The 72089-nt window shown below is 45.2% G+C and overlaps 1 protein-coding gene across 1 annotated transcript; it reads right to left on the reverse strand.

Annotated features, from left to right (window-relative positions):
- Window positions 1-4135: 4135 nt before the first annotated feature.
- ACER1 (alkaline ceramidase 1) lies at window positions 4136-51090 on the reverse strand. Its single transcript, XM_075352534.1, has 7 exons — window positions 51008-51090; window positions 38410-38503; window positions 26179-26293; window positions 17406-17544; window positions 15698-15835; window positions 14452-14589; window positions 4136-9590 (listed from the first exon to the last, which is right to left on the reverse strand). Exons 2-7 carry the CDS (start codon window positions 38500-38502, stop codon window positions 9413-9415), a joined length of 801 nt encoding a protein of 266 aa, XP_075208649.1. The 5' UTR covers window position 38503; window positions 51008-51090; the 3' UTR covers window positions 4136-9412.
- Window positions 51091-72089: the final 20999 nt, after the last annotated feature.

Consider the following 72089-nt stretch of genomic DNA (forward strand, 5'->3'; position numbering starts at 1 on the left):
CTTCCGAGAGGCGTAATTTTTTTATTTTTCCATCAATCTTGCCATATGAGGGCTTGTTTTTTTGCGGGACGAGTTGTACTTTTAAATGAAACCATAGGTTTTACCATATAATGTACTGGAAAATGGCAAAAAAATTCCAAGTGCGGAAAAATTGCAAAAAAAGTGTGATCATACAATAGTTTTTGGGATATTTTATTCACTGTGTTCACTATATGGTAAAACTGAGGTATCTATGTGATGCCTCAGGTTGGTGCGAGTTTGTAGACACCAAACATGTATAGGTTTACTTGTATCTAAGGGGTTAAAAAAAATTCACAAGCTTGTCCAAAAAACGTGGTGCACGTTTTGCGCCATTTTCCAAAACCCGTAGCGTTCTCATTTTTCAGGATCTGAGGTTCAGTGATGGCTTATTTTTTGCGTCTCGACCTGACGTTTTTAATGGTACTATTTTTGCGCAGATGCTACGTTTTGATCGCCTGTTATTGCATTTTGCGCAAAATTTGCGGCGACCAAAAAACGTAATTTTGGCATTTGGAATTTTTTTGCCGCTACGCCGTTTACTGATCAGATTCATTGATTTTATATTTTGATAGATCGGGCATTTCTGAACGTGGCGATACCAAATATGTGTGTATTTTTTATTTTTTTAACCCTTTAATTTTCAATGGGGTGAAAGGGGGGTGATTTGAACTTTTAGGTTTTTTTATTTTTTTTGAATTTTTTAAAACTTTATTTTACTAGTCCCAATAGGGGGCTATAGCGATCAGCAATCCGATCGCTTTGCACTATCGGCAGATCTCAGCTACAGAGCTGAGAACTGCAGATTTGCTGCTTCACTTTCAATGCCGGCTGTATTCCGGCATTGAGAGGAAGTGAGTCATGTTAGCTACAGGCGTCATCACATGACCCTGTGCTACCATGGCAACCACCGAAAGTCACGTGATCATGTCACGCGACTTCCGGTGGGGGCGGGGTAAGTGACTGTCATGGTGGCGCCCATATACATATCGTTGCCAGATTTTGGCAGCGAAATGTAAGGGGTTAATGGCCCGCGGGTGGAAGCGATTCCACCCGGGGCTAGCAGGCACACATGTCAGCTGTTGATAACAGGTGATGTGTGCGCGGATCGCCGCCGCCTGCCGGCGGCAGGGGGCGGGCCTTGCCGGCACACGATCCATGACGTACCCAGTACGTCATGGGTCGTTAAGGGGTTAATTTAGAGGTGTACTCACTTTTGTTTTCAGTGGTTTTGACATTAATGGCTGTGTGTTGAGTTATTTAGAGGGTAAACCAAATTTACACTGCTATTTAAGCTGTACAGTGACTACATTGCATCAAATTGTTATATCATCTGTATTGTTCCATGAAAAGGTATAATAAAATATTTATAAAAAGGTGAGTGGTATAGTCTCTTTTGTGATATATGCATATACCAGGATTGGGATATTTATACCAGGATGGTTACATATATACCAGGATGGGGACATATATACCAGGATAGGCCCAGGATGGGGACTTACATACCAAGATGGGGACATATATACCAGGATGGGTCCAGGATGAGGACAAACATACCAGGATGGGGACCAGAATGAGGACATATATCAGGATTTGCCCAAGATGGGGACATATATACCAGGATGGGGACATACTGTATATACCAAGATGGGGACCTACATACCAGGTCGGGGATATACATACCAGGATAGGCTCAGGATGAGGACATACATACCAGGATGGGGCTCAGAATGAGGACATATATACCAGGATGGGGGATATATATATCAGGATGAGGGACATATGTACCATGATAATTGACGTATAGGCCAGGATGGGGCACATATATACCAGTATGGAGGACATATATACCAGAATGGGGAACATATGTAGTACGCCACGGGACCTGCTGGGCATAACTCGTCACTGGGCCAATGATTTTGTGGGGTTGTTGTGCATGACCTGACCCGGCTCCGTGACCCCGTCGGCTTCAGGCAAAGAGAGAATCAATAGGGGGGATGGAAGGAGGGTGAAGGGTCCCTGGGTAGCGTGTCACCGGTTGCAGAGGTGACTGGGGTCTCGGCCTCCTCCACCACAGACCCTTCCCGCGACTTTTCCTCTTCCATGAGTGGTGTTGGATGGGAATGCTTTGCAGAGCAACCCGTGGTGTGCAGCCAGTGATTAGCCGCTGCTGCGAGATGTTGCTCTCCTCCGGGGCTGATGTTAACTCAGCTCAGATTGTCCGGCACCCCACAGGTGTAGCGAGCCCTGGGGAGGATGGTGGTGATGGGGAAAGGGCCGTTAGCGCCGAAGCGTGGGGCGGCGGTGCCAGAAAATCAGAGTCTCACACAGGGGCTGCGGTTCCAGGTGTTTTACTCATAGTTCGTGTGCTGCACCTGCAGAGTACCGGTCATCGCCATAATGGATCCCAGCTGATCCCGGATGAAGCAGAGGTCACCACCGGTGTTGTGAAGTGTGTGAGACCTTCCTCCTTGTGCCTTTTAGTGTGGATCCCCGCAGCGTGAAGCTACTTAGGGACCCCAGTGTCCTTGGCTTTAGTTGCCATCCCGTAAGCTGGCAGCGCGAAACTTGTTATGGACCCGACCGTGGCCATGGCTCCTGTCTCTATCTGCTGCTGTGCTCCAGGACTTTTGGTGGTGGGCAATGGGATGTGAAATTCCCTTTCCCTGCAGATTTGTTAGAGTCCATGAAGGTTCCTCTAACCGAGGTCTCTGCACCCTGACTGGCGCCGGTCCCGAAGGTCGTCTCCTGCTTCTTTCTCAGTCTGTCGGTGCAGTGTCATGGCCCCTGGTCCTGGGACTTTTTCCACCAGCCTCCCTTCCCCAGGACCAGTCTGTTAAACGCTGCTCTCCTAAGGCTGTCTGTTCTTTTCTGTGTCCTGGACCAATCTGAGGTAAAACCCTTTTAAAGTGAAACTAAGTGTGTTCGCTCATTTCCCAGGCAGCCCCCACACTTGGGATGACTCATCCTGCCTGGGAATTCCCTAGCCTGGCTTCCTAAGTAATGTAAGTGCTGGCTGGCTAACTAGGTGTTTATGTAAGTGTATTGTGTAGTTAAAACCAGTGGTTTACCTCCTCCTCACCCAGGATAAGCATTACACCTTAAGACAGATGCAATACTCTGTGGCGACTGAAGCCTCAGGGGCGCCACACATATATAGCAGGATGGGGGACATATATACCAGGATGGGGACATATTTACCAGGATGGGGGACATATATACCAGGACAGGAGACATATATGCTAGAATGGGAGACATAAATTCCAGGGTGGGGTCAAATATAACAGGATGGAGGACATATATACGAGGATAATAGACTTGTATGCCAGAGTGGAGCACATACAGTATATACCAGGATGGGCTCATGATGAGGACATACTGTATATACCAGGATGACGGACATATACCAGGATGGAGGAGGATCTCCAAACATATAAATACAATCAATACTAAAATTGACACAGAACTTTCGAGACACATGAGATATCATCACAGTCAAAACACCTTTAAATTGACGTTTTGGGATATAAGGCAGGTTTGTTTGGGTGAAAGTAAAGGCAATTTTGACAAAATGCTTTTAAAGGAAGAGGCAAAGTGGATTTTCAGACTAAATTCCATGAGTCCTAATGGTCTGAATGAAGGTTTTATGTATACAGAGTTTATTTGAATGAGTTTCAAATTAAACTTATTTTTTTGACAGTTTTTGCCTCCATACGGAATAATATGTATACAAATAAATAGATCTTTTAGATTTTTTGAAATCTAATAGGACCTACACACAAAGATTTTAAATCCCTCAATATTATTTTTCATTAACTTCTGAGGAAACCCCACTATATAAATTAAATTCGATTTATGAAGACCAACTAATATAGTGTGTTAATAGGGGTGTACTATTCGTGAACTGATACCTATCATAACCAAATGAGAAGGGTCATTCTCTATACAGAAAGATTACAATATATGAATATGATGATCATATCATGTAATTAATTACAAAGAAACTATTACTGTGTATATGTGATTCCAGTATAAAGAACAGCATCAATATTTAAATACCAGTCAGTATGAATTATTAGGATCACACAATCCATGATGAATTATGGAGGAGTCACTATTATATATTATATATAGTTTATTATAAAGCAAATAACATCAACTACATATAAATATCTATTCAGCTTATAAATTGGTTGTTAAATTAACTAATATGGAGAGTGAACCTCATATTTCAACCTGTAATATATAAAATAGGCAAAAATGCACTAAGTGTATGAGCATCAGCTCCGTTCTTTATGTTATAATGAACTAAAGCGGGCTTTACACACTGAGATCTCGCTAGCGAGATCGCAAGCGATCGTACCCGCCCCCGTCGGTTGTGCGACACGGGCAAATCGCTGCCCATGCCGCACAACCTCGCTTAACCCCGTCACACGGATTTACCTGCCCTGCGATGTCGCTCTGGCCAGTGAACCGTATCCTTTCTAAGGGGGCGGTTCGTGCAGCGTCACAGCGACGTCACATGGCAGGCGTCCAATAGAACCGGAGGGGCGGAGATGAGTGGGACGTAACATCCCGCCCACCTCCTTCCTTCCGCATTGCCGGTGGAGGCAGGTAAGGAGATGTTCATCGCTCCTGCGGTGTCACACACAGCGATGTGTGGTGCCGCAGGAATGACGAACAACATCGCTAATAAGCAGAAAACGATTTTTTTGTTTCAGGACGACCTCTCCGTGGCAAACGATTTTGACCGCTTTTGCGATCGTTTAAGGTCGCTCATAAGTGTTACACACTGCAATATCGTTAATGACGCCAGATGTGCGTGACCCCGACGATAATTCATTAACGATATCGTAGCGTATAAAGCCCGCTTAACTGTCGACGCAAGCACACTAATATTAGATAGTAGTAAGAATGACAAAATCTGAACGCATGCGCGTTAGGGATAAAGAGAGATTGAATTGTCTAAATCCTTGAGCATGCGATGTATGACGAAGGGTTAGGAGAGAGACGAAGTTCTAACACATGCGCATTGCTAATGATTATTCATGATTTTTTCTAAGTGCGGGAGCAGGCGCAGAGGAATTGACCTACCCGACGCATACGCAATGACATCACAGGTCCCGGAAACAACTAGCAGTATGGAGATAGGAAAGTTTTTACTGTATAGAATGAATAGCTCCGGATTGGATCAAGGAGGTTGGGAGGGGATCATGAGAATGGTGAGCTTATCCAATACACATAGTTATATATGAGAGATACAGTGGGTACGGAAAGTATTCATACCCCTTTATATTTTTCACTCTTTTTGGTTTGTTGCAGACATTTGGTAAATTCAAAAAAGTTCATTTTTTTATCATTAATGTACACTCTGCACGCCATGTTGACAGAAAAAAACAGAAATGTAGAGATTTTTGCAAATTTTTTAAACAAGAAAAACTGAAATATCACATGGTCATAAGTATTCAGACCCTTTGCTCAGACACTCATATTTAAGTCACATTCTGTCCATTTCCTTGTGATCCTCCTTGAGATTGTTCTACTCCTTCATTGGAGTCCAGATGTGTTTAATTAAACTGCTAGGACTTGATTTGGAAAGGCACACACCTGTCTATATAATACCTCACAGCTCACAGTGCATGTCACACCATATGAGAATCATGAGATCAAAGGAACTGTCCAAGGAGCTCAGAGACAGAATTGTGGCAAGGCGCAGATTTGGCCAAGGTTACAAAAGAATTTCTGCAGTACTCAATGTTCCTAAGAGCACAGTGGCCTCCATAATCCTTAAATGGAAGAAGTTTGGGACCACCAGAACTCTTCCTTGTACTGGCCATCCAGCCAAACTGAGCAATCGAGGGAGAAGAGCCTTGGTGAGAGAGGTAAAGAAGAACCCCAAGATAACTGTGGCTAAGCTCCAGAGATGCAGTAGGGAGATGGGAGAAAGTTCCACGAAGTCAACTATCACTGCAACCCTCCACCAGTTGGGCCTTTATAGCAGAGTGGCAGACAGACGTCTCTCCTCAGTGCAAGACATATAAAAGCCTGCATAGAGTTTGCAAAAAAAACACAAAAGGACTCCCAGACTATGAGAAATAAGATTCTCTGGTCTGATGAGACAAAGATAGAACTTTTTAGTGATAATTCTAAGTGGTATGTGTGGAGAAAACCAGTCACTGCTTATCACCTGCCCAACACACTCCCTACAGTGAAACATGGTGGTGGCAGCATCATGCCAGGGGGGTAGTTTTCAGCTACAAAGACAGGACAACTGGTTGCCATTAAAGGAAAGATGAATGTGGCCAAGTACAGAGCAATCCTGGAAGAAAATCTCTTCCAGAGTGTTTTGGACCTCAGACTTGGCCGAAGGTTTACCTTCCAACAAGATAATGACCCTAAGCACACAGCTAAAATAACAAAAGAGTGGTTTCAGAACAACTCTGTGACCATTTTTGAGCCAGAGACCTGACCAAAACCCAATTGATCATCTCTGGAGAGATCTGAAAATGGCTGTCCACCAACGTTCACCATCCAACCTGACGGAACTGGAGAGGATCTGCAAGGAAGAATGGCAGACGATCCCCAAATCCAGGTGTGAAAAACTTGTTGCATCATTCCCAAGAAGACTCATGGCGGTACTAGCTCAAAAGGATGCTTCTACTCAATACTAAGCAAAGGGTCTGAATACATATGACAACGTGATATTTCAGTTTTTCTTTTTTATGAAGTTTGCTAAGATTTCTACATTTCTGTTTTTTTTTCTGTCAAGATGGGGTGCAGAGTGTACATTAATGAGAAAAAAATGAACTTACCAAATGGCTGCAATGCAACAAAGAATGAAAAATGTAAAAGGGTCTGAATACTTTCCGTAACCACTGTAGATCTAAGAACGAATAACAGACTTATGAAGAAAATGACAAGGTATACTTCCCCTATAGTGATTGGTCCCATACGCCTAGTGTTCCTTTTTTGGAGTACTGTTATGAGGGTTTTTATTGGCCATTAGGCATGTGTCACGACCAAGGCCTTAAAAGGTCAGTTTGTACATAGTAATTCAGTATTAGTCTCTGCCCCCTGATGACGCCAGTGTGGTGAAACATGTTGGGGAGGCTAGTAGTTGAATTCTAAATAGAGAATGCTGTGGTCATTAACAATTGAAACAATACATGTGTATTAATCTATACTGAAGATATAAAAATAGCAAGCCTAAACGGGGATTAATAATGGTTGGTGGCTAGAATGATTGTATAGACTATCCAAGACAGATCACAGTGTTCAGTGGTTTTAAGAATTTTATGTATCTCATGATCTTAAAAAAATGAATTAAAAATTATATATTATTTGATTAGTCTTTAGTTTAGGGATTCAGTTTCAATTGGCAAATTGTAAATTATATACCAGTATGGGGACATATTTACCATGATGAGTCTTAAGGCCGCTTTACACGCAACAACATCACTAATGAGATGTCGTTGGAGTCACGGAATTCGTGGCGAACATCCGGCCTCGTTAGCGACGTTGTTGCGTGTGAAACGCACGAACGACCGTTAACGATCAAAATTACTTACTTAATCGTTGATCATTGACATGTCGTTCTAATCCCAAATGTCGTTACGGTTGCAGGACGCAGGTTGTTCGTCGTTCCTGTGGCAGCACACATCACTATGTGTGATACCGCAGGAACGAGGAACATAGCCGTACCTGTGGCCGCCCGCAATGAGGAAGGAAGGAGGTGGGCGGGATGTTCGTCCCGCTCATCTCCGCCCCTGCGCTTCTATTGGGCGGCCGCTTAGTGACGCTGTGTGTAAAAAGGAGGCGGTTCGCCTGCCACAGCGATGTCGCTAGGCAGGTAAGTACGTGTGATGGGTCCTAACGATGTTGTGCGCCATGGGCAGCGATTTGCCCGTGATGCACAACCGACAGGGGCGGGTAAACACGCTAGCGATATTGATAGCGATATCGCTGCGTGTAAAGTGCCCTTTAGGATGGGGCACATACACACCAGGATGGGAGACATATATACTAGGATGGGAGACATATATACCAAAATGGGAGACATAAATTCCAGGATGGGGTCAAATATACCAAGATGGCGGACATATATACCAGAATGGGGACATATAAACTAGGATGGAGGACATATTTAGCAGGAAGTGGCCCAGGATGGGGGACATTAGTACATAATGAAAGGGGAGGGGGGGAAACTATGTCTTTATAGGATTTATAATACTACAATGGTCCATACATCTGACCAGCATATGGGGGCAGACCAAAACGTTGAACTAGCGCCCATCGGACTCTAGTTACTCTGCTGGGGACATGGCTTATGAAAGAGTGAAGACAGTGCAAAACTCTGGTAAAGGCATATTAGTAAGTTACTTAGGATTTAATGCATTTCCTAAAATGTTCCTAAAGCAGTCAACCCCTTTAAACACGGGAACACATCCATCCCCACACTATTTCACCAACTTTTCTATTCTGAAGATGTTGTACATCCATTTGGGTCTCTTAGTGCCCACTATGTTCACATATAAGGGTATGTGCACACGGAATCTTTTAGAGTGTATTGACCGACTTGTCCAAGGCAAAGAGGCTTCTGGGAAAGGCCAGCAATGTTTTTCCATGAAGTTTTTTCAGTCGTTTTTGTGGCGGCTTGTTCTTTTTATAATTTAAACTATGAATAGTGAGTGTTTTCCAAGCAAAAGTCACAAGTCCGAAAAAAATAGCAGCATGCACAATTTGCCTATGAGAACTCGATGGCACTCAAAAAGTCGAAGAACCTATTTTTTCCTCTTTCCACTTCAGAAGAAAATTGATCCCACTCAGATTAGAGTCTGATTAGCATGATCGGACCGTTTTTCTCAGATGGAGAAAATATGGTAGTGTGAACCCAGCCTTATGGTAATATTAAAGATATTCCCCTACAAAGTGCATCTGTCTCAAGTCCTTGTCAACATTCTTTGATATTGCAAGAAAAATCTAAATACATTCACATTCAGCTCTCAAATACATGAGTTATTTGCAGGAGTATGACAATGGTTGGGTCTATATTAATATAAAAAAAACTGTACATAGTAGAAATGTTCTCTCCCATTTGCATCTTAGCAATACAGAACTGATGTGCTTTTGCTTCCAGACATTGTAAGCAATTAGTTCTAGTCATATGTATGGCTTGTTATATAAGAGAATCTTATTTGCCTGTTAACTTGAGCCTTGCGCCCAAGGTGTGATTTGATATGTCAGAGATGCAAAGATTCATAAAGAACTAAAAAGGAACTCAATTTATGAAGGCAATGTGCAAAAAAAAAATTAAACCTATAGCAGCAACCATGGCGGGCCATCTGGACTTCATTAGAGTTACAAATGACCCCTAAGTTCATCATTAAAAAAAAAACTAGCACTTCTTCTTCGAAACCTTTGACTGGGTGATGGCTAAGTAAGGAAGACCAAATTTTTTTGACTTGAATGGCCAGTACTGAAGCTGTGGAGTCCACTCAGGAATCTCGTATTGAGCATCAAAATAGGCAAACACGGTGTTGATGTGTGCAACGGCAAGACAAATAAAGATGTGCCTAAGAAGTAAAAAGCACAATGGTTAGGGATTTCAAAATTTATATGAAGAGAATAATAGAATTTATAGATTGGTACGAGAATTGCAACCTTCACAATTAGATGAATATTTAGCAACAAACACTAAATTTACAAGGCTACCAATGCACAAGAGATATTTTAACTGGATTTAAGGGCCATCTAAAGTGTATTTGGTGGACTAGTCTTTAACTCAATAACTTTGATATAGGGAAACAAGAGTCAGACAGATTTACTGTAATTTTAACCTGGAAAAACCTTTTGTTCTTTGGGGGATGAGCAAAGCTCCCAAGCTGAATGGCCATGCTGTTACTGTTCTCTGTGTATGGTCCACTTAATGCAGCTGGTTTGATGGTCATAATTAGCGATGAGCGGACTCGCAGATAACCGGGACTGGCTGATCTCGGTGATCTGGTTTCTAAATTCTAGTTCCGGGCCAGATTCTGGTCCCCATATATATCTATGGGAATGATAATCTGGCAATTAAAAATGGTGGTAGTAGGGATAGGGGGATGGGAGCAGATGCACTCTACGTTGCTCCCAGGCCTTGCATTCACTTCCTGGGCTGCTAATTACTGCTCATCCATATGTACTACTTTCCCCGCCCACCGGCACTTGTGATTGGTTGCAGTCAGATGCGCCCTCACCCTGAGTGGCAGAGTGTCAGCTGACTGCAACAGATTTTGATTACCAGCCATGAAAAAGCCTGACAGCTGGGGGCTGGTATTCTCAGCCTGGGGAGTCCAATGGTTATTGGGACCCCAGGCTAAGAATAGCAGCCTACAGCCGCCCCGGAATTGTCGCATCCATTAGATGCGACAAGACCGGTGCTTTACCCAGCTTGTCCTGGTTGTCCTGGTGCAGTGGCAATCAGGGTAATAGGGGTTAATGACAGTGCACAACTGTCATCAAGCCCAGAATTAGTGATAGGTAAGGTTCTATGAAATCCCCCATCCCTAATCCTATAACTAAAACGAAATAAACACAAACACATAGAAAAATCTTTTAATTGAAATAAAATACAGCACCCTCTTTCCCTTCTTTCTTAATTCGAAAAAGACCCTTGAAGTTCCGCCATAATCCACACAATGTCCCACGACTGCCCTGGCTCTGTTACACCCAAGCCCGGAGAGACCAAAAACATGTCTTATCTCTCCAGGCTCCAGGAAACACTGACAAGGGGGACCCACCTGGCAGCAGTGACATCACTCAGTTCACTGGAGGTAATACCCGGGTTCCTACGGTATGACCTCTGGTAACCTGAAGCACCCTGGTGACGTGAAGCACCTCGGCAGCCTTTTAACACTGACAGTGCCAGCTGGGGGTTGGGGAATGCGAGGCAGCCCAGCACCCCCTGCCCATGGCGGGCACTGTCAGTGTTCAAGTACATGTTTGTGCCCCACACCCCGCCAGCCCTTTAACACTATATTAAGAAGAAAATGGCACTTCCTTCATGTGGATTTAGAAAATATTGGGGTGCACTTCAGGTTCCAAAGCCATATAACGAGAAGTAACAAGGCACTCCCAGAGTAGGTTGAAAGGTATATTTATTTATTTGCGTAACAGAGAACGTTTTCGGTCCAACATGGACCTTCCTCAGTAGCACTGTATATAGAAATAGATAATGTGTATAAAATGAATACAAAATAAAATAAAATTGCAACAGTATCTGTCAGCACGGAGAGCTCCACGCATGCTCAGTGCCTGTATAGTTTTTCTTCACGACTCATCTCCAAACGCATGCGCAGTCCAGCACTTGTCCCAGGCACCTAGAAGTTTCAGCCACACAGAGGGCTGCACGCATGCGCTGTTCAGTGCATTAACTATTCAGTATATGGCTTCTACTGCGCACGCGCGGCTCCACGTTGCTCTCAATCACCGCCCAAATCAATCACCACTCCTATTTAATCCGGCCCCTCCGGCCACTGTCATGGCAGCCCCCATGCAGCGGTGGATTCCGCGCCTGATAGCCCATGCTACGTTTTCCCTCACATATGGTAAGCACACTGGCGTCCTCACCTTACAGTATTTGAACCACGTTTTTGCGATATTTGTCTTCCTGTTCCCTGAGCTTCTCTTTACTCATTTACCTATTCCTGTTTTCTCCCTTCTATTCACCTTACATGTTTTCAGACATCTTGTCATATTCCTTTCTCATATCTGCCCCCTTTTTTCTTTCAGAACATCTATACCCTCCTTTCTTTACTAAGTTTTCTACATTTACCTATATAACACATACACTATTTAACTACACTGTCACATACCACATCCTATATCTCTGATGCCCATATCCATGTAACACTCATTTCATTCTCTCAAATCTTATTTAACTACACTGTCACATACCACATCCTACATCTCCGATGTCCATATTCATATGACATTTATCTGACAAATCTCATTCTATTTTATTCCTAACTTTTCAGCCTAAATAGTACATGCTGGATATCTGTTTCCTTATATCTTCTATATCCGTTTTTACATAAATACATCACAAACATGCATACCTTTTTTCCTCTTTCATCCTCTTCTCCACTATCTTCCTTTTTCTCCTCTTTGATCCTCCTTTCTTTCCTCCTCTTCGTTAATTTTTCACTTTTTCTTTGATTTATTTTATTTATTATTTTTCTTGACTCAAAATGAATTTTGAATATTGTGAATACTGTACAATTGATACATGTATGGAATATTTGTTCTCTAATTTTTTGTATGAATTTTATTCCTTTATGTTGTATACAATTTTATTTTATTTTGTATTCATTTTATACACATTATCTATTTCTATATACAGTGCTACTGAGGAAGGTCAATGTTGGACCGAAAACATTCTCTGTTACGCACTCTGTTACGCACATAAATAAATATATCTTTCAACTTACTCTGGGAGTGCCTTGTTACTTCTCGTTATAAGCCCTTTAACACTGACAGTGCCGACCCCCGACAAACACCGAGTGACGTCACCGCTGATCGATGCAGCTCATTCATTCTCTGGAGCTCACAGATGGCAGTCATATTCAATGATCACGTGCTGTGAGGTTCAGATGCAGCAGAGCTGAATAGTCGTGGGACCTCGTGTGGATTATGTCGGACCTGCAGAGATGTTTTGGGGTTAATAAAGTGGTGAAAGAGGGTGTTTTTTTGTTTTTTATTCAAAATAAAGAATTTTTTGGTGTTTGTGTTTATTTACTTTTACTTACAGATTAGTGAAAGGGGTGTCTCATAGATGCTTGCCATTACTAATCTAGAGCTTAATAGTAGCTTAGTGTCAGACGCTGTCACATAGGCTGGGGGTGCGTCTGACTACAACCAATCACAGACGCCAGGACGGCCGATGGGCAGGGAAAGTAGTGCATATGGATGAGCAATGATGAGGGGCCAGGAAGTGAAGGAAAGGCCGCGGGAGCAGCGTACAGCCATGACGGAGTCTCGGTAAGTATGAAGCGCTTGCTTCATCCTTGTTTTCTTTATTTTTCCCATTATTTTTTTTAATTTCCTGAGTGCTGGATTCAGATCAATATCTGGAATCCTGGGCCAGGCAACCAGGCACCTTTGAAACTGCATGGATCTGGACTTTTACAGTCTGCCCATCACTAGTCAAAATGTGTCCAAAAGGTAGAGTAAAATCCTCACTAAAAACAGCCATTAGCCACCAGGTCAAACTGCAAATGCACTAGCAGGATGCAGCAGGCCCCCTTATGATAAAGGTGGGTGCAACACAGCTGCAGAATACCAATGACACAACCACTCTCAGCCTACCATTTCAATAAGGGGGTGGTTGCTGGTATTAAACATGCACACAGATGGGGTTTGCATACGGCACCAGTTACACAGGTTTGTGCAATGCACACAGTGTTTGGCTTACATCCTATTAATTACGCCCATCCTATTAGATTAGGCGGGCTGCCCAGCACTATATAAGTACCTCGACACACAGGATAGACACCCCAAAGGGTGGCTGATGCAGCTGCTATTGGCGAGTTCAATCATCTTAAAGGGTGCTTTACACGCTGCGACATCGCTAACGATATATCGTCGGGGTCACGGTGTTTGTGACGCACATCCGGCGTCGTTAGCGACATTGCAGCATGTGTCAGGTAGAAGCGACGATCAACGATCGCAAAAGCGTCAAAAATTGTTGATCGTTGACACGTTGCTCCTTTTCATAATATCGTTGGTGGTGCATGCCGCTGGTTGTTCGTCGTTCCTGTGGCAGCACACATCGCTATATGTGACACCACTGGAACGACGAACATCTTCTTACCTGCATCCACCAGCAATGAGGAAGGAAGGAGGTGGGCGGGATATTCTGCCCGCTCTTCTCCGCCCCTCCGCTTCTATTGGACGGCTGCCGTGTGACGTCGCTGAGACGCCGCATGAACCACCCCCTTAGCAAAACGGCGGTTCGCAGGGAAGGTAAGTCCGTGTTATGGGTGTAAGCGATGTCTTGCGCCACGGGCAGCGATTTGCCCGTGACGCACAACCGACGGGGGCGGGTACGCTCGCTAGCGATATCGATAGCGATATCGCAGCGTGTAAAGTGCCCTTAAGACTAATGTGTATGGGGTCTTTAAGTTGGTAGGGCAACAAGGCAAGAGGCAATTGTGCATTCATACATTTATATGCATTGAAATATGGGTATACTGAAAACTCAACTGAACAATGAATGAGAAAATTGTGGATTGCTGGTTCCACTTTAGATCTCTTTATGGTGTTATTGTCCCTTTGGTTACAGTGATTTTTTAACTGTGGTATCTAAGTGGAAAAAACCTGGGATTCCAATGTCCTTCATGCTGAAAATATGACTCATTTTATTGCATGACTGCAGAAAACCAGATCAGTTCTTACCAGAAGCTGTGCAAATAGCAGAAGTTAATCTCCTTCCAGAAATTACAGAAAAGGCGATCACTGACCCAACAGGAAATGGCCACTAGCCACAGCCAAAATGACACGTAGGTCAGATTAATAATGTCACGATTATTACACCTGAGAATGAAACGAAAGATATAAATTAGGCCAAATTACAGTATTAATATATTTGATTATATTACAGTATTTTAGGGTAGTAAATTGGGACTGGACACAGAATATATGGTGCCCATCATTTAGGCATTTCATATTTTATTGTGTAAAAAAAACAAACAACTTAAAGTGTACTTGCCCGTTAGTAAAACTTGGAGTGACAGAGGATTCAGATCTACAGCCTCATTTGCATATCAATGTGAATTATTATTTCTCATGAACAGAGTAACAGACAGGCCATGAAAGGTAATGCTAGACTTCTCTTTGACAAGAGCTACATGTGCATAAAAATAGTTTGGGGTGTTAGATCCTGCTGAGAAATTCCCTTTTAGTCAGTATTTGTGAATGGTGCCTACTTTGTATTGTTTGTATGTTGCATTATACATTTCTGAATACCAGAAATATTTACATGGAGTTTGGACATAACTGTAAAGGCCCCGTTAAATGCTACGATATATCGGGCGATATGTCGTTGGGGTCACGGATTCCGTGACGTACATCCGGCATCGTTTGACATTTCGTAGCATGTGACAGCTACGAGCGACTGTTAACTAGCAAAATTTCTTACCTTATCGTTGCTCGTTGACACGTCGCTCGTTTTCAAAATATCGGTCACATTCCAGGATGCAGGTTGTTCGTCGTTCCTGAGGCAGCACACATAATTCCGTGTGACACCTTGGGAACGACGAACACAGCTTACCTGCGTCCCGATGGCAATGAGGAATGAAGGAGGTGGGCGGGATGTTACGTCTCGCTCATCTCCTCCCCTCCGCTTCTATTTGGCGGCCGCTGTGTGACGTCGCTGTGACGCCGAACGTCCCTTCCCCTTCAGGAAGAGGATGTTCGACGCCCACAGCGAGGTCGTTTGGGAGGTAAGTACGTATGACAGAGGTTACCAACTTTGTGCGACACGGGCAACAAATTGCCCATGATGCACAAACGATGGGGGCGAGTGCGATCGCACGAAAAATCGATGCGTGTAACGGGGCCTTTATGTAAATGGAAACATTTTCAATGTTTGGTCTCCACAAAGTACAGTTTTTGTTTTTTTTTAATAGTTTACAATACTTACTTTCTTATCTCTTTTACCAGAAGATATAGTATATGAAAGGTTATACTGTTCAAGACATAAGCATTGATTATAGGCTTTACAAGTGACATCAGTGTGCTAACAATGGCCACAAGAAAGATGGCAGCACCAAATTCGCTCCTATATATAAAGAAGAAATGTTATTTATATGAAAATAAAACCTCTAAGAAATGTAGACAGTGAATAAAACGTCATAAAATCTGCATGTACTGTCTGCTATAAACCGTTCTGTGCAAAGCCAAAATATGGATCCTGACAAAATTACATTTTCTTAATTTTTATGTGAATAAATAATTATTGGAATATTCCTTTTTTTACCTAAACCACTGGATAATTTTCTGTTTTATGCAGTGCCCTATTAAACTTTGCTGTGTGTGGTCATCTCATTCGGATGAGAGATATTTAGCTGTAGCTTTGTTGAATGTCTGAAGTCCTACATAACAAAATCTCTAAGGAAGAGGATAATATTTTAATGTATTGATCTAAGGGCATATTTACATCATGTTTTATCAACCAGTTAGTATCTGAAGCACTGAAAAACAAGATTCGGACATTCGCATGAGTGATATTTAGCTGTTGTTTTGTTGAACATCTGAAGTCCTACATAACAAAATTTCTAGGGAAGAAGATAATATTCTGATGTATTGATCTAAGGGCATATTCACATCATGTTTTATCAACCAGTTAGTGTCTGAAGCACTGAAAAACAAGATTCGGACATTTGTGCTGATAGGCCCATTGACTTTAATGATGCAGGCAGAATCATTTTGTCCTTTTTCGGAGATCATTTTTGGCTGTATCTGTCCACTTGAGGCTTACTCCAAGACGCTTTGGTGCCCCCCTCAAATTGGCAGGTACTGCCGAAAATTATATGCAAAAGAGCCGACAATGACTTCATCTACATCCTTACAATAAATGACCCCGTCAGCACACATTTCGAAATCCCATTATTCAGGGCTTCAGACAAAATCTTTTGGATCCATTGACAAGAGGCTAAAACGTGATATCAGCATAGACTAATACATTTCTCTGTCAATCCCTGCTCTACTGTACTGGATAAGTCAGAAAAATAGTCTGCCTGCAATATGGCCATCACTCATAGACTTTAAAAAAATAAAATTAAGTCTTATGTTTAATGATGATTACAAATAAGTTCTATACGGGAGACTTTCCATCAATGCATACCAATTTTGTTACTGTTCTAAGTAATGCCAATATTCTGTTCTCATGTGTTAATAATATATCTTTGAAGTGGTTGGAACTAGTGATTACCATCTATAGAAGCAATAATTTATTTTACCACCAACGAATCAGTGAGAATATATTGGAAATAGAGTTGAGTGAGTACCTAACTATTCGTACTCGCTATACTCATAACGAGTACTGTCTCATACTCGCGTATTTATTCCGAATAGTGTGTGCACTGCAAGTCTATAGGGAATACTCGCAAAGTAACGAGTAACCCGAATGCTGCATTATTTACTACTCACACGAATAGTGCGGCATTCAGGTTACTCGTTACTTTGCGAGTTTTTCCCCATTGACTTGCATTGCACACACTATTCGGAATGAATATACGAGTATTAGACAGTACTCGTTATGTGTATAGCGAGTATGAATAGTTAGGTACTAGCTCAACTCTAATTATAAATTAATAAAGTATAGTAGCTTTATAACATAATAATACTACCTGCCTTTGATGAATCTTGGAAAGTAACGCTGGGGAAGCCAGATAGAATAGCCAAGACAAATAACCCACAAAATAGAGATCTCGTCCAGTAACTGCCCAAAGAAGCTCAATGTCATATGGTAATACATGGAGAATAGACCTGTTATTAAAAAAATTATCCAGTGTTACAACATTAATAGGGTTCTTAAATGGGTATAATTGAAAAGTGCTTGTAAAAACAAACAACTTTGTACATAACCTCTTATTAAAAATCCTTTCCGTTCTCTAGAACGGAGGTATTTTTAATTTTATAGCTTACCGCGTGCTGCCTAGGTTACCGGCCAACAAGCAGTCTCACAGTGGTCGATTATCTAGGTGAGGATCGTGCAGCATGAACAGGTTCTATGCTTACAGCCAGCTTGTGCCACTCTGAAGCTGGACAGATTGCTGGATCAAGCCTTTTCAATCCCTGTGCACTTTTCCCATGCAGCAGTGGCAAAAATGCTTCAGCCGGTAGTCTGGCAGAGTACTTAGTTCGAACCATCGGCACGACCATTAGGTCCAAACACAATCTTCAGAAGCACACTGTCCCTGGCAAACAGGAAGCTGTTAGACAAAGTAGCAGTGTGCTCCTGAGAAGGCTGAACGGAGCCCACAGCGGAGCCATGGGCAAAGTGACTCATGACTGACTTTGAAGGGCAACGAGGGGTTAACTCTGGTTGCAGGGAAAGAAAGCGCGGGCTGTGGGGGGTCAGAAGTTTAGGGGGCTGGGTTTAAGTGCTAGGGGTGGTCAGTTGGGAATATAGAATCAGTAGAAGGGGTGGGTACTATCAGAACAGCATGTGAAGCCAGCAGAAAAGGTGCTGAGCCCCCTTCACCTCGTCTCCTGCTGTGACTGTAATCATGGTGATTTAAAACTTCTGGAGCAGCTGCAGGGGGCTGCCAGCAGCGTGGATGGAGCTGCATCAGAGCACAGGTGCTGGAGATATTGGGAGGTTCGGCTGTGGGGGATGCTGCAGAAGATCCACTTCCCCAGTGGGCACGCAGGGCGAGTGTGCCTGACAGTCTGCCACCAGGAGCAGCTCCTGAGGTCTCAGTGGTGCCGCAAGAGCCCCCTCCCCGGGGACCCTCCCTGTCCATCTCTCCATCCTGTGCTTCTAGATGGAACAGGGGAGGAATCTTACAAGGCAGCCGGGACCTGCGGAGGTGGGCGGGGCCTCGGTGTATCATGTGACCGAGGCTCTGCCTCAAGCCTCTAGTGATCAGGGCTTCAACAAGATGGCGGCGGTCCTTCCCAGTGATATACCTGTGGGGGGACTGCTTGTGGTGGCAGCAACTGGACATCCGGAGAAACACTCAGAGACAGAGGTCATCGGGGCAGAGGGCAGCGCAGAGGTCGTCATCGGGGACAGAGGTCAGCGCAGAGGTCGTCATCGGGGACAGAGGTCAGCGCGGAGGTCGTCATCGGGGACAGGGGTCAGCGCGGAGGTCGTCATCGGAGACAGGGGTCAGCGCGGAGGTCGTCATCGGAGACAGGGGTCAGCGCGGAGGTCGTCATCGGGGACAGAGGTCGGCGTGGAGGTAGTCATCGGGGACAGAGGTCGGCGCGGAGGTAGTCATCGGGGACAGAGGTCGGCGTGGAGGTCGTCATCGGGGACAGAGGTCAGCGCGGAGGTCGTCATCGGGGACAGAGGTCAGCGCGGAGGTCGTCATCGGGGACAGAGGTCAGCGCGGAGGTCGTCATCGGGGACAGAGGTCAGCGCAGAGGTCGACATCGGGGACAGAGGTCAGCGCGGAGGTCATCATCTGGCTGGCGGTCAGCATGGAGGTTGTTTTCAGTGAGGTGGTCAGCGCGGAGGTCATCATCTGGCTGGCGGGCAGCAGGGAGGTTGTTTTCAGTGAGGTGGTCAGCACGGAGGTCATCATATGGCTGGCGGTCAGCATGGAGGTTGTTTTCAGTGAGGGGGTCAGCGCGGAGGTCATCATCTGGCTGGAGGTCAGCGTGGAGGTCGTTTTCAGTGTGGGGGTCAGTGCGGAGGTCATCATCTGGCTGGAGGTCAATGTGGAGGTCATTTTCAGCTCGGTAATGGTTATTGGTAAGGAGGTCGGCGCAGGGATCGGCATCTGGAAGGAGGTCAGCATTGAGGAGGAGGCTGTCGTCATCACAGTGGAGGTCACCTTTATGTTGGAGGTCCGCAGCACGGAGGGGCTTGTCTTCGCGGATGAGGTCCGTGTCGAGGAAGAGGTCGTCATCTAGGAGGGGATGATCCACGTCCTGGGAGATCGTTCAACAGGTAGTCTGCTCCCTGGTGGTTCCGCTAGGTTTGAGCGCGGTGGCTTGCTGGGGTCTCCCTAAGCAAGCTGCTTAAGCGGCTTGAGTGCCTCAACATCCTGAGGAGAGTCATCGGCTGGAATCGGGTGTTCCGGCTGGTGGGTCCCATGCCCCCACGCAGCCTGGTGAGTTTAATTATATGTTCTGTGTGTTCATCTAGTGCGATTTTCCTGGGTAGGTGTTTTATTAGGCCCAGGGGGAATGGCGGCGGTCTTAGTTTTAGCATGTTGGGGGGCCCCTGTGGGGTCAGTTAGTAGGGTCTGCAGCATGTTAGGGTTTGGCAAGGAGTTGCCGGAACGCGTGGAGGAGGCAAAGGTCGGGTCAATGGGGTCCCCCGTTTCCGTTTTGGGGGTCGGGCATTGAGGCAGGTCGCCGGTTGGTCATCAAGTTAGGCCACATCTTGTGGTGGGGGTCGCGGTGTCAGGGCAGATAGAGAAGGGTGAGTGGTTAAACTTTCGATTTTGTTAACTGGCTTCAGGTGTTTGCCATTCTGCAAGCATCCAGGCACACACACACAAAAAAAAAAAGGGGGGGGGGCCTGAGAATTGTTCAGGGGTGTTCTGCTACAAGGAAGGTTCATTGGTTTTGTGGCGATCACACCCGGTGTTGGAATGATGGGCAGTTCAGGCAGTGGAAGGATGGGTGACACTGCATGAATCCTTGGGGGTCTTGTCGCGCGCGGGGATGGATCTGCGGCGGATCGGTGGTCACGGTGAAGTTGCGGACAATCAGTGCCAGATTTGTGGCTGTGTACAGATGGAGCGGTGTGTCCGGGGTTTCGCTGTGGCCGCGGATCTGCCGGGGATTTGTCCTTGTGTTGTGATGGGGCCTTACGGCTCGTTGAGATACCAGGGTTCAGGCTGCGGTGGGTTCTAGAATCATAATAATAATAATAAATGTATATAAAATATAATAATAATTTTGGTGCGAGGTATCGTGCAGGTATTGGGCGGTTCAGTTTTATCTCTGCCATTTCTGGTTCTGGTGGTTTTTTCTGTGTTAGGGGTAGTGCAGAAGAAGGAGCCGAATAAATTCCGGGTCACTTGTGAGTTATCGTTTCTGACATGCCATTCGTTGCCAGGGCGTCCTGACAGCATGCATTTTGTTAGGTTGTTTTGGGGATGGTTCATATTTTGTGATCTGGTGTTTACTTATGGTTTGCCCTATTTTCTTGTGCCTATTGGAAGGGTTTGGTTCATTTCTAGAATGGGGAGTTGCAGTATGGCTGGGTTGCTGATGATGTCTTACCTCAAAAAAAAAAAAAAAAAAAAAATAAGACAACAACTTTCTGTACATGGGGCGGTCAGCTCCCCATTTTTTGCCATCTTTGCTAAGGGCTAGGGCATGGATAGTTCAGCAGTTTGCCAGGAGAGGAAGAAGGGCCCTGGCAATTGTCTGAACATCTTGGGAATCTCCATTGATTCTAGGAGGATGGAGAGCAGGGGGGGATTGAGTACAGGTTACGGGACAAGGAAGTGTGTCTTTCCTCACTGAAGTGCGCAAAGCGGGTTATATATTTAAAAAAAAAAAAAATAAATAAATAAGAAAAATCAAATGCAGTGGCAGACCTTTGGATGTTGCTGGGCATGCTTTAATTTGCTTTTGCATGTGCCCATAGCCGGAATTTTTTCGGGTAGTGAGAAGGTGGCTATGGCGGGGGCAAGGCCCCCACGCTTTGTATACGGTTGCCGGAGGAATTCTTCAACGACCTGGCAGTGGGGGCCAGGATATATTTTCCTGGGTAGTTATAATGGATGGTCGTTAGGGTTTTGAAGCTTGTGGTCTATTTTGATTGTGAACTTTTACTGTGGCGGCAGGTTGGGTTAGTTGACAGAGCTTTCAGCAGGGCAAATGGGGGATGGACATAGAGCCACAATCTTGGGTGGAGGCAGTATTTTACCAAAAATCGGATTTTGTTCGAGTTTTTCTTGGTAGTGGCTAGTTCCAATTGGGGGGTCTACTTCAGCAATAAAAACATCAGTTTTCGTTGCGTCAACAGCTGTTTTGGCAACTAATTTTTGGTGTTTCTCCTCCGTTAATAGGGCTATGGAGGCATTTTGGGTTACGGCGCCTTTTTTGCTTTAGTACAAAGAAGTACAAAGATAGTGGCAGCGCAGGCACCAGGTGTTTGGAAATTAGCGTTAATGCTCTTTTTCAATGATAGTGGGATAGCTTTTGGTGCCTGGCACTAGAGGCAGAGTCCACCAGCTGCAAGTGGCCGGAGGAGCTTTGTGAGGTGGTATTTGGGCACTAGGCTTATTATGCATTACAGTATCCTTTGCTGGGGGTACTAGGTTAGCATATGAGGCGGATTGGTGAGGCAACGGGGGATCGGAGTCAGGAATTCGGCACGGGGGAGTCTGAGGAGGATTTGGTAGGGGCACTGCTGTGTTGGTTACGTAGGGTGTCGGCTGAAGGAAGGTCTGAGGTTAATAATTTATGGCTCAGGACCAATACTGGTTGTAAGTTTCAATGTCTGGTTGATGTCATTAAACTGTTTAGTGCAATTTTTGAGGGATTTGCGGGATGAGTCCTTTAACTGGTGGAGGAAGGTTGAACTAGATGGACCTAGGTCTTTTTTCAACCTAAGTAACTATGTAACTATGTAACTGGACTGGTTAATTGCTTGGAACAGTGGGCACTGCCAAGACCAGGGAGTAATTCCCCCATTTGAGGTGAAGTGGTTTTCGGCTAGTTGTTCTTAGTTGCTCTTTGGGGAATTAGGGGAATTGGTGGCTCCATCGTCAAGTGGAGGTGGCATGTTGAGTCAGGTTGTTGTGGGGTTAACCTACCCCATGGAATGTTTGGTTGGAATGGTCAAACTGAATACATCTTAAATAAATATTAAAAAATGGGGGGGTCAGGTTGTGAGCAGTAAAGAGGTTGATAAGGCGGTCGGTAGAGTGTTGCAGGGGGTATTTATTTTTGTTGGGGGGGTGATTGTTCAGACCCATTGGTGGCCTTGGGCCTCAACCAAGGTGGAAAAGTGGGGGACTTCCTGCAAAAGTATAATTTAAAAAAAAAAAAAAAAAAAAAAAAAAGGAAAAATGTTCCCCCCCCCCGTTTTTTCTACGTTCTACTAGGCGGTGCACCACTGGTTGGATAATTGGTTCACTGCCCTGAATTCGGGGGGGGCTGATGGCAGATGAGGGGAGGGATGAGTGCCAGCTGGGTTGGTTGAGAGATCACGTTCTAGTGCTTGGGATCTGGTTCCAGGTATGAGTGGTCTACGGTAACACTGGATTTTCACCATTTTAAGGTTGGATCCTGCCCCTGATGTGCTGGTGTTGCACACGGGTGAAAATGATGTGGGGATATCCCCCTATGGGGGATTAACTTGGAGTTATTTGCCAAGGTTTACTGCAGCTATGCTCCGCCTCCCCGAGAGGTGAAGATGATGCGGTCGGATATTGTGCCTACAAAACCTTACTGGTGGTTCGGTCGATAGAGGGGATCGACAGGACTGAAATTAAGGTGGATAGGGAAGTGGGGAGTTTCTTGGCTTGGAACGGACAGGTTGGCGCGGTGGATGCACCTGTGGTTAGCAGGTGTTCAGGAAGGTGGAGCGAGTGCTTTGTTGGTGGGGTGACTCGCATTATGAGGTCTCAGGTAATGCTCGTGGTGGCGGTAGTGAGGTGGGGTTCTTGGAGTTGGTGGTAAAATGGTGGTGGGGGGTTGTACATCAGGTGGATGGTAACCCCCCTTCTTTTATTTGGAATGGTAATTACCTGGCAGACTTTGGGGCTCTCCAGGGTGGGGTCCCCTGGGAGTCGGTGTTAGGGAAATGGTTTTCCGGTCATGGTGTCCCCGAGCTTGTGGTCGTTTGCGGCTGGGGACAACTCCGGATGGTTTATCAATTTTATGGGAACGTCCGCCAGGTTTTGGAGCTCCAAGAACCCTCCTCGCTTTAGAGAAAGATATTTATTTAATGTCATGTTTGTATAATAAAGGCCGATTTGGCCAAATTATCCAAGCGGGTGTCATGTCATCATTAAAAGGGGAATCTGTGGGATGAAGGGATTAGTGCATAGCGAGAAGGAAGCATCTACAATAGTACAGTCAAGGCTGAACGGAGCCCACAGCGGAGCCATGGGCAAAGTGACTCATGACTGACTTTGAAGGGCAACGAGGGGTTAACTCTGGTTGCAGGGAAAGAAAGCGCGGGCTGTGGGGGGTCAGAAGTTTAGGGGGCTGGGTTTAAGTGCTAGGGGTGGTCAGTTGGGAATATAGAATCAGTAGAAGGGGTGGGTACTATCAGAACAGCATGTGAAGCCAGCAGAAAAGGTCCCGCCCTCCCGCCCTGTGTTATGCTGGGTGTGTGGGTTTTCATCAGGAGAAAGTTTTGTATATTTTAGTAATGTGTCGGCGTCATTTCGGCCAGGTATTTTATTTATTTTCTGTCATGTTGCGGTAGTGAGGTGGGGTTCTTGGAGTTGGTGGTAAAATGGTGGTGGGGGGTTGTACATCAGGTGGATGGTAACCCCCCTTCTTTTATTTGGAATGGTAATTACCTGGCAGACTTTGGGGCTCTCCAGGGTGGGGTCCCCTGGGAGTCGGTGTTAGGGAAATGGTTTTCCGGTCATGGTGTCCCCGAGCTTGTGGTCGTTTGCGGCTGGGGACAACTCCGGATGGTTTATCAATTTTATGGGAACGTCCGCCAGGTTTTGGAGCTCCAAGAACCCTCCTCGCTTTAGAGAAAGATATTTATTTAATGTCATGTTTGTATAATAAAGGCCGATTTGGCCAAATTATCCAAGCGGGTGTCATGTCATCATTAAAAGGGGAATCTGTGGGATGAAGGGATTAGTGCATAGCGAGAAGGAAGCATCTACAATAGTACAGTCATGGGAACATTAGAAAAATACTTTAAAGAGGACTTTTCACCATTTTTTTCATGCATGTGCAGCACATCAAATGGAATAGTGGTTGCAGTGTGGAATAAAAAAAATGGCTTTGTTTTTTTTGTTCACTTCTCCATTGCGGAGATATTTTTGGAATCTATAGGGTTAACTTTCTAGGGTTTGTAATGTAAAATAGCTAAACTCAACTGCCAGCTGCACCGCCCCTCCCCCACACTGACTGATGCAGGAGGCTAGACCTGGAGATCATAGATGTTTCATTACATCTAACACTGAAAAAACTGCTCTATAGCTCTTGTGAGGGCATGTTTGTTATGCACCTGTTGTGGATTCAGGCCTTGCTTCCCTCACCCTGCTCCACTAAACTTTGTTTGCTCCACGTCGGGCTTTGGAGATAGCCAGGCCTCATCCCATGTGATCATTAATGCTCACCAAGACACACATCTGTGTTTTGGTATTTAGACTTTAGTGTTCCTGAGTCCTGTCTGCCAGCAGTTTCCAGTTCCTCAGCTACCAGCCTCCATCCACATGCAGCCTTCAGGACTTCTACTACCTGTCTGAGGTCTCCAGGTGGTCTCCTGTCCACCTGCAGCTTCCAGTACATATGCTACCTTTTTTGGTCTTCCCAGACCACTGTTACCTCTCTGCGGTCTCCAGAGCATAGCCTGTCTACATGCCGATTCCAGTACCTCTGCTACCTGTCAGCCTTCTACCGGATGTCGCCTGTCTGCCTGCAGCTTCCAGTACCTCTGCTACCTGTTTCCCACGTGCATCATATGCCTGCTGCACCAACGCCTCTGACCCATGTGCCCACTTAGACCTTGGGTTTGGATGATCAACCTCAACAGCTGAGCCTAAAGGCCCCATTACACACTGAGACTTTCTAGCGATCCCACCAGCAATCTCGACCTGGCCAGGATAGCTGGAAAGTCTCTAACAGTCGCTGGTGAGCTGTCAAACAGGCAGATCTGGACAACGACGCAGCAGCGATACGGACCTGCAGAACGACCTTGCTGGAAAGGGAATGCTAACACGCCTATGGGCTGGGTCGCTAATGATGTCGTTGTAACGGTGTCAAACACACCACACCGATACATGCTGCGCAGCGGGAAACAAAGAACCAAAGAATGGTCCTGAACGACTTGTAGTGATCAGCGACCTCACAGCGGGGGAAAGGTCGCTGATGCGTGTCACACACTGCAATGTCGCTGGGCAGGTCGCTATTACGTCACAAAACCGGTGACGTTACAGCGATATCGCTAGCGATGTTGCAGTGTGTAAAGGGGCCTTAACAGTATTCTTTCCTTTCAGTGTTACTGCCAGCTTATGATTGGTCTGCACCCAGTGAAAGCTATCTGATAACACCTATTTGGACTTAAAAAAAGTTAACTCATTAGGTGTCAAATACTAATTGCTAATCTCTCTGCAAAGAAGAGGCGAAAAAACTATTATACTATGTATGCAGCTCAATATTAAATATTTAATGAAAGGTTCTCTTGAGTAAAAAAACTTAAATGCAAATAATGAATAAACATTAAATTATTAGTTAATTAGAAATAAGAATATTGTGATGTAAACTGTAAGAATGTATATTTGTACAAACCAATCAAGATGAACATGATCCAGACTAGATGGACAGACAAGCTTCGTCTGCAGGCATACGGATGTAAGAGATACATCATAAGGGGCCCAACAAGAAGGAAAGAAATATTAGTAACCTGCAAGACATTAAAAATAATAGACTGGTCTAAAAAAAGGTTTACTTCTGGGAGAATATAGTAGCTATCCATAGATAAAATCTAATAAATTGACAAACAGTTAACAATATAATTGACTTACCAATGTTGTTTTCTTCTAGTAAGTTATTTATATCATGATGCATAGCTCAACTGGTTTTAAAGTAAGGCATTATAATTATTTTGATATTCTGCCTTTTATATGGCTTCTTTACTTTCATTTTAAATCAATTTATTTTGATCAATTCTATTTTGCAAATAACTAATAAGAACAATTTTTATGTGTTTAACTCCACTAAAATGTATTGAACATAGAATGCATGCAAGGTTACAAAGGAGTTATGTTACATAGTCATTTCATTGGTCAGGGGATGACAACCATCTGTAAATTCCGAATCATTTCTGCAAAAAGAAGGTCTTTTTTCCATTGTTCATGATATTTTTTGAAGATTGTGGATTTAAAGGGATTGTCTAGGACAATATAAAGTTTATTGCTGAGCCTGTCATAGCACCCACTGTAAAGACCTGATGGAGAGACCGAGGAAGCAAACTCCCTATCACACATCTCGCTTTCAGCAATCGCTATTGTCTACAGCATGTTAATATAGCGCCCCTGTGACTATCAGGGTGATACAAGGTTCTGCATCCCTGCCAGGATGCAGCGCCTACCCCTTTAGGTACCCAGAACCCCAGTGCCGGTACCACCAAAAACCCAGGTAATCCCAGTTTTCCCCAACAATCCCCCATACAATGGTGCTTAGCTAGGGTTGGACCATGGATGGCCGCCTAGAGCCTAGAGGTGGAGCTACTCCAGTCCACTAGTTGACCAGGTGAGGCAGACTGTGGCGAGTAGTCAGTTGAAGTCAGCCTAAAGGGGGCTTTACACGCTACGATATCGTTAATGTTTTATCGTCGGGGTCACGTTGTTAGTGACGCACATCCGGCGTCATTAACGATATCGCAGCGTGTGACACTTACCAGCGACCTTAAACGACCTCAAAAATGGTTCACCATGGAGAGGTCGTCCCAAAACAAAAAATCGGTAATGGTTGATTATCAATGTTGTTCGTCGCTCCTGCGGCAGCACACATCGCTGTGTGTGACACCGCAGGAGCGAGGAATGTCTCCTGCCACCGGCCGCAATGCGGAAGGAAGGAGGTGGGCGGGATGTTAAGTCCTGCTCATCTCCGCCCCTACGCTTAGATTGGCCGGCCGCTTAGTGACGTCGCGGTGACGTCGCTGTGATGCAGAACGTCTCTCCCTCTTGAAGGAGGGATTGTTCGGCAGTCACAGCAACGACGCCGACCAGGTAAGTGCGTGTTATGCTGCCGTAGCGATAATGTTTGCTACGGCAGCAAACCCACGATATCGCACACACGACGGGGGCGGGTGCTTACATGCTCGATATCGCTAGCAATTGCTAGCGATGTCGTAGCATGTAAAGCCCGCTTAAGTCTGGTGAAGGTAGAGGGTGTGACTGAGGAGCATCCTGACTCAGGATAACGGTGACCTGGTACCCAAGAGAGGTGGTTGCCGGTGGAGTATGGTGGAGTACTCCCAGAACTACGCACCGACGGGGTACAGGACCCTAGGGCAGGAAAGAGCTTCAAGCTGGCCTGTTAACACCTGCACAGCAAAGGGGACCATCAAGGACCTTGCTGACCCTAAAGAATGCGAAGACTCAGTAGCAAAGAGAGAGCCAGGAACAGGACCAGAGACTCCAACCCCACAGGGTTCACGCTACCGTCAGGCGGACAGAGGTGGACAAACCGGGGACCCCCAGTGTTCCATACCACGGGGTCCTATTTACCAGAAACAGGTGCAGGGGAGAAGGTACCAGAGAACCAGACTGGCACTGGGACGAAGGGGACCTGGAGGCGAAACCAGCCGGCCTTGGGCAACCAGATAACACCCGAAACGTGAGTAAACCAGTTGCACTGAATACCCGTCTGGACTCCTTCTTCCGACGTCCATCACACCATACACCCGCTGGGTAAATACCCTACTTGCGGAGGGACTACCATACTAGCTGCCATACCATCAGCCCCAGTAGAGACACTGCAGCGGCGGCTCCCTATACTTAGCCACAACACCGCAAGTGGCGTCACGAATAACTTATTCACAAATCCCCTGTAAATATTCCCATTACAAAAAGGACCCAGGGCACGGAACCGAGTAACGACCACCATCGTGACATTCCCAATAGAGACACTGCCCGGAACCGAGTACCTGTCACGCTCCCTGGGTCCCGACACCGTCTGTTACTCACTGCTCCAGTTCCCGGTCCTTCTGCCCGCGGCTGCCCTCCTCACTCTCCCTCCTCTGCGTCCTTCGTGCCTCCTGCCCGCCGGTCCCGGCATCCCCCTGCGACCCAGGACACTCTGTCTGGTCCCCCTGCATCTACTGCACCGCTTCCTGCTCTGGTCTCCGGCACACGAGCCTCGCGCATGCGCATTAGGGTGCGCGCGTGCTCACTCACCTCTTCTTAGAGGGCCAGCGTCCTGGAAACAGGGTATGGTCAATTACAGGTACAGGGTATATTAGGACTTCCTTTCCATGTGGGCGGTGCCTGATCAACGTGTTCCCATAGCTAGGTGTTCAGGTCCCTTTGTGCCTTGCCTCTGTTTAACTCTGTCTCTTCCGCAGAACCCGTCCTGCCACCGTAACCTGGTCCTGACTGCTGATTTCCCAGGAAGTCTCCTGGTGACTGTCTGCTGAGGATCCCACCATCTACCGTCAGCCTGAACCCATCACCGATCCCCGACTTCACCTGGTAACATCAGCCTTCACGTCTTGCTGGACCCGGACCCCGTCTGTGGTTCTTACCCGGCACCTGAATCCGGTTCCAGTCATCCGTCCGGCCTCCAGTGTTCGTTGGATTCAGAGACATTCCCGTACAAGATCCCTGAAGGACTCTGATTCCGTACCCCTAGTGTTCCAGCTACCGTTCATCTAGGCCCTCTGGTGGGGTGATCGGACAGTCCCTGTATAGGGGTTAGCTCCGGGTTGCCTCAGTGGGGGAGTCCGGTGCACGGTCCAGTGAATCCACCTCCAGGACGTTACAGTACCCCATATCCCTGGGTGCTACATTAACAGTTAATTAAGCTACTACAAATACTGACAGCACACAATTCTCTTTGCTATGACTTTAATAGTAGGGAGAGTTTAATGATGTTAGGCAGTGGAAGCCACAGCTTCGTGATCCCGAGGTGAAGACATAATGTCCTCAATCCGTCAAAACCGCCGGTGTATTTCACTCCGATCTTGATGAGGGAGTGTCGTGGAGTCACGGGAGCCTAAATCATTTAGAGTGTACCTCATTATAAATTTTACTTCAGTCATTGATTGGAGTAAGATTTGAGGCATAAGGTACACCACAGCATCTCATGAATTAAATGAGTGAGTGTCAACACACCACGTCCAACCCCAGCTTCATCAATTTTGCCTAACCTGGCCAAAACCGGTGTGAAAACACTAAAAGTCGCAAAAAAGAAATCGCAACCTTCCATTGCACAAAAATTTTGCAACTTTTCAAAGTGTTTTAAAATTGATTTTTGGAGTATACACTAATGAATCACTTTTCACAACCTAATGGAAAGTAGCACATCCATATGGACGTAAAATGCCAGTGAGACCACAGTGTATGGATAATCTTCTTTCAACCAGCTAACATAGAACTAAAAACTTTTCTTTCTTGTGATAACCGGAGACCTCCCGTATTATGTTTGTTTCAGGCCATTGCTTTTTCCTTTCTCATAGTAGCAATATCCTGTGAGATTGGTTGTTGTATAGTAACACAAGTCTATCGGAAGCTCATCATTGAGTGTGTAGGCAGAGTTCATTTCTATTGTAGCAATGGCAGGGCTATTACAAAGAACAGATTACTAAAACACCAGTGAAGAAGGGGATTCAATAATGGAGCCTTTGTAAAGGTGCATTAACCCTGCAGGTTTATTGTGAACAAGTTTTCATAGGAGCGCTCATTTCATGATAATCTGCAGTGTAAACAAGCTGCTGATCACCTAATTAAGGCGCAAAATGCTTGTTCATGGGGTGGAGTGATCTTTTGATTTTCAGAAAAGATCATCGTTCTTGGCAGTGCATTATCCTATGTAAACAGGACTCTCAATGCTAGGTACTGGAAGCCTATGCACACTGAACAATCTATTACAGATTGTTCCGTGTGCATCATTTAGTGTTGTCCGCCAGTGTAAACAGGCTATTAATATGTTTAGATTGGTGAGGCACGGGGCGCCAGTGTGGAGTACAGGGGGGTTTCTTCAGCTGAAACCCCCCTTGTCACGTAAGTATGTGATCTCACTATCCACCCGCCCGCTCTGCTCCGATGTCAGGAGAGCGGGCGGTGTCGGCAGTGTGATCATGTGCTCCCACCAGCACTACGGATCGCAGCAAGAGACTGAAAAGCTGGTGACATGCAGCACCGCATGTATCAGAGCAGAGCATGTCACCAACTTGCTCTGCTCTGTCACCTGTCGTGCTGCATGGGACCAAGTTACTGCACACTGTGACTTGTGCTGCATGGGACCAACTTTCTCCACTCTGTCACCTGCACAACAAGTCACAGAGTGGAGCAAGGTGGTGACATGCAGCACAGAATGTAACAGATAACCTTTCTTCCCTCTCTCTCTTGCCTCTCTCTCTCTCTTGCCTCTCTCTCTCTTCCCTCTCTCTCTTGCCTCTCTCTCTCTTCCCTCTCTCTTCCCTCTCTCTCTCTTCCCTTTCTTTCTATTCCCTCTCTCTCTTCCCCCTCTCTCTTCCCTCTCTCTCTTCCCTCTCTCTCTCTTCCCTCTCTCTCTTCCCTCTCTCTCTTCCCTCTCTCTCTCTTCCCTCTCTCCCTTCCCTCTCTCTCTCTTCCCTCTCTCCCTTCCCTCTCTCTCTCTCTCTTCCCCCTCTCGCTCTCTCTCTTCCCTCTCTCTCTCTTCCCTCTCTCTATGGTCAGTACAGAAATCTCTCTATCGTGGAGGGGTGAGAGGGAGTAATAAATATGGAGTCCCTAATGTGTCTGTGTATTTTATTTGTAATAAAGTATTTTTTCTCTGTGTGGTGTCTTTTTTTAACCCTTTATTGGAGATTCTTAATGGCCGAGTCAAACTTGGCTTGACATTAAGAATCTCGGGCTTTATACCAGCTGGTAAAACAAAGCTGGTATTAACCCCCTATTGCCCAGTGTGCCACCTGGCACCAGGGCCACTGGAAGAGTTGGATACAGCGCCAAAATATGGCGCTTCGATGAAAGCGTCATTTTTTGAAGCAGCTGTGGACTGCAATTCACAGCAGGGGGACAGAAAGCTTGGGCCACCCTCGCTGCGGATTCCAATCTCCAGCTGCCTAGTTGTACCTGGCTGGACACAAAATATGGGCGAAGCCCACGTCATTTTTTTTTTTTTAATTATTTCATGAAATTCATGAAATAATTAAAAAAAAAAAAAGGGGCTTCCCTATATTTTTTGTTCCCCTCTGGGTACAAATAGGCAGCTGGGGGTTGGGGGTAGCCCGTACCTGCCTGCTGTACCTGGCTAGCATACAAAAAATATGGCGAAGCCCACGTCATTTTTTTTTTTAGTTTTTAGGCAAAACTTTAAAAAAAAAAGGTCTTCCCTGGATTTTCCATTGCCAGTAAAATCAGTGGGGATTAGCAGCCAGTAGCTGCTTGGGTTACTCTTAGCAATAGAAAATGCAGCTGGAGCCCACGCATTATTTTTTTTACCCGTAACCTTAGGGTTAGGGTTATGTGTTTGGGTTTTTTGTTTATTTTTAATTTTTTTAATGAAGTTAAAAAAAAATAAAAATCGACATGGGCTTCGCCCATCGAGCGCCAGACCATTTTGCTGCTCACTCATCCCTACTCCTGACCAAACAGCCAGCAGAACAAGTAATCAGATAACTCCAGTGTCAGACGACTACTTGTTCTGTGTCCCCCTGTCTCTCTGCATCCATCGCAGCGTGTGTGGGCTGTGAGGTCAGCTGAGTTCAGTCCGGCGCTGGAGTCTCCTGATCTGAACTCAACTGACCTCACAGCAGCGCAGAGTGTGTGGACTGTGAGATCAGGAGTCAGCTGACTCCAGTGCCGGACGATAAATTCTGTGTCCCTCTGCAGAAGGATCCGGTAAAATAACAATTGCGTTTGCATGCGCTGCACATTTAATCCACAGGATCCGGTCATATGCGGTTTGCGTTTTTTTGCCCACAGGCAAAAAAACGCTGATGGGAAAGTAGCCTGCAAAATGCATGCCACACGGATGATACGGACGACACACAGAGACTAGGCAAGAGGGGAAAAAGCAGTCTCATGACCCCATCATTTTTTTCCCCCCAATTATTTATTTTTTTCACATGTTGCGCCGGCTAAGGCTGCTTTCACACATCCGGTTTTTGCTGAGCGTCACAATACGGCGCTTTGCAGAAAAAACGCAATAGTTTTTTTTGCCACCAGTTGCGTTTTTTCCGCATAGACTTGTATTAGTGCCGTATTGTGCCGCATGGCCTTGCGTTGCGTCCGTTTTTTGCCGGATGCGGCATATTTAGCCCATGCGGCGGCCGGATGGAACATTGTCTGGCACGTTTTTTGTGCGGCGAAAAAAACCGCACCGGATCCGACACGAAGCGGTGCAATTTACAATGCAAGCCAATGGACGCTGGATGCGGCGTCCTGCGGCGTTTTTTTGCACTGCACATGCTCAGTATCAAGCCGCATCCATCAAAAAACGGATGGGCCGCATGGAAAAACTTATGCAATGGATCCGTTTTTATACGCCGCATCCGTTGCATAGGTTTTTGAGCCGGATTGAGCTGCACTGCAAAAACCGGATGTGGGAAAGCAGCCTAAGGCTACTTTCACACATCAGTTTTTTGGCATCAGGCACAATCCGGCGCAGAATATGAAAAAACGGATGCGCCGGATCCTTGGAGCATGCTCAGTTTAAAAAAACAGATCCGGCGGCCGTATCCATTTTTTGCTGCATTAGGCCATAGGCTTCCATTGTAAATCACGCTGGCGCGATGCGGTTTTTTGTCAGAGACAAAATACGTTACAAGAGACAAGCCGGATGAAACACAAGGCCATCAGGCACAAGCTGGCGCTAATACAAATCAATGGGGATAAAATGGATCCGGCGCCGGATCCGTTTTATCCGTTTTTTTCTGGATTATGCCTGATGGAAAAAAACTGATGTGTGAAAGTAGCCTAAGGGGTACTTTGCATACTACGACACATCCGGCGTCGCTGTCGATATCGTAGTTTGTAAATCCTTTATGATATGATTAACGAGCGCAAAAGCGTCGTAATCGTATCATCGGTGTAGTGTCCGACATTTCTATAATGTTGCTGCAGCGACGGTACGATGTTGTTCCTCGTTCCCCTGCGGCAGCATACATCGCTGTGTGAGAAGCTGCAGGAGCGAGGAACATCAGCTTACCTGCGTCACCGCAGCTCACACCGGCTATGCGGAAGGGCGGAGGTGGGCTTGATGTTTACGTCCCGCTCATCTCCGCCCCTCCGCTTCTATTGGCCATCTGCCGTGTGACATCGCTGTGACGCCGCACGACCCGCCCCCTTAATAAGGAGGCGGTTTGCCGGCCAGAGCGACGTCGCAGGGCAGGTGAGTGCATGTGAAGCTGCCATAGCGATAATGTTCGCTACGGCAGCTATCACAAGATATCGCTGCTGCGACTGGGGCGGGGACTATCGCGCTCGGCATCGCAAGCATCGGCTTGTGATGTCGTAGTGTGCAAAGTACCCCTTAGGGGTACTTTGCACACTACGGCGTCGCAGGTGCGATGTCGGTGGGGTCATGTCGAAAGTGCCGCACTTCCTGCGTTGCTCTCGACATCGTAGTGTGTAAATCCTAGATGATACGATTAACGAGCGCAAAAGCGTTGTAATCGATCATCGGTGTAGCATCGGCGAATTCTATAATTACACTGACGTGACGGTCCAATGTCGTTCCTCGCTCCTGCGGCAGCACACATCGCTGTGTGTGAAGTCGCAGGAGCGAGGAACATCTCCTACATGCGTCACCACAGCTCCCGTCGACTATGCGGAAGGACGGAGGTGGACGGGATGTTTACATCCCGCTCATCTCCGCCCCTCCGCTCCTATTGGCCGCCTGCCGTGTGACGTCGCAGTGACGCCGCACGACCCGCCCCCTTAATATGGAGGCGGTTCGCCGGCCAGAGCGATGTCGCACGGCAGGTGAGTGTATGTGAAGCAGCTGTAGCGATAATATTCGCTACGGCAGCTATCACAATGATATCGCAGCTGCGACGGGGGGCAGGGACTATCGCGATCGGCATCGCAGCATCGGCTTGCGATGTCGTAGTGTGCAAAGTACCCCTTAGGCTGCTTTCATACATCAGTTTTTTTGCCATCAGGCACAATCCGGTGAAAAACGGATAAAGCCGGATCCGTTTTTTCCTGCATTGAATTGTATTAAGGGTGCTTTACACGCTGCGACATCGCTAGCGATTGCTAGCGATGTCGCGAGCGATAGCACCCGCCCCATCGTTCATGCGACATTTGGTGATCGCTGCCATATCGCTACGGTAGCATCACACACACATACCTTTTCAGCGACGTCGCTGTGACCGCCGAACAATCCCTCCTTCAAGGGGGAGGTGAGTTCGGCGTCATAGCGACATCACTGCGGCGTCACTAAGCGGCCGCTCAATAGCAGAGGAGGGGCGGAGATGAGCGGCCGGAACATGCCGCCCACCTCCTTCCTTCCTCATTGCCGGTGGACGCAGGTAAGATGATGTTCGTCGTTTCTGCGGTGTCACATATAGCGATGTGTGATGCCGCAGGAAAGACAAACCACCAGCGGCATGCACCACCAACGATATTATGAAACGGAGCGACGTGTCAACGATCAACGATTTTTAACGCTTTAGCGATCGTTGATCGTCGCTCCTTGGTGTCACTCGCTGCGATGTCACTAACTGCACCAGATGTGCGTCACTAACAACGTGACCTCGACGATATATCGTTAGTGATGTCGCAGCGTGTAAAGCACCCTTTAGCGCCGGATTGTGCCTGATGCCCTTGCGTTGCATCCGTCGTGCATGGATCCGGCGAGATTTATGTGTCCAGCTGTTGAAAAGGACGCAGCATGCAACGTTTTGTGGCAGCGGCAAAAAAACGGACAGCGCCGGGTCCGGCGTTATGTACAATTAAAGACTATGGGCGCTGGATCCGTCGTAAAGCGGCATACAACGCATTACAGCAACTGATTCCGTTTTTTTCTACTGAGGATGCTTAGTAGCACAACGGATCCATCCAAAAACTGAAGGAAGTGATGGAAAAAACTGATGCAACTGATCCGTTTTTCACCTGATCCATTGCATCAGTTTTTACACCGGATTATGCCTGATGCCAAAAAACTGATGTGTGAAAGCAGCCTTATCATAATTTCAGTACACACACACACACACACACACACACAGACAGGAACTATATGAGAATAAGCAGAAGATAGACGCTTTCTTCCCCTGGTTGTGCAGAGCTGGGAGCTTCTGCTGTCTCTATTATGATTTCTCTCAGTGCTTCCGCAGGGAAAAGGCAGAGAGGAGTCTTTGGGTGGAGAGCTGAGTAGGTGTGTTAGATAGGTCCTAAGAATTATAGGAGTTGTAAGAACTGAACCCAGGAAGTCAGGAGAGAGATTAACCCCATCATAGCTGGAGGCAGAAATGAGGATGTGCTGCTAGAGCACAATAAAAGGTAATATTGGTGAAATAACATAATAGATGTGTGGAGAGGCACATATTAGCAAGCTTTATGAGAAAAAAAATAAATCAGTTTTGGTAACTGGACAACTTCTTTAAAGGGAACCAATCACCAGGATTTTTGTATATAACCTAAGGCCAGTGCTATACTGGCACTATCAGGCTGATTCTCCACATACCTGTATTGGTCAGCTCTGATATACAGGTTTTGAAATCCAAAAAAGTAAAGTTTATAAAATCACCAGCTTCTTGAGTGACAGCAGCTGAAGATCAGATAATATCTGGGGGGGTATTCATTGTTATCCCCTCCCCCTGTTAGAATTAGCATAAGTATTATACAATCGATTTAACTTTTCACTAGCAGGACCTGTGCTGAGGTCATACCCATGTGACCAGAAGGAACGGGGTCTGAGCCAACAAAGCTGGTACCAGGAAGCAACATTTTTCTGTTGGCTGAGGCCCCGTCCTTTCTAGTCACATGAGTATGACCTCACACAGGTCCTGCAAGTCAAACATTAAATCTATTGTATAATACTTATGATAATTCTAACAGGGGGAGGGGATAACTATGAATACCCCCCCAGATATTATCTGATCTTCAGCTGCTGTCACTCAAGAAGCTGATGATTTTATAAACTTTACTTTCTTGGATTTCAAAACCTAAACATCCGAGCTGACCACTAAAGGTATGTAGAGAATCAGCCTGACAGTGCCAGTATAGCACTGGCTTTAGGTTATATATGAAAATTCTGGTGATTTGTTACCTTTAATGGCTAACAAGAAGAGAACAATAATTTTTCAGACTCACAGTTGGCACTGTACGTAAACTGTAGTTAACTGGAAATTCTGGAAATTCTGAATTGTGGAAGCTGTCTTCCATACATTGGATAGAGGGTAACTTTCTGATTGTTGGAGGTCTGACTGCTGAGACCCTTACAGATCCCAAGAACCGGGAAAATCCCCATGTGAATGGAGCAATAGTTAAAAAGGTTGTGCACTATTTGGACAACCCTATATCATTCCACATATTTGCCCCCATTAAAATAAATACTCATACTCACCTACCATGCCGGTACCATTGCAGCGGCACTCACTCTCCTGGGGCTCATGTGAGGTTGTTGCGTCGTGTGAGCCCTGTCCCAATCAGCACCAGCTTCATTGTCCCCGCCTTCGTGGACAATGAAGCCAGCTGTGACTGAGTGCAGGCCTCACCTGACGCAACAACCTTACGTGAGCCCCAGGAGAGCAAGTGCCAACACCACTGGAATGGCGCCAGCATGGAAAGTGAGTATAAGGTTTTTTATTTTAATGGTGGCAATCATGTGGAATGAGAAAAGGTTGTCCAAGTAGTGAAGAACCCCTTTAATCATGTGCACTGCCACTCCACTCAATCTTATGGGAGTGCTGAAGATTAACGAAGCGCAGGAGCTCTCCCTATTTCCAGCAGTCCCATTAAGGATGAATGGAGCAGAAATAAATATTCATTACTGATCACTGATTCGGTCACTTGTCTGAAGTCAGTGTGAGTCCAAGTAAATGGGAAGTAATCCCTTATTGTCATGATTGACTCCTGGCTCAGCTGGAGCTGAGCCTTTTTTTTAGTTTCACTTCTGATGCAAGTCACGTTAGGGGTTAATCCTTTCTGCCTCGTTCTGGAGGTCAGGCTGCTTTATTAGGGCACTGTTTCTCTTGGACTTCGCCAATGATACTTCTGGCTCTGCTGTGTTCTGCTCTTGAGTGACCTGTTGTCTGCCCTGCCCCCTCCTCACCTCCGTGTTCACCTGACCTGTTAACCTCCTCTGTTGTCTGTTTCCATCAGTGTCTCTCCCGCTGTCTCCCTGATCGCTCCTTATCTGTTTACCTTTATTCTGTCTTGTCTTCCCACTCCCCCTCGCTTCTAGGCTCTGATTTCCCGGCTACTGACTATTTGCTTCCCTCTGACTACGTTTAGACTTTGCCCTTGTGTACTTACAAGACCTCATGTTGTGACACGGCTTTCTGACGATTCTACTGCCATCTGGTGGGCTTGACTAGTATTAACTCTGCTAGGGAATTTCCTGCTCATACGTTTCCTCCACTTTTACGCCCCCTAGTGGTTTACCAGCTAACTACCTTCTCAGATTGTTTCAGGAATCCTCTCAGTCCCACATTACTGCGCTGTACTGCTATTGTACATCTTAGAGTACAGCCTGACACTTATCTAACACAAAGGGGATAACTTTGAAAGGTCACAACTGAGCCAAAAAGCAGCTAAATAATTGTACATAAGCATTTCATACAGGGAAGGCTTACATCAAATTCTTATGCACTTTAAGGATAGATAGTAAAGCAGAAATCTGCAAAATCTTGAAGGAACTCACCGTGTTGAAGTATTCTGCTACATATTCTGAATGTAGGTAATTTCCTTCACACCAGTCAATCTCTGAACTATGCCTTGCAAATATACTTGGCATGCTAAATTGGAGAGACAATATAAACATAGTATTGCAGGTTTAAAAAGACTGCTATCTTTTGTTCTACACATTTAACATCCACACTTTTGCACAATCAGGCATTCATGAAATTTATTTCATTAGTAGAATATGTGATAGAAATTGTATCAGAGTCCTACATTCCATTACCCTCTGTCTAAAAGATATTGGCAACTGCTAATTTATGCTGGGAGGAATCAAACATTAACTACTATATGTAGTATTAATGAAGATAACAGACTGGTTTCAGGGAATCATAAAAACCTCCATATGTAACAACTGATAGCATGATGGCACATTGATACATTGTGTAATTCATCCAGAGACAAAGAAAACCAGGGTATATCCAGAATGGACATGAATATCGTGAGAGAAATAAAAGCTCAGTATCTTTTAAAGAGGCACAGAAAACATTTTTGTCTATATTTTGTATCCTTTTTTTATCTGTAATGTCTAAAGGTTATTTTTACTCTCAATATGGCATTTGGTAATCTTTTATAAGACATGTGTTCTGCATGAAAAGAAGTTAAAGAGATATTCTTGTAAAAAAGATTTATCACCGATTCACTAATTCGATTATTGCTTGTTGATTCTTTAAACAATATATTGTCAATGCTTTGACTTTATCATTAAAGGGGATTTCCACTACTCTAACCGATAACCTATCCATAGGATAAGTCATCAATATCAGATTGAAGGGGGTCCAACTCCCGCCATTTGCTACCAATCAACTGTTATTACTTCCGGCAGCTGGATGTAAACAATGTACGGAGAATGAACAGCAAAACTCCGTACCCTGCTTAGTGGCCACCGCTGGGTATTGCAGATCATCGCTTATTCATATACAGTACTATAATGCTTCCCACCCATGCTGTCATGGCAGTAAGACTCTACACAGCTTATTTTAGGAGAATTGATCTCTTCCCAAAGCTCTGCCATGCTACTGAAAAATTTAAAATTGGTCATTGTCCTAGTTTGCAGACCACATGTTTTTTAATATTGATTGCTTTCACAAGGCAATAATATTTTTAGTAAATTTGAAAAAAAATTAGGGTCTATAATTTAGGCTTTAGCAAATAAATATTAACCTCTTTGTTCTGTTCACATTAGAAGTGTGGCTTTTACTAGAAGCCACAGTGCCTGGATCTGCTGAATGATTGACATTGAAGGTGCCTGACAGGTTGTGATTGACATTGAGGGTACCTGGCAGGTTGAATAATTGACATTGAAGGTACATGCCAGGTTGAGTGATTGACATTGATGGTGCCTGACAGGTTGAGTGATTGACATTGAGGGTCCCTGACAGGTTGAGTGATTGACATTGAGGGTGTCTGACAGGCTGAGTGATTGACATTGAGGGTCCCTGACAGGTTGAGTGATTGACATTGAGGGTGCCTGACAGGTTGAGTGATTGACATCGAAGGTGCCTGACAGGTTGATTGCTTGACATTAAGGGAGCTTAACAGGCCCCATATCTTCTACTGAGGTTATTGAGATTCCACCAAAGTGTCATTTTCAAGGGAAAAGAGTACTATTTCTCTTTTCATGAACAAAAGTAATTTGCAAGGGAGGAACAACAATGTAAACTGAGCCTTTGCTATCTCTCTGGTTTTTAAGGCAACAATCCCATCTTAAGGCCATGGACATTTAAGGAAATCTGTCAGCATGATTTGACATCCCAAAGAATTTATATGCGCATGTAGCTCTTTCAAAGAGAAGTCAAGCTATACCTTTACATGGCCAGTCCACTCCTTCATTACTGAGAAATCAGCATTTGAACTAATATGCAAATTAAGTTGAAAAGTTATTGTAGATCTTAAGCCTAGTCACTCTAGCTCTATTCCCTGCCCAGTGCTGTTTGCCCCTGCTTGAATGACGACTCTTTTGCCTCAAGTCACCCAGAATATTGTTTATCAGCCAAGCAGGAGGAGGTAGCAATGGGTGGGGAATAGAGCTGGAGTGACAGAGGCTTCAGATATGCAAATAAAGCTTAGGAGCTATTGATATATCAATTTATATGATGATTTCTTAGTAATGGAGGACCAGACAGGCCATGTAAATGTATTGCTGGACTTGTCTTTGAAAGAGATACATGAGGTGTGAAATCCTCAGAAAAATGACCCTTATTAAGTAGGGAATTGGTCACTGTCAAGACTGCACTGATTGCAACACTCTGCCTAAACATTGTATTGAATATGTAGAATGACTCAGACAAGAACATTTTTTTATTATGCTAGATAAGGAAGGACAAAGTACAGCTCATACTCGTGATAGCATCTGTGTTATATATAATAGTGATCTATTTAGAGTGTATGGCCACCAACGTTTTGTAAATTTTGAAAAGTACTTAGCAGGTGAGTTATGCATACGATTTACCTATAAAATGGCTGAACGCACTTCAAACATAAATATACTACTCTTATTTAACTCAATGGGATCTGTCTAAATCTGTAAACCCTCATCTCCCCTTGTGATAGCTGCTGGTTAATAAAATCCCTTATGATAGCTGCTAGTTAGTAAAATCCTACATTAAATAAGCCAATCAAAAATATAACAAAAATAAGAAAATGCCAACTCTGCAACGTAATCTTATTTTCTCGCATTGTAAAATTATTTTTCCTACACTCCAGTTGGCTTAATTAAATGGTAAAATCCGTATTGTTGTTAGATGGGGGGCTCTAAAGCTCCCATTATGGGTATAATGAAGCCAAAGCTTCACCACAGAAATCACACCAGGGCAGTATACTTACATCTAGGAGTTCCCACCTGACACTTATTCAATATTCTAGCATTAAGCATTTCCACCATGCTATCGCATCCAGCCTCAATCACTCCCTCTATCTGGTGGTATCATCCTATGTCCAGCTTAGCACCTAACACTTAATTTATCTTTCCACCCTAGTATATGCCAGTATATGCACATCCAGATTTGCTCTTCTGTGCAGGGCCACTCACAAAAGCCAGCATCTGAAGATCTACTTTTCATTGCTGTTTGCCAGACCAGGTGCTATTGGACCAAGCTAGAGGATAGGCGCGAGCCACATACTGTATTACAGTCTCGCGAGCCACACGTGGGTATCTCTGCAGTATAGAGTGTAGCCAAAGTATTTTGCTTCTGAATGAGTTGTTCTAGGTAAGAATAGACACAACAAGAGAAGAAAAAGCAACCGCACATGTATCAGATGCACACCAGAATATAGGATAAAAAATTGACTTTATTGTATACCAATGTTAAAAACATTTAAAAAATACAAACTAACAAGCCACCAGATGTGGGGGCAAGAGTGCCCTGGGCGGAGCAAGTCACAACAGCATAACAATGGTAATCACATGCATGAGTACAACAATCAAAAAAAGGTTTTTGCTGTGAAAAAAAGGTGTGCCAATATATAATACTGAATGCCCAACAGTGTTGGATCTGGACAACCAGGGGTAATGGAAGTAACAATTATATGCAGTGTTTTGAGAGAGCAAGAATGAATATAATAATTCAAAAAACAGGATCACAAAAGCATGAATTACGCAAGTGATGAAAGGATACAATAATCCAAAATATACATCATAAGTACGTCAAGGAGGGTAAATCTAAATAGAAGATTACCATGCCGAGTAACCTGATTAAACTCCCTGAACCTGTATGGAAAAGTACAGTGCATATAACCTATGTATGTAGCAGGAAATTAGTACTAACAAGCATCTGCACAAAAGTCTGGTTGGAAAATACAATACCCCAAATGGTTAATAAAGGTTATGCAGGAAGGCACAGAGATGGCACAGGGGGATGCCCAGGGCAGGCAGGCCGACGCGTGTCGCCGCCTAAGCGGCTTCCTCAGGGCAAGTTTTTTTGATTGTTGTACTCATGCATGTGATTACCATTGTTATGCTGTTGTGACTTGCTCCGCCCAGGGCACTCTTGCCCCCACCTCTGGTGGCTTGTTAGTTTGTATTTTTTAAATGTTTTTAACATTGGTATACAATAAAGTCAATTTTTTATCCTATATTCTGGTGTGCATCTGATACATGTGCGGTTGCTTTTTCTTCTCTTGTTTTGTCCATTCACCCTACCGCACCAGGTAGCACCCTTCCTGCCATTATTCTTTTCCTATTTCAGAATATTGGTGCGCTCCTATCAAAATTCATACTGTTCTAGGTAAGAATACTCTAAGGGGTACTTTACACGCTGCGACATCGCTGCCGATATATCGTCAGGGTGACGTCGTTAGTGACGCACATCCGGCGCTGGTAGCGACATCGCAGCGTGTAACACAAATGAGCGACGATCAACGAGCACAAAAACGTGCAAAATTGTTGCTCGTTGACACGTAGTTCATTTCCATAATATCGGTGATGCTGCAGATAAAAATGTTGTTTGTCGTTCCTGCAGCAGCACACATTGCTATGTGTGATGCCGCTGGAACGACAAACATCTCCTTACCTCTGTCCACTGGAAAAGGAGGAAGGAAGGAGGTGGACGGCATGTTCCGGCCGCTCATTTCCTGCCCTCGTTTTCTATTGGGCGGCTGTTCAGTGACGCTGCTGTGACGTCACAGTGACGCTGAACGAACCGCCCCCTTAGAAAGGAGGCAGTTCGCCGGTCACAGCGACGTCGCAGAGCAGGTATGTGCATGTGACGCTGCCATAGCGATAATGTTCGCTACGGCAGCGATCACCAGATATCGGCCGTGCGACGGGGGCGGGTTCTATCACGCTCGACATCGCTAGCAAATGCTAGCGATGTCGCAGCGTGTAAAGTACCCCTAAGTCCATCTGATAATATCTAACTGCATATAGTCTAAAAATTGCTGGTGTTTAGCTTTGGAACATCTGATTACACCCTCTAATTTGTTATGGCATTTTATAATAGACTTCCTTATGTTATGGGCTCTGGTCAAGGGCTTACTGCCACATTGTCTGTCTGTATGGGGCCCGTGAGTCAGGGAGCCAAATGCTGCTTGTTACGGGCCCTCCTCCTGCATGTCATTACAGTTTAAGTGGTGTCCACATAGTCAGCATGTGAATATGTTGGATTTGAGAGGTGGTGTTGGGACCGAGGGGACGTCATACAAAGTGGGGGGCTGTACGGCCCATTATACTAAATGGGGGGCTGTGAATGTATCATACTGTGTGGGGGGCTTGGGTAACCATCATACTAAGTGAGGGCTAGCATATTGGGTGGGGTGCTGTGGAGCCATCATACTGACTGGAAGGCTGTGGGTGCTATCATACTGAGTAGTGGGCTGTGGGGGTCACCATAATGAGTGAGGTGCTGTGGGGACCATCATGCTAAGTGAGGGGCTATGAGGTAACCATATTGAATGAGGGGCTGAGAGGGCCATCACACTGAGTGAGGCGCTGAGGGGGCCATCATGCTCAGTGTAGGGTTGTATGGGCTATCATACTGAGTGGGGGAATGTGGGGGCATCATAGTGATAGGATGCTATCATACTGAGGGAGGGCAATCATACTGATTAATTGTTAGGCCTTCATACTGAGTGACAGGTTGTGGGGGGTCAACATACTGTGAAAGGGGCTGTGGGGACCATTATACTAAGTTTGGGGCTCATGAGGCCATGACACTGAGTTGGGGCTGTCAGGGCCCTCATACTGAGTGGGGTCCTTTGGGGGCATCATATTGAGTGGGGCCATCATACTGACTGGTCATCACACTGTGTGGGGTTCATGATACTGTGTGAGGTAACTATAAGGACATTATACTGTGTGAAGGCCCTTTGGGGGCATCTCATGCCTTGGGGTATTATTACTGTGTAGGATGTACTGTGTGGTGGGCTGTGGGGTGAAACTCATTGTGAGGTTATCATACTCAGTGTGTTGGTGGGTGCATCATATGCTATATGGCCATGAATGGAGTATCGTGGAGTATCGTATGTCCTAAGAAGGACATAATAATACATTTAATTCTAGCTGTTTATAAAAGTTGGAAGACTTGACCATACCTACTCCATCAAATATACGGTATATATTTTTTTATTTTCATTGTGGGGCAATAAGAACTTTAGCCATGAGACCTGTGATTTGTATGTAAGCTCCCGCTCTGGCCATGAAGAGATAGTAAAATCAGCAAACGTTTGCCAGGCTGAAAACTTGGTAAGGGGTGCTTCACACACAGCGAGCTCGCTGCCGAGATCGCTGCTGAGTCACGTTTTTTGTGACGCAGCAGTGACCTCATTAGCGATCTCGCCGTGTGTGACACTGAGCAGCGATCTGGCCCCTGCTGCGAGATCGCTGCTCGTTACACACAGCCCTGGTTCGTTTTCTTCAAAGGCGCTCTCCCACTGTGACACACAGATCGCTGTGTGTGAGAGCGAGAGAGCGACAAATGAAGCGAGCAGGGAGCAGGAGCCAGCATCTGGCAGCTGCGGTAAGCTGTAACTAAGATAAACATCGGGTAACCAAGGTGGTTACCCGATATTTACCTTAGTTACCAGCCTCCGCAGCTCTCACGCTGCCTGTGCTGCCGGCTCCGGCTCTCTGCACATGTAGCTGCATTACACATCGGGTTAATTAACCCTATGTGTACTGTAGCTAGGAGAGCAAGGAGCCAGCGCTAAGCAGTGTGCGCGGCTCCCTGCTCTCTGCACATGTAGCTGCATTACACATTGGGTTAATTAACCCGATGTGTACTGTAGCTAGGAGAGCAAAGCTAAGCGGTGTGCGCTGGTAACTAATGTAAACATCGGGTAACCATACCCGATGTTTACCTTAGTTACCAGTGTCCGCAGCTTGCACGTCGCTGCTGGCTGGGGGCTGGTCACTGGTCACTGGTGAGATCTGCCTGTTTGACAGCTCACCAGCGACCATGTAGCGATGCAGCAGCGATCCTGACCAGGTCAGATCGCTGGTCGGATCGCTGCTGCATCGCTAAAGTGTGAAGGTACCCTAAGAGGTTGTAATATTTTACAGCATTGGAACTTCAATTATTTCTATCCAAAAATGTAGTTGATTTTCTGCTTACAAGTCTAGAACTGCAGACATGGATATACAGTATGTAATATGTTAAATACCACAAACAGTAATGCTGTCAATTTAGAGATGAAGGTCAGACAGCCTGAGGATACATAAAAGGTGAGAATTGTCCATAGCATAGCTTTGGGGGAGGGAGTAAGTGTAGGATAGAGGGTAATTGCGACATTGGCTAGGAGCTAAAATGGCAACAACCATGTGGTAACAGGTGCGGGGCAATACAGTCATATGATAAAGTTTGGGCACCCCTATTAATGTTAACCTTTTTTCTTTATAACAATTTAGGTTTTTGCAACAGCTATTTCAGTTTCATACATCTAATAAATGATGGACTCAGTAATATTTCTGGATTGAAATGAGGCTTATTGTACTAACAGAAAATGTGCAATCTGCATTTAAACAAAATTTGACAGGTGCATAAGTATGGGCACCCTTATCAATTTCTTGATTTGAACACTCCTAACTAAATTTTACTGACTTACTCAAGCACTAAATTGGTTTTGTAACCTCATTGAGCTTTGAACTTCATAGGCAGGTGTATTCAATCATGAGAAAAGGTATTTAAGGTGGCCACTTGCAAGTTGTTCTCCTATTTGAATCTCCTATGGAGAGTGGCATCATGGGCTCCTCAAAACAACTCTCAGATGATCTTAAAACAAAGATTATTCAACATAGTTGTTCAGGGGAAGGATACAAAAAGTTGTCTCAGATTTAAACTGTCAGTTTCCACTGTGAGGAACACAGTAAGGAAATGGAAGAACACAGGTACAGTTCTTGTTAAGCCCAGAAGTGGCAGGCCAAGAAAAATATCAGAAAGACAGAGAAGAAGAATTGTGAGAATAGTCAAGGACAATCCACAGACCACCTCCAAAGACCTGCAGCATCATCTTGCTGCAGATGGTATCACTGTGCATCGGTCAACAATACAGCGCACTTTGCACAAGGAAAAGCTGTATGGGAGAGTGATGCGAAAGAAGCCGTTTCTGCAAGCACGCCACAAACAGAGTCGCCTGAGGTATGCAAAAGCACATTTGGACAAGCCAGTTACAATTTGGAAGAAGGTCCTGTGGACTGATGACACAAAGATTGAGTTGTTTGGTCATACAAAAAGGCGTTATGCATGGAGGCAAAAAAACACGGCATTCCAAGAAAAGCACTTGCTACCCACAGTAAAATTTGGTGGAGGTTCCATCATGCTTTGGGGCTGTGTGGCCAATGCCGGCACCGGGAATCTTGTTAAAGTTGAGGGTTGCATGGATTCAACTCAGTATCAGCAGATTCTTGACAATAATGTGCAAGAATCAGTGACGAAGTTGAAGTTACGCAGGGGATGGATATTTCAGCAAGACAATGATCCAAAACACCGCTCCAAATCTACTCAGGCATTCATGCAGAGGAACAATTACAATGTTCTGGAATGGCCAGCCCAGTCCCCAGACCTGAATATCATTGAAAATCTGTGGGATGATTTGAAGCGTGCTGTCCATGCTCGGCGACCATCAAGCTTAACTGAACTGGAATTGTTTTGTAAACAGGAATGGTCAAATATACCTTCATCCAGGAACTCATTAAAAGCTACAGGAAGCAACTAGAGGCTGTTATTTTTGCAAAAGGAGGATCTACAAAATATTAATGTCACTCTTATGTTGAGGTGCCCATACTTTTGCAATGGTCAAATTTTGTTTAAATGTGGATTGCACATTTTCTGTTAGTACAATAAACCTCATTTCATTCCTGAAATATTACTCAGTTCATCAGTTATTAGATATATGAAACTGAAATAGCTGTTGCAAAAACCCAAATTGTTACAAAGAAAAAAGGTTAACATTAATAGCGGTGCCCAAACTTTTTCATATGACTGTATAAAGGTGGATGGCATGCGAGCTATTGTCGTAGCTAAGATTGGGTGTTAGGTAGTTGGAACAACTTGAAAAGTGACTCAATTAATTGGGAGATTAGATGGGTGAAATTAGGGGCTTTATAAGAAGAACTGAGAGAGTCGGACATCAGTATTTATCCTTTGCTGACAAGAAAACCCACCCAATTGTTTTTGCCATTTGGGTTTTGCACTGCAAAGCTGAGTTTTTGACCAAAGTTCTGCAACAAAAAGGCTGCAGTTTGAACTGCATAGTGCGGACAAGAAACCCAAATTCCCATAGACTTTGCTTGAAAAGCAGAACACAACCATTTTGGCATTAAACGCTGCAGTTGAAAAAGCAGCAAAAAAGCAGGTAAAAAGCAGGTAAAAAGCAACGTGCGGACATAGCCTTAAGCTTTACGTAAGGTGTGGACTAAGTTGGGGGACAATAGCTTAATGGCAGGTCGACTCCCAAGTAAGGGCTGGTTCACACTAAGCGACAGCGACAACGAGGTCGCTGTTATGTCACCATTTTCTGTGACGTAACAGCGACCTTGTAAGTCGCTGTTATGATCGCTGCTTAGCTGTCAAACACAGCAGAAGCAGCAGCGATCATAACCGCGAGAGCAGGGAGCCGCGCACACTGCTTAGCGCTGGCTCCTTGCTCTCCTAGCTACAGTACACATCGGGTTAATTACCTGATGGGTACTGCAGCTACATGTGCAGAGAGCCGGAGCCGGCAGCACTGGCAGCGTGAGAGCTGCGGAGGCTGGTAACTAAGGTAAATATCGGGTAACCACCTTGGTTACCCGATGTTTACCCTGGTTACAGCTTACCACAGCTGCCAGATGCCGGCTCCTGCTCCCTGCTCGCTTCATTTCATCACTCTCTCGCTGTCACACACAGCGATCTGTGCGTCACAGCGGGAGAGCGCCTTTGAAGAAAACGAACCAGGGCTGTGTGTAAAGAGCAGCGATCTTGCAGCAGGGGCCAGATCGCTGCTCAGTGTCACACACAGCGAGATCGCTAATGAGGTCACTGTTGCGTCACCAAAACCGTGCCGTAGCAGCGATTTCGGTAGCAATCTCGCTATGTGTGAAGCACCCCTAAATGTTGAGCCAATTCAAACATGAAGGTGAAAAGAAGATAAGCAGTAATCTGGGGAGCCAGTTGTGGCAGCTAGCGAGGGAGGATGATGTGTCTAGTGTGTGGGAGATGGAGATAGGCAGACCCCAGCTCATTGAGTGCTGTGAAGCGGTTGGGTAACCAATGATGTAACATTGTCAAGCTGTTTGCTTTTCATAGAAAGTGATGGATCATGGAAACCACACATTTTTGCCATTTAGAAAATTTAGATGTGTTTATTTTAAGGGTAGGAGGTAATTTGGGGGTGTTAATGATATAGAGGTAGCATAGGAATACAAAATACATATATACTATGCCGTGAACATGACAGCTACTGTAAGTCCCAAATAGCAATAACTACAAAGAAAACTGTCTAAACACCTGTATTTACATTGTGCAAATATAGTATATCACCAAATAATATATCTTTTCCTCTTTTAGTTTTAGAGCGAAAATGTAGGAGTAAGTAACTAAAAAGAACTACATGAAAAATAATAAATAAAAAAACATTTTTTTTTTGCTTGTAAATTGTAGGTTAGTAGACAGAAATGGATAGATACATTCATGGCCGAAAGTGTTGGCAACCTTGAAATTGTTCCAGATAATGAAGTATTTCTCCCAGAAGATTATAGCCATTACTCATATTTTGTTATACACATGTTTATTTCCTTTGTGTGAATTGGGACAACCAAAGAAAAACAGAAAAAAAAGCAAATAGGACATAATTTCGCACAAAACTCCAAAAATGGGTTTGACAAAATTGTTGGTATCATTCCAAAATTGTGGGTAAACAACTTTCTTTCAAGCATGTGATGCTCGTTCAAACTCTCCTGTAGTAAGTAACAGGTGTGGAAAATATGAAAATCACACCTGAAATCAGATAAAAAGGGAAGAAGTTAACTCAGTCTTTGCATTGTGTGCTCCGCACTAAGCATGGAGATGAGAAGAGAACTGTGTGAGTACTTGAGAAACAAAATTGTTGAAAAATATCAATAATCTCAAGGTTACAAGTCTATCTCCAGAGATCTTGGTGTTCCTTTGTCCACGGTGCACAACATAATCTAGAAATTTACAACCCATGGCACTGTTGCTAATCTTCCTGGACATGGACGGCAGAGAAAAATTGATGAAAAGTTGCAACTCAGGATAGTCTGGGTGGTGGACAAGTAACCCTAATCACGTTCCAAAGAAATTCAAGCTGTCCTGCAGGCTCAGGGTGTATCAGTGTCAGTGCGAACATTTAAATGAAAGTGTCAGTGCGCATTTTTGAATGAAATGAAACGCTATGGCAGGAGACCCAGAAGGACCCCACTGCTGACACAGACAAAAAAACAGCTAGACTGCAGTTTGCCAAAATGTACGTGAATAAGCCAAAATCCTTCTGGGACAGCATTTTGTGGACAGATAACACCAAGGTAGAGCTTTTTGGTAAAGTATATCATTTTACTGTTTACTGAAAAATGAATGAGGCCTACAAAGAAAAGAACACAGTTCCTACAGTCAAATATGGTGGAGGTTCAAATATGTTTTGGGGTTGTTTTGCTGCCCCTGGCATTGGGTGCCTTGATTGTTGGCAAGGCACCATGGATTCTGCAGATTACCAAAGGAGTCGCAATGTTTTGCCCAGTGTTAGAAAGTGCGGTTTGTCTCTTAGATCATGGGTCTTCCAGCAGGACACTGACCTCAAACATACTTCAAGAAGCCCTAGAAATGGATAGAAACAGTACTGCAGAGTTCTGAAGTAGCCAGCAATGAGTCCGGATCTAAATCCCATTGAACAACTGTGGAGAGATCTTAAATTTGCTGTTGGGAGAAGGCACCCTTCAAATATGAGAGACCTGGAGGAGTTTGCAAAAGAAAAGTGGTCCAAAATTCCAGTTGAGAGATGTAAGAAGCTTGTTGATGGTTATAGAAAGCAATTATTTGCAGTTATTTATTCCAAAGGATAAGCAACCAAATATTAGGTTGAGGGTGCCAACAGGTTTGGCTGGTCTCTTTTTAGGGTTTTGTGTGAAATTATGTCCAATTTGCCTTTTTTTCTATGTTTTTTGTGTTGTTCTAATACACACAAAGGAAATAAACGTGTACATAGAGGGATAGATAATAGATAGATAGATAGATAGATAGATAGATAATAGTTAGATGGATAAAGATAGATAGATAGATAGATCATAGAAAGATAGAGGGATAGATATACAGGATAGATAGATAGATAGATCGATAGATAGATAGAGGGATAGATAGATGGATAGATAGATAGATAGATAGATAGATAATAGGTAGGGCACGGCAATGGATAGTGTTAGATCGTATAACCAAGAGCTTTTCAGATTTTCAGTTATTCATTGGATAGTGTAGTATTAGAAACTGTCGACACTCCAATTAGCCGTGTACACAAGCACCGTTGCCAGCACCTCCCAATGACAGTTTGTGACAATTCATTCAACCACATACACATATTATACTTAGAATTGGCCGATCGTCGGGTACAGTGCAAGAAAAAGCTGTATAATCCATATCTACCTTGAAACTTGGGAGCAATCTGAAGGTTGGAGCAGGACAGTAGGAGCTGGCAGGAGAACAAGTTGCCGCTTTACTCTATTCTGTATGGGAAAGCCAAGAAAAGAGGGAAGCGAGCAGTGACACAGGGAACAGGTTATATGGGAGGTTAGATGGGTGTGACAGAGATAGTAAAGGGCTGGTATGTGTTGTCCCTTGTGTGTCACAGGTCATACCGGCTTATACGTTTCACAGAACACACAAAACAATTGCCAGAGATGGCTTTGTGTGTGCCACTGATAAAGCAGGCTGCCCATGCTGCACCAGGGCTTGTGTTTCAGACCAGTGCTGTGTCATTTGCTGGAAACCTCACCGTCATGCTATCAGAATAATTACCACTGAGTATAATAGGCTCGTGAGAGTGTGAATGAACCCTTATATTTTATTCTGCTGACCAGATGTATAACGTGCCTATAATATACAGTATGTGCATAAAATCAGGAAGTGGTGACTAGGCAACCCTTATCTTGTCTTATCATTGCCTTCAAGCCAGGCAATATAGGGCAAACACTGCCTGCTGACATGTACAATTCCCGTCTGATCTACCCGTTATGTCATAACATGCACAGTAACATGATATCATTATTTAGTTACAGTATACTGTATATCAGCTGTCGTGCACACGGATTGGCTTCATATGAATGCATATGCTAGTAATAAAGAAGCGTACTATATACAGTATTCTACACATCACACTACCCGGTGACACTAGGTACATTTGGTTATAAAGTACTGTAATATGTGGATGGGACACAATGTATCATAATCTACAAAGTCATCCTAAGGGTATGTGCACACAACGTCTTTTCCCGGTGGGCAAACTCAACGAGTCTTTCAAAAGGAAGACGCTTCAGGGAATGTTGCCATTTTTTTTCTCTAGTATCTCTTTTAGCATTTTTGTTGTTGTTTTAAAACACTTTCTCAACGATTTTTGACATATTTTTGATGTTTTTCCAGAATTTTTGCTGTGTTTTTCAAACAAAATCTCTGGCAAAATGCTTGGTCAGACGCCCGGGCATTAATTGAAACGTACCATTGACTTCCATTATAAGGTATAGAGCATCTTCAGAGTGAAGAATGGCCAGTTCACTTCTTTTAACCACTTGAGGTCTTTAGAAACTTGCAGCAGTTAAAATATGCTTAAAATATTGAATACATGAATGCAAGTTTTTTTTACATAGAAATGAATGTGTTCATTCCATTGAGCATTTAGTTAGAACGTTTTCAGGAGGAAAAAAGATGTCATGTGCATATATCCCAATGTTTTGTCTATTAGGGCTCATTCAGATGTCCGTGGATATCAGTCCGATCTCGGACTGCAATGCATGGATTGCCCGCAAGTCTCCCGACTAAAGCCTTACAGCCTCATAGAAAGCTATGGCCATTCTGTGCATTAACAGTCCATCCTCGGACCGATTGGCACAGACATCTGCATGAGCAATTAATAAGAGGGGTTGTAGTTTTCATGGACAACATTTTGGGGTACATATACAGTATAAGTGAGTATCCTACAAGATGAGTTACTTCATACACTATCTGTTTTAAATAGGACGACATAATGTTCGAGCAAGACTACGACCAAAAGCATACGTCAACATTGGCGAAGAAGTGGGTCAATGACAATGTAGTAGAGGTGCTGGATTGGCCCCGACAGTCCTCAGATCTCAACCCAATCATACACTTGTGGGTAGTGTTGAAAAAAAGCTTTATACATACCCTAGAGAGTTGACTAGTATGCACCAACATTGGGACCCTGTAAAAGAGACCTGGGATCAGATTTCGGTAGAGACATGCATGAATCTGATGGAGAGCATGCCCAGAAAGATGTGTCTCATGGATTCATGTCTTTTTACATCAAGAGATGTGCTCCTCAGACCATCCGGAGGGCATCACAGCCCTGGACCAGACCCTAATCAGAGGATAATAAAACTTTCACACTGAACTGCAGCAATATTTATGGCCACAACAGTCTGTCCTCTTGCCATAGTGATAGTTCTGCTTCACATAACTTGTTTTATTTACTGCCCCATTCTATGTCCTGTTGTGTATAAATATGTGACTCTTCAGATTTTGTGTTATGTTAAGCCTGAAGAAGAGACCTGAGTAGTCTCGAAAGCTTGCTATTATTACCATCTTTTCAGTTAGCCATTTAAAGGTATCAACCACTGAGACTTCAGTTCTTTTAAACAGAAAGATTCAGGCAGTGTTGAAAGCTGAAGGAGTTTTACAAAATATTAACAAAATAATAAAAAATGTAATGTAGATTTTTAGGAGCAAAATAGTAACAATGCAATGACATGACAAGAAGCTGCATAACTAATCATATGCTAAATAGTTGCAAGTCAAATCTATGTATGAGATAGCCAAGATGATTGTCTATAAAATGAAGATAGTCTCACACTCAAAGCTGTAGTATATGGTGAGATAAGGAGCCTGAAAGTCAAAAGCTCAAATCATTGTTACCCTTTTGCTTGTAACTGTAAGTAATTATCTATGTTTACTTACAGTGCCTACAAGTAGTATTCAACCCCCTGCAGATTTAGCAGGTTTGATAAGATGCAAATAAGTTAGAACCTGCAAACTTCAAACAAGAGCAGGATTTATTAAGAGATGCATAAATCTTACAAACCAACAAGTTATGTTGCTCAGTTAAATTTTAATAAATTTTCAACATAAAAGTGTGGGTCAATTATTATTCAACCCCTAGGTTTAATATTTTGTGGAATAACCCTTGTTTGCAATTACAGCTAATAATCGTCTTTTATAAGACCTGATCAGGTCGGCACAGGTCTCTGGAGTTATCTTGGCCCACTCCTCCATGCAGATCTTCTCCAAGTTATCTAGGTTCTTTGGGTGTCTCATGTGGACTTTAATCTTGAGCTCCTTCCACAAGTTTTCAATTGGGTTAAGGTCAGGAGACTGACTAGGCCACTGCAACACCTTGATTTTTTCCCTCTTGAACCAGGCCTTGGTTTTCTTGGCTGTGTGCTTTGGGTCGTTGTCTTGTTGGAAGATGAAATGACGACCCATCTTAAGATCCTTGATGGAGGAGCGGAGGTTCTTGGCCAAAATCTCCAGGTAGGCCGTGCTATCCATCTTCCCATGGATGCGGACCAGATGGCCAGGTCCCTTGGCTGAGAAACAGCCCCACAGCATGATGCTGCCACCACCATGCTTGACTATAGGGATGGTATTCTTGGGGTCGTATGCAGTGCCATCCAGTCTCCAAACGTCACGTGTGTGGTTGGCACCAAAGATCTCGATCTTGGTCTCATCAGACCAGAGAACCTTGAACCAGTCTGTCTCAGAGTCCTCCAAGTGATCATGAGCAAACTGTAGACGAGCCTTGAAATGACGCTTTGAAAGTAAAGGTACCTTACGGGCTCGTCTGGAACGGAGACCATTGCGGTGGAGTACGTTACTTATGGTATTGACTGAAACCAATGTCCCCACTGCCATGAGATCTTCCCGGAGCTCCTTCCTTGTTGTCCTTGGGTTAGCCTTGACTCTTTGGACAAGCCTGGCTTCGGCACGGGTGGAAACTTTCAAAGGCTGTCCAGGCCGTGGAAGGCTAACAGTAGTTCCATAAGCCTTCCACTTCCGGATGATGCTCCCAACAGTGGAGACAGGTAGGCCCAACTCCTTGGAAAGGGTTTTGTACCCCTTGCCAGCCTTGTGACCCTCCACGATCTTGTCTCTGATGGCCTTGGAATGCTCCTTTGTCTTTCCCATGTTGACCAAGTATGAGTGCTGTTCACAAGTTTGGGGAGGGTCTTAATTAGTCAGAAAAGGCTGGAAAAAGAGATAATTAATCCAAACATGTGAAGCTCATTGTTCTTTGTGCCTGAAATACTTCTTAATACTTTAGGGGAACCAAACAGAATTCTTGTGGTTTGAGGGGTTGAATAATAAATGACCCTCTGAATAAACTTTTCACAATTTAAAAAAAAAAAAAAAGAAATAACATTCTTTTTTGCTGCAGTGCATTTCACACTTCCAGGCTGATCTACAGTCCAAATGTCACAATGCCAAGTTAATTCCGAATGTGTAAACTTGCTAAATCTGCAGGGGGTTGAATACTACTTGTAGGCACTGTATGTCAGTCATTATAATTGCAAATATAGATATTTTATGGTGAACCATTTTAAAACAAAATAATGAAAATGGTTGTGTTTTTTTGTGAGAGGTCTTTTTTTGATATAGGAAAAAAATATTGAACACAATTAAAGGGTACTTTACACGCTGAGAAATCGCTATCTATTTCGCTAGCGAGTGTACCTGGCCCGTCGGTTGTGCGTCACGGGCATATCGCTGCCCGTGGCGCACAACATCGCTTACACCCGTCACATGGACTTACCTTCCCTGCGACGTCGCTGTGGCCAGCGAACCGCCTCATTTCTAAGGGGGTGGTATGTGTGGCGTCACAGCGACATCACACGGCAGCCGTCCAATAGAAGCGGAGGGGCGGAGATGAGCGGGACGAACATCCCGCCCACCTCCTTCCTTCCTCATTGCGACCGGCCGCAGGTACAAGGTTGTTGCTCATTCCTGCGGTGTCACACAAAGCGATGTGTGCTGCCGCAGGTACGACAAACAACCTCGCTACTGAAGAGAGAACGATTTTTGGTAAGTGAACGACGTCTCACATACCAACGATTTTTGCCTCTTTTGCGATCGTTTAAGGTCGCTCATACGTGTTAAACGCTGCGACGTCGCTAACCACGCCGGATGTGCGTCACAAACACCCTGACCCCGACGAATATCGCTAGCGATGTCGCAGCATGTAAATGGCCCTTAAGCCTTTTTTTTGTACACCTAGGGAACTTGGAGTAACAATCCTTTCCCTGTAAAATACTTTGTATTACACTGATAGAACAACCTATTAGACCACACTTTAGGCATGGTCTACTAGGCAAAAAACAATGCCGGGTCTAGGTGCCTTTTTTAGGCCTACAACTGCCTTCATAATGCATTAGCACCCTGCAATCATGGTACAGGATGATGCGAGCCAGGTGAGGGAGCCTCCTCTTTCAATCAAATACCTTAAAAGGAATCTGTCAGGTGCAATATGCACCCAGAACCACGAGCAGTTCTGGGTGTGTGTCGCCCTGGGCTAGCCAGGTCGTCACAGGTAACACACAAACACCCCCACCCCTAGGACAGCAACATTAGTCAAACACAAAACCCTTGTTGCCTCCCTACAGTGTCTGATGTCCACACCAGGTGGGGGTGGGGCCAAGGCGGTTGGCCCCACCCACCGAGGAGTTCACAGGCCTGGAGGCAGGAAAAGTGACAGTTTAGTCCAGGAGGTGGAAGTGAGAGGATTAAACACTTGGGTGTCTGGGTTGTGGCCCAGGCACTGACAGCAAGGTTGGCAGACGGTGGTGGCCGTTTGCAGGAGTGGTGGAGCAACGCGGAACCGTAGGACCGGGGTCGGGTGTTGGCCCACCGGTACCGACCGGGGAGCGAAGTGAAACCAACACACACAGGCAGGGCCATCGGACCCCGACCAGGCTTGGAGCCGCCGACAACAGTCAAATCCGAATGTGACTGGAACCCTAGGGGTTTCCTAACAGCAAAAGTCCCGATTGAAGGCAACCGTCCGCACCGTGAGGGTATACAGCCACCGCCAACGGCTAGAGACCCAAGGGCCAGCGCCTGCGGGCACAACGGGCTCCTCCGGCACCCTTACACCGGGGAGCGGACTACCGTTGGGAAGCCACAGTAGTCAACAGAGAACACTAAGGTGCAGGGAGAGACAGCCACCATCACCTGTCCAGGGAGAGATACAGCAGCCGGCTGCGGGACCAGTCCATCCAGCCGTTTGGTTTACCGGAGACTTTGTGCCTCATTTGCTGAGTGAGTACACCTGCGCCATCCGGCACCGCACCGCGCTGTCCCTGCAACCCTGCACCTCACCGGTCCTGCAGCCCCATCACCTCACCGGGCCCTGGGACCACCAACCCCTACCCACGGAGGGGGAAAACAACATCCCAGCTGCCCCCCACCATCGCTCCCGGGATCCCCGTCACCAGCAGCGGCGGTGCCCATTTTCACCACAACCCGTGGGTGGCGTCACGGACTAAATCCCCAAACCAAATCACCAACCACCCCTTTCACTCACGGGCGAGGAGCGCCGCTCAAGTCCCCGGATCCGGCCCACCGCTCGAGCCACCGAGCAGCAGCAGCCGCAGCAGCGCCGGACCCGAGCGTTAGCGAGTGCGCGACGGCGGCGTCCTCCCCGCCCGCGACAGGTGCGTATTGCTAATCCCTGCCTAACCGTCCCTGTATACACTAGCATAGATAAAGAGATCTGTGGGCTTACTAACATGCTAAGAGGGTGGCTGGTCGGGGGATATAATGCCCTTGGGACTAGTCCCTGTGCTCATTAGCATAAGATAAACGATCTGTAGAAATAATTTTTTTAAAGATCTCTTTATCTACAGTGCCTTGCGAAAGTATTTGGCCCCCTTGAATTTTTCAACCTTTTCCCAGATTTCAGGCTGCAAACATAAAGATAAAAATGTAAACTTTATGGTGAAGAATCAACAAGTGGGACACAATTGTGAAGTTGAAAGAAATGTATTGCTTATTTAAACTTTTATAAAAAATAAATAACTGAAAATTGGGGCGTGCAATATTATTCATCCCCTTTAAGTTAATACTTTGTAGCGCCACCTTTTGCTCCGATTACAGCTGCAAGTCACTTGGGGTATGTCTCTATCAGTTTTGCACATCGAGAGACTGAAATTCTTGCCCATTCTTCCTTTGCAAACAGCTCGAGCTGAGTGAGGTTGGATGGAGAGCGTTTCTGAACAACAGTTGTCAGCTCTTTCCACAGATTCTCGATTGGATTCAGGTCTGGACTTTGACTGGGCCATTCTAACACCTGGATACGTTTATTTGTGAACGATTCCATTGTAGATTTTGCTTTATGTTTGGGATCATTGTCTTGTTGAAAGACAAATCTTCATCACAATCTCAGGTCTTATGCAGACAACAAACAGGTTTTCTTCAAGAATGGTCCTGTATTTCACTCCATCCATCTTCCCATCAATTTTAACCATCTTCCCTGTCCCTACTGAAGTAAAGCAGGCCCAAACCATGATGCTGCCACCACCATGTTTGACAGTGGGGATGGTGTGTTCAGGGTGATGAGTTGTGTTGCTTTTACGCCAAACATATTGTTTGGCATCGTGACCAAAAAGTTTGATTTTGGATTCATCTGATAAGAGCACCTTCTTTCACATATTTGGTGTGTCTCCCAGGTGGCTTGTGGCAAACTGTAAACAACACTTTTCATGGATATTTTTGAGAAATGGCTTTCTTCTTGCCACTCTTCCATAAAGGCCAGATTTGTGCAGTGTACGACTGATTGTTGTCCTATGGATAGACTCTCCTACCTCAGCTGTAGATCTCTGCAGTTCATCCAGAGTGATCATGGGCCTCTTGGCTGCATCTCTGATCAGTTTTCTCCTTGTTTGAGATGAAAGTTTTGAGGGACGGCCGGGTCTTGGTAGATTTGCAGTGGTATGATGCTCCTTCCATTTCAATATGATCACTTGCACAGTGCTCCTTGGGATATTTAAAGTTTTGGAAATATTTTTGTAACCAAATCCTGCTTTAAACTTCTCCACAACAGTATCACGGACCTGCCTGTTGTGTTCCTTGGTCTTCATGATGCTCTCTGTGCTTTAAACAGAACACAGACTATCACAGAGTGGGTGCATTTATACGGAGACTTGATTACACACAAGTGGCTTATATTTATCATCATCAGTCATTTAGGACAACATTGGATCATTCAGAGATCCTCAATGAACTTCTGGAGTGAGTTTGCTGCACTGAAAGTAAAGAGGATGAATAATATTTCACACCCCAATTTTCAGTTGTTTTTTTTTTATAGAAGTTTAAAATAAGCAATACATTTCGTTCAACTTCACAATTGTGTCCAACTTGTTGTTGATTCTTCACCATAAAATTTAAATTTTTATCTTTATGTTCGATGCCTGAAATGTGGGAAAAGGTTGAAAAATTCAAGATTGCCGAATACTTTCACAAGGCACTGTATGCTAGTTTATACAGGGACAATTAGGCAGGGATTAGCAATATGTACCCAGAACTGCTCATGGTGATCACTGCATATTGCACTTGACAGGTTCCCTTTAAAGAGTAACTGTCATTTCAATTTCTATTTCATAAATCAATATATGCTATACATGAAAACTTTGTAATGTATGTTATCAGAGAAATATTCTTCTTTCTCCTCCTGGACTGATCATTCTCTCTTATTTCATGGGTAAAATATGACTTCATAGAAGACAGATTTTCCTATTACCCCAAATAGGAAATGACAGCTTTTTTCCATAGGACTTTGTAAGCACCAACTGTCATTTGTTATCTCAGTAAGGTATTTTCACATATTAAGTATTTGGTGCAGAAATTTCTGCATCTCTTATAAGGAAAAATGCAGCGTAAAATACATGCATTTTTGTGTCGTTTTTTACATGCATTTTTGGTGCAGATTTTCCCCACCCAGTATCGGTGAAATTTGCAACAAAAACACTAAAATAATTGCACGCTGCAGATTTAATTCTGCAAGTCAAAATACTCAATGTGTGCATGAGACTTCAGGATTCTCATTCACTTTGCTGACGTTAGGAAACCTTTTAGGTTTTGTGAAAACTGTGCAGAACAAAAAGCAACAAAAAAGCAATTTGTGCACACAGCCTAATGGGGGAAATCTGTCTTCACTAAAGGGGGCTTTACACGCTACGACATCGCTAATGCGAACTCGTTGGGGTCACGGAATTGGTGACGCACATTCGGCCGCATTAGCGATGCCGTTGCGTGTGACACCGATGAGTGATTTCGCATCGTTGCAAAAACATGCAAAATCGCTCATCGGTGACATGGGGGTCCATTCTCAAAAATCGTTACTGCAGCAGTAACGAAGTTGTTCCTCGTTCCTGCGGCAGCACACATCGCTCTGTGTGACACCGCAGGAACAAGGAAGCTCTCCTTACCCGCTATGCGGAAGAAGGAAGGTGGGCGGGATGTTACGTCCCGCTCAGCTCCGCCCCTCCGCTGCTATTGGGCAGCCGCTCAGTGACGTCACTGTGATGCCGCACGGACCGCCCCCTTAGAAAGGAGGCGGTTCGCCGGTCACAGCGACGTCGCCGGGCACGTAATTATGTGTGACGGGTCTGGGCAATGTTGTGCGCCACGGGCAGCGATTTGCCCATGTCGTGCAACAGATGGGGGCGGGTACCCACACTAGCGATATCGGGACCGATATCGCAGTGTGTAAAGCCCGCTTAAGGCTAATTTCACACTTGCGTTGTTTTGCATCAGTTACAATCAGTTGTGTGTCTGATGCAACACAATAGTAGCATAACTGATGTGACTGATGCTGCAAAAAAAATGATCTGTTGTGTATTTTTTTTTACTGTTTACCGACGACCGGCTATTGTTAACGATCAGCTGATTGCTGGGCGATCAGCTGATCATTCACAATAGCCGGCCACCGGGCGATCAGCTGATCGTTCAGAATAGTCGGCTGCTGGGCGATCAGCTGATCGGTCACAATAGCTGGCAGCCGGGCAATCAGCTGATCGTTCACAATAGCAGACCACAGGGCGATCAGCTGATCGTCCACAATAGCTGGCCGCTGGGCGATCAGTTGATCGTTCACAATAGCTGGCCGCCGGGCAATCAGCTGATCGTTCACAATAGCAGGCCACCAGATGATCAGCTGATGGTTCACAAAAGCTGGCCGCCAGGCGATCAGCTAATCGTTCAGAATAGCTGGCCACCGGGCGATTAGCTGATCGTTCACAAAAGCCGGCCGCCGGGCGATCAGCTGATGGTTCACAATAGCCGGCCGCTGGGCGATCAGCTGATCGTTCACAATAGCCGGCCGCCGGGCGATTAGCTGATCGTTCACAAAAGCCGGCCGCCGGGCGATCAGCTGATGGTTCACAATAGCCGGCCGCTGGGCGATCAGCTGATCGTTCACAATAGCCGGCCGCTGGGCGATCAGCTGATGGTTCACAATAGCCGACCACCGGGCGATCAGCTGATCGTTCACAATAGCCGGCCTCTGGGCGAATTGTGACTGATGCAAAGCAACAGAAGTGTGAACTTAGCCTTAGCGTACAGATTTCACGCATTAATTGAGAATATTGAAAATGAATGCTCAGTCTTGGAGGAGAAAGAAGCAGATTTCTCGCGTAACATACAGTATATGACAAAGTTTCTTAATTTCTTGACTAGTATTGATTTATGACATAAAGATAAAACTACGATTACTGTTTAAAAACAACAATCCTGATTCCACATGAAATCAAAAGGGGCAAAACTCCAGGTATTGAAGCTGGCCTTGTGTTTGCTTTTATAGCGGAAGTCTGGCTGTATATTATACAGTAGACGTGCTCAACAAGTTCTTGTGAGGTGAGGCAATGGGCAGTACCCACAAACTGATTATAATGGTGGAACTATAAAGATGTGCAATCTAGCATATGCTGATGATGGATAAATCTGTTTTTGTCCTTAAGGAGTTAATATAAAGTGAGGGCTTAGATATGTCTGCTACAAAATCATGATCCTCCACACCTTCTAAGATTTATATTACCCCTCATATGAACTGATAGCATTGATTTTATCAATATACTATTAAGTATAATATAGTGAAAATACTTTTTTTTTTTAATAAAAAGTGCTTTAACTATGGAGTTTAGTACTCCACAATGTAACTAGATCATTCTTTTTGTGCTTTCTCTATATATGAAATTGTTCTAAAGTCTGAAATAGGTACAATGGTCAAAAACAAAGGCTAGTAATTAAATTTTAAGAATACTAGACTCAATATGTGTCTTTTGTTCAGTGATCAGATGTCACAGAAAGATTTATAGGCACAATGACAGCTGGGTTCTAGATGCAGTATAAACATGTCGTAAAATCGACCTGTCTATGACCTACACCTACAGCCATGGCCGAAAGTGTTGGAATCCTTGAATTTGATCCAGAAAATAAAGTATTTCTCCCACAAAATTATTGCAATTACACGTTTCGTTTTGTGTGTATTGGAACAAGGCACGAAAAAATTAATGAAGGGCAAAAGGGACATAATTTCACACAAAACCTTTAAAATTGATGTCACTTTTCCAAAATTGTGGGTAAACAACTTTGTTTCAAGCATGTGATTCTCATTCAAACTCACCTGTGGCAAGTAACAGGTGGGGGCAATATGAAAATCACATCTGAAACCAGATAAAAATGGGAGAAGTTGAGTCAATCTTGCATTGTGTGTGTGTGCCACACTAAGCATGGAGAGCAGAAAGAGAAGAAGAGAACTGTCTGGGGACTTGAGATCCAAAATTGTTAAAAAATATCAACAATCTGAAGGTTACAAGTCCATCTCCAGTGACCTTGATGTTCCATTGTTCAGGGTATGCAACATAATCAAGAAGTTTAAACCCATTGCACTTTAGCTAATCTGCCTGGATATGGATGAGAAAAATTGATGAAAGGTTGCAACACAGGATAGTCCAAATGGTGGCTAAGCAGCATTAATCAAGTTCCCAAAAAATGTAAGCTGTCCTACTCTCCACCATCCGGAGTAACCCTGAGGTTAGGAATAGCCTAGAGTCCCCTAGCATGAGGGACAACATAGGAGCCCCTGTCCCTTGTTATCCTACAGTAACATCTTGATATTATAGCTGGCCCTACTTTTTACACTCCAGCATAGACCCGGTAGCTGCACTGGTGAGACAATTGCAGAACTTGTCTCTTCAGGAGCATAGCCAGGCACAGGACTCAGGCATCTCCACTATCAGAAGTAACCTTGAGGTTAGGGATAGCCTAGGGTCGCCTAGCATGAGGGACAGCATAGAAGCTGCTTTTCCTCAATATCCTACAGTCACATTGTGACACCTGCAGGCTCAGGGTGCACCAGGGTCAGCGTAAACTGTCCAACGATATTTGATGATTGAAATGAAACGCTGTGGCAGGAGAGACAGAAGAACCCCACTGTTGACACAGAGATGTAAAAAAGTTAGTCTGCAGTTTGCCAAAATGTATGTGAGTAAACCAAAATCCTACTGGAAAAGCGTCTGGTGGATAGATGACACCAAGATAGAGTTTTTTGATAAAGCACATTATTCTACTATTTATTGAAAATGGAATGAGGTCTACAAAAAAGGAATACAATACTTATCAAATGTGAAGGAGGTTGAAAGATGTTTTGGGGTTGTTTTGCTGCCTTTTACACGGGGTGTCGTGACTATGTGCATGAAATCTGAAGATTATCAAAGGATTTTGGGCCGCAAAGTAGTGTCCAGTGTCAGAAAGCTGGGTTTGCTTTCAAAATTTTCCTTGTAAAATTCCATGTGAGAGGTGTAAGAAGTTTGTTGATGATAATAGGAAGAGATTGATTTCAGTTATTTATTAAAAAGGGTGTGCAACCAAATATTAAGTTGAGGATGCCAACAATTTTGTCCCACCCATTTTTGAATTTTTGTGTGAAATTATGTCTAATTTGCCTTTTTTTCCCTCTGTTTTTTTTTTGTGTTCTTCCAATACATACAAAGGAAATAAACATGTGTATAACAAAAAAAGTGTACAGTGGAACCTTGGATTAAGAGTAACCCGGTTTGCGAGTGTTCCCCTAGACGAGCAAAGCTTTTCACAAATTTGTAACTTGGATTATGAGCCGGAACTCACAATACGTAACGTACAATATGTGTTCACAGCGCACACTTCTGGTTCCGTCCTGTCACTGCGCTCTGATTCGCCCCCACTCTATGTAAACCTGGAGGTTACTTTCTGTCGTGAGGCGTTGTTGTGAGGGGTTAATCCTTGCTGCCTCGCTCTGATGGACAGTCCACTATATCCTGGCGCTGCATCTCAGGTGCTTTGCCAGTGATATTTCCGATTCAGCTGTGTTACTGTGCCGCCCCCGTGCCAGCAGCCGTGCTGCTTTGATCCGGATTTGCAGTATGGCTCAAGGGACTCGGACACTTCGACTAAAAAGGGGGGGACATATTTGTACGGGGGTTGTTAAAACTGTCTGTGACGCCACCCAAGCTGTGTGGTGAGATATAGCACCACCGCTGCGGTTGTGGGGCTCCCAGGGGCGATGGGCTGGCAGCTGGATGTTAACCCCTCCTTGGGCAGGGATGGATGCCCCGGGGCCCAGTGTCTCTGTGCAGGGGTTTATAATGGCAGGGGCCGGTGCACCCGGTCAGGCCGGGAAAGTTACTTACTGTTGAATCAATCACACAAGTCTTTTGGTAAACCAAGGTGATGGTGGCTGGCTGCCGCAGATGGGTGTATCTGGTCCCACACCCGGGCTGATGGTCACTGCCCCTTTCCTCTGTACTTTGTGTTCTCTTATGTAGACTTCCCGATGTGTAACACAGGAGTCCGCTCCAGCTCCTCTGGTTGGGAGACATGCCCGTCAGACGCTGACCTGTGGGATCTACCGGGCCCTGGCGGATGCCCTATCCCTCTCTGTGGGTGGTTGTCTACTTTTCAGGACTTAGGTTGGGACAGGACCTTGAATCCTGCCCTCAATCGGTTAATTAGCTAGGACGTCGGTGCCAGTGCTGGCTTCAGGGTCCGAGTACCCCCTTGTGTGCACGGTTTAGGGGTCGGTTCTCTGGTGTCGGTACCGGCAGGCTACAAGCCTGCCCCAGACCACCTCGGATCTACCGAGCCGTCTTGCCGTCTCCTGCTAGCGGTGACCACCGCCTGCCACCTAGCCAATGTGTCAGGGCTTCGACCCTGACACCTGTCAGCTTCTCCCTCTTACTCCTCTCAACTTGAACTTCAAAACTCATCTGCTGTTTTCCCACCCTGGGCTCTCCAGACCTCTAGGTGGGCGTTTCCTTTCCACCTGGTCCCGCCCACTGGTGTGTCTGTCCTTCCCTGAGGGGGTGATTAGGGTTTCAGGTTGGATGCTTTAACCCTGTGTGGGAGCGGTGTTGTGTGGGGGCTACACTGTGTGACTTCCTGGTTCTGCCAGGGTGTCACATTACGTTCCTGTGATCACTTGTGACCTGATCTGACCTCTCTCTCCCTCTGACCAGGCTTGTTTTACTACCCTATAGCCCCCTAGTGGTTGATCTGCTAACTACTCCCTTAGTTAGCTCCGGTGTCTGCTCAGTATAGTATACACTATATTCTGTATACTATAATGTACTGTATGTCAGTTTGCATTTGTGGATAGTGGAATAATTTTATATGAATACAGTACATTATTTTGTATTACTGTAATAAGTCTATATAAGTACAGTAAATATTTTTGGGTTGTGGAATGAATTGTCTGCGTTTCAATTATTTCCTATGGGAAAATTCACTTCGATATAAGAGTAACTTGGTTTAAGAGCTCACTCCCAGAAAGAATTATGCTCATAATCCAAGGTTCCAATGTAATTGCAATAATGTTCTGGGAGAAATATTTCATTTTCCGGACCAATTTCAAGGGTGCTGACACTTTCTGACATGACTGTATATACTGATACTGAATGAATAGTGCAAATTATGGGGCAGTTACTTTAACCCTTTTCCGTCGTAGACAGTTTTCACTTTTCCTGACCAGGACATATTTTTCATGTAGTGTGAACAGGTGCATAACTGAACACAACATATAATGACAAAAAAAGACAGTTGCAGTTTCTAATGGTAAAACATGCAAACCATGAATGTAAGAATATAGACATGCATTCCTGCTTAAGGAAATATAAGAAAAAAATAGATATTTAGCATAGAAAAATGGTAATTTCTATAACTGCCCAGTGGCCACGTCAAGGCAATCTCATATTACTGGAAACCTACACTGAACTGAAATCTCTCTTTGGGTTTAAAAACCTCCATCTATATGGGCGAGTAAGAACCTGCTAAGTGTATAATATCACAGTGGCTGAGTGGTTAGCACTGCAGTCTTGCAGCGCTGGGGTCCTGGATTCAAATCCCACCAAGGACAACATCTACAAGGAGTTTGTATGTTCTCCCAGTGTTTGTGTGGGTTTCCTCCGGTTTCCTCCCACACTCCAAAGACATATAGATATAGAATTTAGATTGTGAGCTCTAATGGGGACAGTGTTGCTGATGTAGGTAAAGCGCTGCGGAATATGTTAGCACTATATAAAAAATAAAGATTATCATTATCACCTGTGGCTAATGGCGGAGGGGTGCAGGCAGACGGCATGATCCCATAATCTAGACAAAAAGACTGAAGGTACTCCTTCTCAAGTGGGACATCACAGGAGCCGCTCATTTCCCCTCAGTGTATAACACTATGCTGGGAACGGGATGTCATTGCGGGGTGGCACTGCAGTCACTTACCAATTTCTTTCATTGCCGCCCTCTGAAGATGTCCTAAATCTACTTGGTAGATAGACACTTTGGATGAAGATACCAAGGTGTTGGCACTCTGCTTCTATCCCAGGCCACATGTTCCTATCAAAAAAGGAAACATCATCAGAGCTCAATGATAAAAACAGGGTTAGTGACACAAGCACAAATCTGGGTACCATGTCATGTTTGTAGTGCACCTAGATGCCAAAACAGCAAAAAAACAAAACCAAAACACAACTGACCCCATTTTGACTTCAGACTCCTAAAGGTATTCATCTAGGTGTGTACTGAGAATTTTGAAACCACAGTTATTTCACATAGTATTACAATGTTGGTTTGTAAGACCATAAACGTATTTTTTTTACAATAAAATGTTGATTTAGCCACAATTTTTTAATTTGTACAAGGATTTTCGAAGAAAAAGAAACTCAAAATTCATAACCCACTTTCTCCTGTTTACTCCAATAACCACATGGCAGCGCTCAGAAGGGAAGAAGAGTAATTTTGTAGATTTAAGCCCTTAAAGTGCTGTAACAGCAGAAACATATGTAATGTATGCACCAGTATAAGTGTATTCTATGTTTTGTATGTAGCAGTCTCAATGCCTCCTATGTGATGTTTACAGCAAAGTCACAGTGTCTCCTTTGTGAAGTATACAGCAGTCTTAGTGTATCCTAGGTGATGTATATGTAGCACCCCTGAAGCCATCAGGGAGCTACAAGGTACTGCATCCCTACCAGGAAGCAGGGCCTACCCACTAGGGGCCCAGAAGACCAGTGTCGGTAACACACAAACACTTCAGGTAATCCCTGTTTTCCCCAACAATCCCCCATAGAATGGCACCAGGCTAGGGTCGGACCAATGGATGGCCGCCTAGAGGTGGAGCCAATCCAGTCAACTAGACGACCAGGTGGAAGGGGCAGACAGTGGATACTCGGACAGTGGAGAGTGAGGAGTGGAGAAGTGAGAGTGCAAGTGAGCAGTAAGACTGTCAGGATTGAGGGCCCAGGCGGTTAGTTGCCGGTGGAGTACGGTGGAGTGCTCCCGGAACTACGCACCAACAGGGTACAGAATCCTAGGTCAGGCAAAAGCTTCAGGCAGACCTGATAAAATCTGCACAGTGAGGGGACCATCAGGGACCTCACTGACCTTGAAGTTCGTGACTCAGTAGCAAAGGGAGAACCGGGGACAAGACCAGAGACTCCAACCCCACAGGGTTCATGCTACCGTCATATGGACTGCTGAAGAAGACAACCAGGAGGGGACCCCCAGCCACTCTACGCCACGGGGACCCACCAACCAAGAGACAGGTGCAGGGGAAGAAGCCACCAGGTCACTAAACTGGTACTGGTAATACGGGGACCTGCAGTTAAGACCAGCCAGCCTCGGGTGACCAGTTACCAGCTTGCAGTGAGTAAAAAGAACCAGTTACACTGAAACTCCCGTTGTGGCCTACCTTCTTTCAACATCCACCTGCATCCCCTATCCTCTGGGGCCGGGCCCTGCTTGCGGAGGGTCTAACATACAGGCTGCCATTAACACCAGCCCCAGTAGTGAAAACTGTGCAGTGGCAGCTCCATCCACATAGCCGCAAAAACACAAGTGGCATCACGTGTGAACTTTATTCAAAATAAGTAAGTAATCCCCCTTTTAAAAAGCACCCAGGGCACGGGACCGGGCAACGGCCACCAAAGTGACATACCCCAGTTGTACACCGCTCGGGACAGAGTACCCCATAACCCTGAGCGACACATTCACACTGCCCACCGTACGGACCAGAGACTGAGAGACTTACAGGATGGGACCCCCAGATGCTCCAAGCCACGGGGACCCACCAACTCGAGAAAGGTGCAGGGGAAAGAAGCTACCAGGTCACCAACCCAGCACTGGGACTAAGGGAACCAGCGGTAAACACCAGCCTTCCTCCGGGTACCAGTTACCAACCTGCTGTGAGTAAAGAACCCAGTTACACTGCAATCCTTTGTATGGCCTACCTTCTTTCCACGCCTAACTCCATCACTTACCCCCTGTGGCACCGGCCCTACTTACAGAGGGCCCAACATCCAGGCTGCCGTCAACATCAGCCCCAGCAGAGAGACTGTGAAGCGACAGTTCCATCACCATAACCTCAACCCGCAAGTGGCGTCACGACATAAACTTTATTAAGTATTCCCTGTACATAACCCCTTTCAAAGCGATCCCCCGGGTCACAGAACCGGGCAACGGCCACCCAGTGACATATCCCAGTAGTACACCGCCCGGGACCGAGCACCCCATAGCCCTGGGGCGGTACATGATCACGTGGATCCAATGGTTGTCATGTGGTGACTCCTGTAGCTCAGATGCCTATTAAAATAGATGATCATTTCTTCCGGTCTGAGTGGTGCTGCTCTCATTGGGAAAAATGAATGAGCGATTCGACTGCTGTTCCTTATAGTCCCCTATAGGGACTAGTAAAATATAAAAAAAGTTTTAAAAAAAAGGTTTTGAAAAATTTATTCCGAAAAATGAGAACACTACGGGTTGCGGAAAATGGTGCAAAAAGTATGCCACTTTCTTTGGACAAACTTCAGATTTTTTTTAGCCCCTTAGATAAAAATAAACGTATTCATATTTGGTGTCTACAAACTCGTACTGACCTGAGGCATCATACCAACACATCAGTTTTACCATATAGTGAACACAATGAATAAAATATCTCAAAAACAATAGTACAATCGCACTTTATTAGCAATTTTTCCGCATTTGGAATTTTTTTGCAGTTTTTCTGTACACTATATGGTAAAACTCATGGTTTCATTTAAAAGTACAGCTCGTTCCACAAAAAATGAACCCTTACATGACCAGATAGACAGAAAAATAAAAAAGTTACAGCTCTCTGAAGAAGGAAGGCAAAAAAAGAAAACGAAGGCGCAAAATCAGCCTATCGTGAAGGGGTTTATAGGGGTTGTCTACTAATTGGACAACCCCTTATCATTTCCCATGTTTAGCCCTGTTATAAAGAAAGTATATCCTCACTTCCCATGAATGTGTCGTGCTAATGCTGGTGGGGCTTGTGTTCACGAGGCTCTCAGGTTGAGACATCATGCAAGCCCCGCACCCAATTACTGTCGGCTTTTCTCTCCCCGCCTTTGGGCATATGAGTTAATCAACAGGAAATGACTGACCCTCACTCCCTATTGATTACTCCTGCATCTGAAGGTGGAGAGGGAGAAGCTGGCAGTGATTGGGTCTGGGGTTCGCTTGATGTCACAACCTCGTGTGAGCTCTGACACCAATGGAATGGAATCAAGCAGGAGATAGGAGTATAGGCTTTTTTATGTGATTATAGGCTTTTTTATTTTAATTGGCGGAAACGTGGAATGAGAGGGGGTGTCCTTGTAGTGGAAAATCTCTTTAATTACTTGCAATTTGTCACATCTCCTTGGCCTACTCTTAAGCTGGTGTCACACATAACGACGACGACAACGACGTCGCTGCTACGTCACCATTTTCTGTGACGTTGCAGCGACGTCCCGTCGCTGTCGCTGTGTGTGACATCCAGCAACGACCTGGCCCCTGCTGTGAGGTCGCCGGTCGTTGCTGAATGTCCAGCTTCATTTTTTGGTCGTCACTCTCCCGCTGTGACACACACATCGCTGTGTGTGACAGCGAGAGAGCGACGAAATGAAGCGATCAGGAGCCGGCACTGGCAGCTGCGGTAAGCTGTAACCAGCGTAAACATCGGGTAACCAAGGGAAGACCTTTCCCTGGTTACCCGATGTTTACGCTGGTTACCAGCCTCCGCTCTTGCTGCCAGCGCCGGCTCCTGCACTGTGACATGTGGCTGCAGTATGCATCGGGTAATTAACCCGATGCATACTGTAGCAAGGAGAGCAAGGAGCCAGCGCTAAGCAGTGCGCGCGGCTCCCTGCTCTCTGCACTGTGACATGTAGCTGCAGCACACATCGGGTTAATTAACCCGATGTGTGCTGCAGGAGAGCAAGGAGCCAGCGCTAAGCGCGGCTCCCTGCTCTCTGAACTGTGACATGTAGCTGCAGCACACATCGGGTTAATTAACCCGATGTGTGCTGCAGGAGAGCAAGGAGCCAGCGCTAAGCGCGGCTCCCTGCTCTCTGAACATGTAGCACAGCGACCTTATGATCGCTGCTTCTGCTGTGTTTGACAGCTAAGCAGCGATCATAACAGCGACTTACAAGGTCGCTGTTACGTCACCGAAAATGGTGACGTAACAGCGACGTCGTTGTCGCTGTCGTTTAGTGTGACACCAGCTTTACAGAATTGGGTGATATCACTATCTTCATATTTAAAAGATTTCACCGAACTCATTAGGGAACTGCATTTTTTCTAACAATTCCACTAGATCAGATCTAATCAGTTATCTTACTATAGACGTCTCATCCCTCTACACTAGCATTCCATATTCTCAGGGGATCAACGCAATTGCCAATTCCTTTCACTGGACTCTAATGTATAATCTTCATATTGGATCACAAGGTTTTTGATTTCCAGGCCTCATACAGAAGACTGTAAATACTTTCTAGATTTATGCCTTCTTATGCCAAGCTTTACATGGTCTTTCTTGAAACTCAACATTCAATGCCTTGAAAAAGTATTCATACCCTGTGAACTTTTCCACATTTTTTCATGTTGCAACCACAAACCTAAATGTCTTTTATGTGATATACCAACAATAAGTAACAAGTATTTGTGAAGTATAAAGGAAATTATTTATGGTTTGACAATTGTTCTAAAAATATAAATCTGAAAATTGTGACGTGTATTTATATTCAGCCCCCCTGAGTAAATACTTTGTAAGACCACCTTTCACTGCCATTACTGCTGCAAGTCTTTGGGGTATGTTTCTACCAGCTTGGTCAGCTAGGGGCTGACATTTTTAGCCATTCTTTTTTGCAAAATTGCTCTAGCTCAAAGAGATTGGATTGAGGTGTCTGTGAACACAGCAATTTTCAAGTCTTGACAAAGGTTCTCAATGGGATTTAGGTGTGGATTTTGACTCGGCCATTCAAACACATGAATATGCTTTGATCTAAACCATTCCATTGTAGCTCTGGCAGTGTGTTGATGGTCATTATCTTGCTGGAAATTGAACCTACACCTTAGGGGCACTTTGCACACTGCGACATCGCAGGTGCGATGTCGGTGGGGTCAAATTGAAAATGACGCACTTCCGGCATCGCATGCGACATCGCAGTGTGTAAAGGCTGGATGATACGATTAACGAGCGCAAAAGCGTCGTAATCGTATCATCGGTGCAGCGTCGGCGTAATCCATGATTACGCTGACGCGACGGTCCGATGTTGTTCCTCGCTCCTGCGGCAGCACACATCGCTGTGTGTGAAGTCGCAGGAGCGAGGAACGTCTCCTACCGGCCTCACTGCGGCTTCCGTAGGATATGCGGAAGGAAGGAGGTGGGCAGGATGTTTACATCCTGCTCATCTCCGCCCCTCCACTCTGATTGGCCGGCTGCCGTGTGACGTCGCAGTGACGCCGCACGACCCGCCCCCTTAACAAGGAGGCGGGTCGCCGGCCACAGGGACGTCGCACGGCAGGTGAGTGTGTGTGTGAAGCTGGCGTAGCGATAACTTTCGCTACGCCAGCTATCACCACATATCGCTGCTGCGACGGGGGCGGGGACTATCGTACTCGGCATCGCAGCATCGGC

The sequence above is a fragment of the Anomaloglossus baeobatrachus genome, chromosome 1, assembly GCF_048569485.1.
Source record: "Anomaloglossus baeobatrachus isolate aAnoBae1 chromosome 1, aAnoBae1.hap1, whole genome shotgun sequence".
In the NCBI taxonomy this organism is placed as follows: Eukaryota; Metazoa; Chordata; class Amphibia; order Anura; family Aromobatidae; genus Anomaloglossus; species Anomaloglossus baeobatrachus.

Coding starts and splice junctions, on each gene's coding strand:
- ACER1 (XM_075352534.1), bottom strand. CDS start 38,502: ATGCCAAGTATATTTGCAAGGCATAGTTCAGAGATTGACTGGTGTGAA. Junction 26,294..38,409: donor TAGCAGAATACTTCAACACG/GTGAGTTCCTTC, acceptor AATGTCTTGCAG/GTTACTAATATTTCTTTCCT. Junction 17,545..26,178: donor GATCATGTTCATCTTGATTG/GTTTGTACAAAT, acceptor TTTTAATAACAG/GTCTATTCTCCATGTATTAC.